Source organism: Musa acuminata, chromosome BXJ3-11 (assembly GCF_036884655.1).
Source record: "Musa acuminata AAA Group cultivar baxijiao chromosome BXJ3-11, Cavendish_Baxijiao_AAA, whole genome shotgun sequence".
Lineage (NCBI taxonomy): Eukaryota > Viridiplantae > Streptophyta > Magnoliopsida > Zingiberales > Musaceae > Musa > Musa acuminata.
Genome location: NC_088359.1, coordinates 23961763 through 24032295, shown reverse-complemented (window position 1 = coordinate 24032295; position 70533 = coordinate 23961763). Strand labels below are relative to the sequence as shown.

The following is a 70533-nucleotide window of genomic DNA, read 5'->3' as shown; positions in this document are numbered from 1 at the left end:
ATATATGTTTATGATTTAATCTGCGTTTTGAGTGACGCAGGATGCTTTGATCAGGATGAGACAATTAAAGCAGGAACATCATGTTGTGCCGGAGGAACATGTCAGAAGATTGGACGTCGGGCCGGTGGATCGGTCGACGTATCGACAGAAGGCTTCGGGTCGTGGACTCGGGCATCGGGCCAAGAAGAGCGGGTATTGTGCCAAGGATATCGGAGTTGCAGAGTCAACAGGCCGATTGGGCAATAGGCTGCAGGAAAGGACGATGCGCCGAAGAATCGGACGAAGCGTCGAGGGACCAATGACATGCCGGACAACTTGGTTAATTGCTTAGGATTAATTGTCTCGATCGAAGTTTTGTTTTAATTGTGCAGGATTAACTATGATAACGATGAAGACATAAAGCGAAACAAAGTATCGGAGTCAAGCGCGATGGATTTGTTGCGAGTTTGAGAGTTCGACGGAAGTCCGAAGGTTCGTTGGGAGTTCGCGGAGCTCGCCGAGAAAGATCGGAGCTTGCCGAAGAAGCTCGTTGGAACTCGCTAAGAACAAATCATGAAGTCTAGGAGCTTGCCAGGAGTCCGCAGAATGGTTTCCGAGAGTTCATCGGAAGACCGCCGGAAGTTTGCCGGAAGCTCGCCAGAAGAAGTCTTGACTTGCGGACTTTGTAATAGCTTAGAAAATGTCTTTAAAATCATAGTTAGCACATTAATTAGGGTTAGGATTAGGTGTTAATCCTATAACCCAAGTAGGGGTCAATTAGGCCCGAGTTCGGACTGGTTTGGGCCAAGTTTAGAGCCAAACCAAGTGAGCTGAAATAGTGAAAGAGGTGGCACCGCCCCAGCCAGGAGGTAGCACCGCCCAGGCTATGTCTCCCAGCGAGACTGGGAGGTGCAACCGCCCCAGCCAGGAGGTGGCACCGCCTGGGGCTCAGTCTTCGAGCAAGACTGGGCGGTGCAACCTCCCTGACAGAGAGGTGGCACCGCCTGAGCTCGGTCTTCGAGCTCTGCCAGGCGGTGCAACCTCTCCAGTTAGGAGGTGCAACCGCCTGATCCCGAAATTCCGGGATTTGATCGTTTTGAGCTCCAAATTTGAATTGGGTTGGGGCCTATAAATACCCCACCCATTCAGCACTGAGACAGCAAGAACTCAAGCCGAAATCTTGATCTTTTCAGTGGTTCTTAGAGCTCAAAACTGCTAGTTTTCCTCCTCCTTCTGTTCTTCAAGTTTGAGTTGTAAAGTGAGGAGAGAAAACATTTGTAAGGGTTGTCTCCTAAGCCCATCAAAAGGAGTGAATCTGTAAGAGGGTAGTTGGCCTTCGCCTATTGAAGGAAGGCTTCTAGTTGACGTCGGTGACCTCATCGGTGGAGGAAGCCAAAAGTGGAGTAGGTCAAGACTGACCGAACCACTCTAAATCTCTGGTTTGCGTTTATTTTGAGCACTTTATCATTACTGCAAACCTCCTACTTAGCCTCTGCTCTCTGCGCTTTTACGAACGAATTCTGTGCAGTTTACGTTTACGTCTTGATTTCATTTACAACTGCAAACTGTCTTCTGCGCTTTTACGAACAAGGTTCTGTGCAGTTTACGTTTACGTCTTGATTTCATTTACAACTGCAAACTGTCTTCTGCGCTTTTACGAAAAAGGTTCTGTGCAGTTTACGTTTACATCTTGATTCTGTTTATAACTGCAAACTGATTTCTGCGAACAAGTTTCTTTGCAGTTTACGTTTACGTCTTGATTCTGCTTAGACGTAAAACTGTGTTTTAGACGTAAACTACTTTTGAACGTAAAACTACGTTTAGACGTAAAACTGCGTTTAGACGTAAACTGCGTTTAGACGTAAAACTACGTTTAGACGTAAAACTGCGTTTAGACGCAAACTGCGTTTAGACGTAAAACTACGTTTAGACGTAAAACTGTGTTTAGACGTAAAACTGCGTTTAGACGCAAACTGCACTGCGCTCAGACGCAATCTGATCTTAGACGTAAACTGCGCTCAGACGCAAACTGCGCTTAAACGCAATCTGAGCTTAGACGTAAATCTGCGTTTAGACGCAAACTGCGCTTAGACGCAAAACTGCGCTTAGACGCAAACTGTGTTTAGACGCAAACTGCGCTTAGACGCAAAACTACGCTTAGACGCAAACTGTGTTTAGACGCAAACTGCGCTTAGACGCAATCTGCGCTTAGACGTAAACTACACTTAGATACAAACTGTGAATCAGCTTTTGCATCATAATAGTTTCTATCGAACGAACGCAGCTTTCGGTTTTAATCGCTGTAAAATTTCCGCTGCACTAATTCACCCCCCCCCCCCCCTCTTAGTGCTCTCGATCCTAACAGAAACTACTTGATATATGTTTATGATTTAATCTGTGTTTTGAGTGACGCTGGATGCTTCAATCAGGATAAGACAATTAAAGTAGGAAAATCATGTTGTGCCGGAGGAACATGTTAGAAGATTGGACGTCGGGCTGGTGGATTGGTCGACGTATCGACAGAAGGCTTCGGGCCATGGACTCGGGCATCGGGCCAAGAAGAGCAGGTATTGTGCCAAGGATATCGGAGTTGCGGAGTCAACTGGCCGATTGGGCAATAGGCTGCATGAAAGGACGATGTGCCGAAGAATCGGACAAAGCGTCGAGGGACCAATGACATGCCGGACACCTTGGTTAATTGCTTAGGATTAATTGTTTCAATCGAAGTTTTGTTTTAAGTGTGCAGGATTAACTATGATGAAAGTAAGATATGCAGCAGGAGTTGCGCCGGAGTCAAGACAATGATCACGTTGGGAGTTCGAGAGTTCGACGAAAGTTCGGACAGTTGTCGGAGGTTCTACGGGAACAAATCCGAGAAGTCCATGAGCTTGCCAAAGAAGCTCGTCGGAACTCGCCAAGTGGATCGTTGCAAGTCTAGGAGTTTGCCAAAAGTCCGCAGGAGCATCACCGAGGGTTCATCGGATGATCGACGGAAGTTCGCCGGAAGCTCGCCAGAAGAAGCGATTGACGCACCGGAGCAAGTTGCAGTAAATGTCTTAGGAAATATCGTAGTTAGCACAATGATTAAGTTGGAAATGGGAGGTGATCCCATTAATTTAATCTTGGGGCAATTGGGCCCTTGAAAAACCTAAATTGGGCCGAATAGATCAACCCATTCGGACCCTGATTTCTGGCAGGAGGTGCAACCGCCCAAGCCAGGAGGTGGCACCGCCTGGGCTCAGTCTCCGAACGAGACTGGGCGGTGCAACCTCCCCTGACAGGAGGTGGCACCGCCTGGGCTCGGTCTCCGAGCACTGGCTGAGCGGTGCAACCGCCTCAGTCAGGAGGTTGCACCGCCGGAGCTCGGTCTTCGAGCTCTGGCAGGAGGTGCAACCGCCCCTGACAGAAGGTGGCACCGCCTAGAGGCTCAGTCTTCGAGCTCTACCAGGTGGTGCAACCGCTCCAGTCAGGAGGTGCAACCGCCATATCCCGGAATTCCGGGAATTGATAGTTTTGAGCTCCAAATTTAAACTGGGTTGGGGCCTATAAATACCCCACCCATTCAGCACTGAAACAACAAGAAACTAACACCGAAATCCTGATCTTGTTTTGTGATTTTTAGAGCTCTAAATTGTTGTAAAGGCCAAAAGTTCTTCTCCCTTTTTTCTTCCAAGTTCTAAGATGTAAAGAGAGGAGAGAAAATTCTGTAAGGGTTGTCTCCTAAGCCCGTCAAAAGGAGTGAAACTGTAAAAGGGTGGTTGGCCTTCACCTATTGAAGGAAGGCCTCTAGTTGACGTCGGTGACCTCGTCGGTGGAGGAAGCCAAAAGTGGAGTAGGTCAAGATTGACCGAACCACTCTAAATCTCGGTTTGCATTTACTTTGAGCATATTATCTTTACTGCAAACCTCCTCTAAAGTTTACTGCTTTCTGCGCATATATGATCGGGTTTCAAGCTTGGCACTTTCCGAATCAGTGTTTAGACGTAAATCTGTTTTTTCGTACGATCATCATATTTCAGTTTGCGCTTACGTTTTGATTTCTATCATAACTGCAAACTGCCTTTATATCCTTGCTTAAATTGTATCTCGCCTAATCAAGTGATTTACGGATCAGCATTTAGACGTAAATCAGTTTCTTCATGCGAATATCATATTTCAGTTTGCGCCTACTATCAGATTTGAATCATAACTACAAACTGCATTTATATCTTTGCTGCATCTCACTTAAACAAAGGTTAAAGTGATTTACGAATCGGCTTTCTTACCGAAATCACTTTTAACGAACGAACGCAATTTTTATCGTAAAAGGTTTTCCGCTGCACTAATTCACACCCCCCCCCCCCCCCCCCCTTCTTAGTGCTCTTGATTTTAACACTCACATGATATGATTTTTCTTTGTATAATTTCTTGTATTCATAAAGTATATCTCATTACCGAAATTTTCTTAATATCTTCCATGTGATGACTTGAATATTTACACCATTATGTTCTTCCCTTCTTCTTTCTTGTTTACAATAGAGGGAAAAAAAATAGCTAACATCTCAAGACAACCAAATTTGCTAGCTTGAATGATAAATTTAGACATGTTAGAGCTCCTAAATGTATAAATTCTTCTTATATATTTTCTGGATCATGATCTTTATTTCTCGATTTTTAGACTTGATCTTTCTTTTTTTATGATTGAAATAATGATTGGAATATTGATGTAATTATAAATGATGATTTGGTATTATGCATGTAATACTTTAACTTATGATAATGATGCATGCAATAATGAAATATTCATGATGAAAAATTATTTTGACATTCATGACTTGATTTTTCATCTTTGTTATTTATCTTTGTCATAATTTGAAAATTATTATAAAAAAAATTTATAAAATTATATTCTTCCCTTTTTTTTGCCAATGACAAAGGGGGAGAAAGAATTGCTAGTGTGCATCTCAAAAGAGAAAAAATTGCTAGCTTGCACAATTCAAAGAAAATACGAAAATATGCTAGAGAAGCAAAAATTGCTAACTTAGATATTTCAAGAGGCAAAAGTTACTTTCTTGAACATCTCAAATATTGTTAGCTTACATATTCTAAAGTGATACATTGCTATCTTACTAGCTTGCTATTTTGCATTTTTTTTCAAAAACTTGCTAGCCTTCATACTTCAAAGAGAAGTAACACTTGTAAAATTTGCTAGCTTGCATGGTGTAAAATTTGTTAGCTTGCTTGATGTCAAACTTGTTAGAATTGCTAACTTGAACATTGCAAAGGAAGCAAAATTGCTAGCTTGCACTTCTTAAAAGAGAAGAAAGAACTTGCTATCTTGAAGATCACCAAGACTTGCTAGCTTACAATCTCAAGAGAAGTAATAGTGCTATCTTGCCTATCTCAAAAAGCAAAAAATGCTAAACTTGCACATATAGCAAAATTTACAAATTTATAAAACTCAAATTTTTGCTAGCTTGCATGATGATAAAACTGAAGATTATATTTATAATGCAATGATTTGAACTGTAATATGTCCTAAACACTAGATAGTTGAACTTCTCTTTTTTGTTGATGATAAAGGGGGAGAAGGATGATGTTATGCATAATTTTATGATAACATATTGCTTAGATTTTTTAATCCAAGAGTTCTATCAATATGACGTATTGATAGGAGGAGTTAAGGTTAACTTCGTCATCAATTGGTTGTCATCATCAAAAAGGGAGAGATTGTTGAATCTCGAATTTTGATGATGAAACCAATTGATAGTATTTATGATTTAATCTGCATTTTGAGTGACGCAGGAAGCTTCGATCATGATGAGACAATTAAAGCAGGAAGAATCATGTTGGGCCGGAGGAAAATATATTAAAAGATTGGATGTCGAGTTGGAAGATCAATCGATGTATCGACAGAAGGCTTCGGGCCATGGTTTCGGGCATCGGGCCAAGAAGAGCGGATGTTGCACTAAGGATATCAAAGTTGCGGAGGTCAACTGGCCGATTGGGCAATAGGCCGTAAGAGAGGACAATACGCTGAAGAATCAAACGAAGCGTCGATGGACCAATGACATGTCGGACAACATGATTCATGCTTAGTAATAATTATCTAGATCGAAGTATGTTTTATATGTGCGGGATTAACTATGATAGAAAGGCATAAAGTAAAATGAAGTCCCAAAGTCAAGAACGCGATTTTGTTGGGAGTTCGAGAGTTCATCGGAAGTCCGGACGTTCGTCGGAAGTTCTGCCAGAACTAATCGAGAAGTCCAGGAGCTTACCAAAGAAGCTCATTGTAACTCACCAAGAAGATTGACGTAAAGTCCAGGAGCTTGCTGGGAGTCCGCTAGAACATTACCGAGAGATCGTCGGAAGTTCGTCGGAAGTTCACCGAAAAAAACCTAGACTTACGGACTTTGTTTAGCTTAGTAAATATCTTAAAATTTATAGTTAGTACATAATTGAGATTAGAATTAGGCCAACCCAATTAGGAGATAGTTGGGCCAAGTTTGGGCTGTGTTGGGCTAAGAGAAAGGCCCAAATAGTGACCAAACAAGTGAAACCATCGTGGCATAATCTCCGAGATTATGTTAGGCGGTGATACCACTAGTCTAGGCGGTGGTACCACCCAGACATACTCTTTTAGGCAGTGGTACCACCAGACTTGGTGGTGGTACCGTCCAGTGTCAGGCTACAGGCGGTGGTACCATCCAATGCAGGCGGTGGTACCGCCCATACTCTGAAATTTTAGGGGATTTGAATTTTGGCTCTGTTTTTGAAGTCATTTGGAGTCTATAAATACCCGAGCTATTATTGTATGGAAAAACAAGAAAAGTAAATAAAAACTCTATATTTTTAGAGTTGAAAACCCTTGTAAAGTATAGAGTCCTTCCTCCAAAATCTAGACACCATTCTAAGGGAGAGTGTGAGGGGAGCTTTGTAAAAAGGGGATGTAAAGGTTCTCTCCTGATCCTGCAAAAGGAGAATAAAGTTGTAAGAAGGAGGTTGATCTTTGCCTATTAAAGGAAGATCGTTAGTGGATGCTAGTGGCCTCGATGGAAGAGGAATCAGTGGAGTGGATGTAGGTCATGACGACTGAACCACTATAACTCGGTTTGCATTTACTTCTTACAATTTACATTTACTACAAACAACCCTTCTTTACTTGCTTTACATCCACTATACTCTTTCATATACTTTCAAGTTAATATCTTCTGAAATGGGTTTAATCGCAATGAGATTTTCAAACTGATATAATTTTTACCGCTACACTAATTCACCACCCCCCCCTCTTAGTGCCGACTCGTTCCTAACATTATTATGATTCTTCCTTTTGCTATTCATTAAAAAGGATATTTCTTTTAATCATGATCCTTCTCTTGATTCTCGATGTTCTTAAAATTCTCTATAATGTTTTTATTTAAGAGGGTATTTATATAAATTAAATCTTAATTTCTAAACATGAGATTCATTATGACTCCTTTGTATTGATCATCAAATTGATCTCTTATGTTTTGAAGGTTTTCTTTATAATACAAAAGACCAATGATCTTTTTGTATTGATCTTTCATGATCCTTAATATCTTTCATGTGATGATCATTGATGTAAATTTTTGTATCTCCCCTCTTTTTCTTTCTTGTTTGCAATGATAAAGGAGAGAAAGAAAATTGTTAGCATCTCAAGAGAACCATAATTGCTAGCTTGAATGTTAAACTTAGGCATGTTAAATCTCTCAAATGCATAAATTCTTCTTATACATTTTTCGGATCATGATCTTGATTTCTTAATTTTTATGAATTGAGTTTTCTATAAATCAAGATTTTTGCTTTAACTAAAGAAAGAGATGTATTCAAATTAACCATGATATGTCACTTAACTTCTTGATATTTATGACTTAAATTTTATTATGTACAATTGCCTTGTATTTATGATTTGTATATCTCATGATATGATTGAATCATTGATGTAAAAAAGAGAGAAAAATTATACTATTGTATTCTTCCCTTCTCTTTGACAATTACAAAAGGGAAGAAAGTCTTGCTAGCTTGCACATAGCAAAGAAAAGAAAATTTGTTAGCTTGCACATTATAAAAGGAAGCAAGAATTATTATTTTACCCATCTCAAGAAGTAAAACTTGTAAACTTATCTCAAAAAAGAAGTAAGAATTGCTAGTTTGCAATATCAAGAGAAGCAAAAGTGTTATCTTGCCCATCTCAAGAAGCAAAGAATTGCTAAACTTGCACATCTCTAAAACTTGCTAGTTTACATATTCAAAACTTGCTATCTTACTAGCTTGTATATTTCAAAAACTTGCTAGTTGTATTTCTCTTTTTTGTTGATGACAACGGGGGAGGTATGATGATGATCATGCATGATATAATGAAATTTTATTATGTATGATGGTTTGGATGCAATGCTTGAACTTATGATATAAGTAATGATATGATGTATTGCATATAATTCATGATTGAAATTATGGCATATGGATAGGGGGAGTTTAGTTTAAACTTCATCATCAATTGATTGTCATCATAAAAAAGGGAGAGATTGTTGAATCTCGGATTATGATGATAAAAATAATTGATGAGTTTACGATCTAATCTGCGTTTTGAGTGACTTAGGACTAGCTTCAATCAGAAAAGGCAAATCGATTAAAGTAGAAAGAATCGAACGTTGGACCGGAGTGAACATGTCAAAAGATTAGACGTCGGTCGGAAGATCAATCGACGTGTTGGCAAAAGGACTTCGTGCCATGAGTTCGAGCATTGGGTTGAAGGATTGGACATTACACCAAGGAGATCAGATGTTGCGAAGGTCAATATGTCGATTGGACAATACGCCAAAGGAGAGGACGATGCATCAAAGGGTTAGATGAAGCACCGGATGAACCAATGACATGCCGAACAATATAGAATTCTAGTCTTGTAATCAGTTGTATCTTAATTGGTCGTAGTTAGGTCATAATTGAGTTAGTTTTTAGTGTAACCATGCTAACTCAATTATGGGCCCATGGGCCTGAGTTGGGACTATTTTGGGCTAAGTGAAAAGCCCGTTTAGTGATCCAAGGATAGATGAAATTGCCCATGACCTAAAAAAAGTCAAGAGCACACTTTTCTAGGCTGTCAAGCGGTGGCACCGCTAGGTCAGGCGGTGGTACCACCCAGACATAGTCTCTCAAACTGTGTCAAGCAGTGGCACTACCAGATTGGGCGGTGGTACTAGTCTAGAAGTTGTATGAGTCAACATGCCGATTGCGTAATATACCGAAGGAGAAGACGATACGCTGAAGGATCGGACGAAGTACCGAATAAACCAACGATATGCTAGATAACATAGGATTCATATTTATAATCATGTGTCTAGATCGAGTTAGTTTAGGACTAATTGAATCAGTTTTGTGATGAAACAATGCCAACTCAATTAGGGGTCAATTAGACCTATTGTTTGGCTCATTCAGTGACTTATAGTAGGGTCTAGCAATAGTATTACCCAGATTAGGCGGTGGTACCGCCTAGATATAGTCTCTCAAATCATGTCAGGTGGTGGTACAGCCCAGACACAGTCTTCCAGATTGTGTCATGTAGTGATAGCGTCAGACTGGGTAGCGGTACTGTTAGACTAGGTGGTGATACCATTAGTATTAGTGTATTAGGCGATGGTACCGCCTAATATCAAACTGACAAGCGGTGGTACCGCTAGTACCCGAAAACCCAAGGATTTAAAATTTGGCTCTACTTTTTTAAGTCATTCGGGGTCTATAAATATCCCACAAATTTCTGCTTAATAAACACATAAAAGTAGAACAAAAACTTTATGATTCTAAGGTTATAATCTCTTAAAGTGTAGAGTCCCTCCTAGAGCTTAGTGATAATTCTAAGGGGGGTGCGCGAGGGAATACTTGCAAAATAGGGGTGTAAAGGTTCTCTTCTGAGCTTATGAAAAGGAGAAAGAGTTATAAGGATAGTTGGTCTTTACTCATTGAAGGAAGACCGTTAGTGATCGTCGATGACCTCGATGGAAGAGGAATCGAAAGTGGACGTAGGTCACAATGACCGAACCACTATAAATCTGATTTGCACTTTCTTTCTATGTTTCATTAATATTACATTGAGTTAATTACTTAGTTTACTTACTCTAAGTCAAGCACTCTTTCATTATCGTTTTCGCTGAAAGAAGATTTTTTAAAATCGATGTTTTTATCAAAAACACTAATTCACCCCCCTCTTAGTATTGATTTCAATCCTAACAGTAAGAAGATCTATCACGGTGGAGGCACAAAGTAAAATGTGTCCAAGGCACGTTAGTTAGGAAAATCCGACCCGTGTAAAGAGATTTACCACAATAGAAGCCTAAGGTAAAATGTGTTTGATGCGTGTGAGTCAAGAAAATCTAACTAACGTAAGGAGATTCATCACGATGGAGACACAAAGCAAAATATGTTTGAGACACACGAGTCACAAAAACCCGATCCGCTAAGAAGATATCTTATTGATCATATAGTATATATATGAATAAACATTTTTTAGTGTATTTATTTATTTGATATAATTGTTCTATATATCTGAACGATTTTTTTAATGTTTTACGGGGGATTATTAAGAGAAAATATCAGATTGTCCTAATTGTTATCGAGTCACGAGCGGAGGATTTCTAGAAGGGCGACTTGCATGCACGTCACCTCCCATGCACAAATTAGTCTGTGCAACAACTTTTCTTTCTATCCCATCACACGGATGACATGGCACATCTTTTTCTTAGACAAAAAGAAGCTATAAATCCTTCTTCCTACTTCGCGAGAGGTGTGAAGAAAAACCAATCTTATATAGTATTTGAGTTATGATTTTTTAATATATTAGTATTAGATTATAAGGATTTTTTTTACGTTGATGCTTGAAAAAGGATTCGCTCCGGATTATATCTTTAGGATGATTTTTCCAATCAAATATGCATGAAGGCAGAGAATATATATATATATATACATATATATATATATATATACATATATATATATGTATATATATATGTATATATATATATACATATATATATGTATATATATATATGTATATATATATATATATATATGTATATACATATATATATGTATATACATATATATATGTATATATATATATATATATATATATATATATATATTAGGATAGCGATTTACGTGTCCAGACTTTTGTTTTTATTTTTCTAATTTCAATCACATATTATTTGATTATATTTCTTTTTCTTCTTTTTTTTCTATCTTGGGCCTACATCCACTATCATCTCCAACTTGTAGATACAAGCCAATTTATCATTTATTGGATTGATCTCCTTCCAAAGGTTGTAAATGTTATATTTATCGTTACAAACTGCGATACAATATATCCTTTTAAATCCTCCATAACTTTTTAATCATGATTAATATTGATTTATTTAATTTAAAAAATATTAAAATAAAATAAAAGCATTTAATATATCCCCATTTTGAGGGCAGAATGAATTAATCGAGCTTGATTGAGCGAGGGACAATCTCTCGTTAGGCAATACGCTCCAATGATTAGAGCTATTATTGTTCAAATATTATGGTTGATTTGAAAAAGCCATTCTGAAACCAGCCGATATGCTATTATTGTAGAGATTTATGGCAGGGTGATGAATCATAAACTCTTGATTGAATCTAAATGGGATACTACTAAAAATAAGCAGTGATGAATCTGTTCATGCATATTCCCAACAAGGTGGGATTGGGTTCCTGATAAGATCGGAAGAAGGTGTTTGCTTAATCGCATGATTCATATTTTAGATTGTGTTAGTTTTTGATATATTATTATTACATCTTGATGATGAGACATACAAAGGTTATATTAAAAATTATAGGGAAAATATAATATTTTCAAATTTTGAGAGGATAGATAGATATGTAAAAAGCACCGGAACTAGTCATTTTATTAGTTTTAATCCCGGAACTAGTCAATAATACATAAACACCGAAACAGAGATACTGGTCGAACCAATAGCACTCCAATCCGATGAGGCAGCCAATTCCATCTCCAAACTCGAGTCAAAGCGAAGAATCCATTCTGAGGTGAGGATTCAAAGCCGTAACGAACCAACCTTCTCGGTCTCGTTTGTAACCGTAGCGTCGAATCCTTTATTCGACCGTTGAAGTGATCGATTCATCGCTAATTCAATTGACACTATATTTGTCGACATGACAGGTCCTCTCGTTGGTGGATCGGGTGGACCATCGATTACCCCACACTAATCCATACTTATGGAGGAAATCACATGATCGATTTTGGAAGCATATTTCGCAATCATGTGTAAACAAGATGGGTCTGGAAGCCACATGGATGGACTACGTGCCGTGGCCCGGTGGGGCCAAAGCCACGTCCTCATTTCAGCGTTTCGAGAAAGTTGTTTTATTCCGCCCCACCCGTTAGCGGCCGCAGAGGCGCATGGAAGGGGCCACCAGCGCCCCCACCGGCCCCCGTCCCTCTGCCTTTTTCCCCTGATTCTTTTACTTCTTTCCCACCCGCTCCCTTATCCCCGAAACACCAACCCGCTTCGATGTTGCAGGATGTCGTGGTGGGTCCCGCTTCTTGAAGGTTGGTGGGATGGGTGGGACGCGGGGGTAAGAAAAGCGTTGTTTACTCCTTTTAATAAAAGAACTCTTTAATCTTTATGTGGAGCGAGGCGGTGGGCTGCGGACAGACTGCTGCGGTACACCTCTCTCTCTCTCTCTCTCTCTCTGGGAACGATACGGTCACCTGCGGACCTTCTGAGTTTTGATCTTGGGAGCTCACTCGATCGCTGTCGAGGGAGGGAGGAGGAAGGAGTTATGGGTTGCGCGCAGTCGAGGGTGGATAACGAGGAGGCGGTGACGCGGTGCAAGGAACGGCGGCAGTGGATGAAGGCGGCGGTGGCGGAGCGGAACGCCTTCGCGGCCGCGCACTCCGCCTACGCCGTCGCGCTCAAGAATACCGGCGCCGCCCTCAGCGAGTTCGGCCAGGGCGAGGCCCACGACCCAGGCCCCTCCTCCTCCACTGCCACTACTGCCGCGGCGGTCCCCGGCCCCTCCGGTGGCGTCCCCCCGGCCGTCCAGCCGCCCATCGACCCCCTCCCCCCGCCTCCGCCGCCGCTGCCGGAGTTCTCACCGTCCCCTATCCAGCGCTCCATAAGCATGCCTGATCTCCCCAAGAAGTTCCCCTCCAAGGCCCAGCCGAACGCCTCCATCCGCGAGGACGATGACGAGGGCGAGGAGGAGGCGGACGAGGAGGAAGAGGAAGACCGCGACGGCGGCCTCGAACACCGCCGCCGCCCTGCGGGAGCCGCTGCTGCCGCGAGCTCCCCTTCCCCGTCCCCCTCCCCGGCTCCGCCGCCGCCGCCTCCTCAGTCCAGCCCTCCGCCCCCGCCGATGCCCGAGTCGAAGGCCATGGAAACTTGGGATTACTTCTTCTCCTCCATGGACGACAACATGCAGGGGCCATCGCTGACCCCGGCAGACGAGATCCGACCTGCGAGGGAGGACGCTTCGGAGGATCGGTTCAAGACATCAGCTCCGCCGCCTCCAGTCACCGATCACCATGTGGTCGATGGCAATGATGAGCCGGTGACGCCCGAAAAGGTGGTCTTGGAGACTCCGCTGCCACCTAAGGTGCCGAGGAAGCCGAAGCAGGGAACGCATGCGCATCACCAGCACGCGGCGTCAGCACCAGCACTGGATGCCAAAAGGGGGAAGATGGTGCCGGTAGATCGCCCCAGCAATAATCTCCTGAAGGTGCTCACAGATCTTGATGACCTTTTCCTCAAGGCGTCAGAGAGTACACATGAAGTTTCCAAGATGCTCGAGGCCACTAGAATGCACTACCACTCCAATTTTGCGGATAGTAGAGGTACTTTGATCCTTTCCATTGTTTATTACTTTTAACACCAGTTAATTGATTTATCCGAATCTATGAGGCCAAAATGCTTGGAAATGGGGTTCTACCAATTTGGCACTGTGAAATGTCACATTGTCATGGTTTGGCAGAATCCGTATCCATAGACTTTTTTTTTTTTTTTTTTTGCTTACAGGTTGTAGTGGATTGCCTAGAATAAGTTCCTAATGTTTCTTCCTCTAATTCCTTGGACGACCATGGAATCCTAATCAGGGAAAGGGCATTATTTTTTTGAAATTTTTTTTGCAAAGAATAAATGATGAAAATGGGATTCGAGCAGAGTACCTCCTTGTGATGGACTGTCAAAATCTTTTCCAGCTAAAGTAGTTGACACTTTCAAAGGCATTATCTTTATTTGATACATGCTTATCTGCTGGACCATGTTGCTAACTCACAAACTATCTCAAATGTGGTCTACTAATGCTCGTTCAGTTTTGCATAATATGGCTAATCGTTGGATGGGAATGCCATTCATCACTTGTTTCAACTATAAGCATCGGTGGATTTAGTGAGGGCCTTGCCAAAATATGCAGTCCATCTATTTTCTCTTGATTAAACCTCACTTCTATATGTGCTTGGATGCATCATATTGTATTCCAGGGGTCTCGTTGAAACCTAGGATTATGTCATTGTCTACTCTCCACATGTCGCCTAGTACATACTGTTCAATGGAAGTGGCATAGGATGGGGAGGAATATTCAATACAAACTCGAGAGTGTCTTCATTTTGATTTCGTTGCCGCCTTTCTGATTTGATTGCATTAGGAAGAAAACATTGTTCTGGCTAAATTTTTGCAAATTTTTCACTAGTAAATGGCAGGATTGATGCCATTTTTTTGTTCTTCAGTGACTATTTGTGTTTTCCTGCAAACAAACAATAGAAAACTGGAAAACATATCCAGTGAAAACATAAGTTACATTCTTTCTTTGTTTCTTGAGTCATTCCCACTGCATGTGAATTGGCCTTTTGCGTCTGATCAAAATTAGCAAAAAATTGATGTCAAGAAAGCAAAGCCATCTTGGCTGCAAACATTTCCTGTGCATCCGGACATTCTGAGCTCCACAAATTCTTGTACGTTCAAAAAAGGGAGTTTATTCCTGATTTGGCTCATAGTTGTTTTTTCCTTGAAAAAGTCTTCCCGATCTGTTATGTTTTGCTCTTATATTTCACTTGACCTATTTGTAACTTTTTTTTTTTTACAGGTCACATAGATCATTCTGCCAGGGTCATGCGTGTTATTACATGGAATAGGTCATTTAAAGGTATGGCTGATGCAGATGGTGGTAAAGATGATTTTGACAATGATGAATGGGAAACTCATGCAACCGTGTTGGATAAGATCCTAGCATGGGAGAAAAAGTTATATGATGAAGTTAAGGTAAATGTCACATTTCCGTTGGAGCTCTATTATTTCTGTTGGCATCATAAAGTTTTGCAATTTTTTTATTATCTGTTATGGTTACTTCAGTCAGTGAATTTCTGGGTATTTTGTATAGCCACACAAGGTGAAATTCGGTGCTTCAATTGATCCTGTTTCTTCGTTTCATGCGTTGGTCCTTGTTTCGCACCAGTCTATTTGTTATTTTAATAAATACTAGTTACAGCACATGCTTCTATTATCACTATAAACTTGGTGGTTTTCAGTTGCAAAAATATCTGATATTATCTCTGTGGAAATTTTGGACTTGATATATGCTTGCAACTGAACTAAGTAGTTTTCCCTAGCATATAATGGATATCGACTGGGAAATTGAACTTTGGACTTCTAGCTATAAATTTAAGTTTCAATATGGAAACAGAATCCTAATTGTGAATAGACATTGAATCTTTGGCTTGTTGAAACATGCAAGTGTATCCTTTTTTAATAGTCTGCACTTTTACATGGAACATTTTTGCATCGCTAAAGTAAATTCTTCACCTTCTGCTGCCAACTTCTTGTTTAGTATTATTTCAAGGAATAAACCATGTCCCTCTGTCGGAAATCTGTTATTGTCCTCCATAACACACTTATCTGGTTATCGATGATAAAAAAAAAAAAAATCTTGCATCTGGCTATCAATTTAGCAAAAGCTTAGCCCACAACTGCTGCAGATTTCAAACAGAATCTGCTCGATTCTATTCAACAGAAGACAAGTTTGAAGTTGATCTTCTGTCAGTCTTGTCCACAAGAGGCTTCTTTTTCATGTCACCGATTGTTCATTGTCATCTTGGGCTTTTTCAAGTCCGTAGTCTAACTGTAAACTTGGATGGCAGGCCGGTGAGCTTATGAAAATTGAGTACCAGAGGAAGGTTGCTTTACTGAATAGGCAAAAGAAACGTGGTGTCAGTAGTGAAGCATTGGAACGTACTAAAGCAGCTGTAAGCCATTTACACACTAGATACATAGTTGATATGCAGTCAATGGATTCAACCGTGTCAGAAATCGAACGCCTGCGTGATAAACAGCTTTATCCAAAACTAGTGGAGCTTGTTGAAGGGTAAGTCCTCGCTTGAAGTTTTATGTCCAGGATGTATATCCCATTTGTGATTCATTGTAGGTAATGGCCTATCTTATTAATGCTTTATTTATTAATTATTTTTGGTAATTGTTCTGGTAATGCATTACTCCTGACTTCTTGCAATATGATTTACCTCTTTTGTGACTATCACTGCAATTAGGTGAGGTGTATGATTTTGTACTACAGGTCTTAAAGGAATCATTCATGTTACAGAGTCAATTAAGTTATTCCCTTTCTTTTTTCTTAATTAAAATGGTGCAGTTCATAGTAACTTAAAATTTTTCATAACTCAAACATTATATATTTTCTTCTTAAGATTGTTCAGAACTTAAAAATTATCGTTAAAACCCAAAATAGTTCCTATTTTGTTTAGCTAAATCACTTCTACCATGAAAGAAATCCTGCAAATAACCTAAATTTTCTTTCCATCTTAAAATTAGTAATAACCTTTGACCAATTAATAGGATCCTTCCAACCCAGTCTCCCCCTTTTTGGCAATATTCCTGAAGTGCAAATCACTCATAATTCAAAAAGACTTATTGCTTTATTTTGTTCTATGGGTTCGCATATTTCGCATCGCTTAGCTGTATGACACAATTCGTCTTCTTGTAATGCTGCAAAGGTGTATCCAGAATAATTTTTCATCTGAACTAGTATGTATCATGTCTTGGTGCTTGACATGCAAAAATTACTCAGCTTACTACAAGCAGACTACCTGTCATATATGGTTATATCATTGACCAAGAGGTTTCTTCTCCTTGACTAACCTAAGTCCTAGTTCGGTTAGGCTAGGCTGACAAAATTGTACTATTCAGTACTGAAAAGCTTTTCTTTGCAAAATGGTCAATTGGAACAACTTTTGCGACTAGAATCTAGATCATAGTCTAACCTGCCTAATCCTTGATTTGGGATTGGTTGACTCTATACTTGGTAGACTTACAATGCAATGGTCTAGCAACACCAAATATAAATTGGACAATATTGTTCCATGCAACACCGTAACTTTTGTGTTAACCTCAGATCAGTACTGCTAAACAGATTAAACCACAATAGGAAGGGAAAACCTTGACCCACCCAAAAACAAAATGCTGTTACCACATATGACAGTAATGCACCCAAAAATTACTGCATGGTGAAGTTTATTGGCTTTTGATTTGAGAAATATGTCCCTAGATCATGACCGTATGATATCATTCAAATCATTATCTGGATATAGATGGTTGTTTTGTTTACTGTATCATGGTTTAGTTTACTGTATGACTGTATGATATCATTCAAATATGTCCCTAGATCATGACTGCAATGCACCCAAAAATTACTGCATGACTTGTTTTGTTTCCCAAAGTAGTTTCTAGGTCGTCACTTTGTTTTATAGCTTTGGTGAGTTTGGAGTGCAAATATTTAGATTTTCATGGTTTTATTTGGATAGGATAGAAGCTAGCCTGGTACATTTCCCTGGGTTCATACTTCATACTTGTGTTGAATGTCTTGGCTAATGGATCTTCGTCTCGAGACTCTCAACGATGCATTTAAAATTCCCCTTTACATAATAGCCATTACATTGTTACAGTTAGCGTCTTTCATATTTATCTGAGAAGCTAGATAAGCTGAACCTAGTTATTTGGCAATGATCTATGTCTACATCAGATGCCATCGTCATAACCACTCTTGCAATCCATCAATCTTTGTCATGGTTGGCCCAGTTTCTGCTTCTTGGAAAGGGGTTAGAGGCAAGGTATGTAATTTCGAATATATATATATATATATATATATATATATATATATGTATATTATAAAAGGTGATGCCGCGTCGCCTTTTCGGTGACGTCGTTTTTTTCGGCGACGTCGCCAAGGCAACACAACGTCACCTTATATATAAAGAATATATATATGTATATATATATATATATATATATATATATATATATGTATATGTATATGTATATATATATATGTATATGTATATGTATATATATATATATGTATATGTATATGTATATTATAAAAGGTGACGTCGCGTCGCCTTTTTCAGCGACGTCGTCGAGGCGACACAACGTCACCTTATATATAAAGAATATTTATATATAAATATATATAATCATATAATATATATATATATATATGTATATATATGTATATATATATATATGTAATTTCAAATATTATATATATATATATATATGTATGTATATTATAAAAGGTGACGTCGCATCGCCTTTTTCAGCGACGTCGTCGAGGCGATGCGACGTCGCCTTTTCGGTGACGTCGTTTTTTTCGGCGACGTCGCCGAGGTGACACAACGTCACCTTATATATAAAGAATATTTATATATGTATATGTATGTATATATATATATATATATATATATGTATGTATATATATATATATATGTATATGTATATTATAAATGGTGACGTCGCGTCGCCTTTTTCAACAACATAGTCGAGGCGACGCGACGTCGCCTTTTCGGTGATGTCTTTTTTTCGGCGACGTCGCCGAGGCGACACAACGTCACCTTATATATAAAGAATATTTATATATAAATATATATAATCATATAATATATATATATATATATATATAAACGAGGCGATGCGACGTCGCCTTTTATAAAAACATTATATATATATATATATATATATATATATATATATATATATATATATATATAAACTCGACGACGTCGCGTCGCCTTGGCGACGTTGCCCCGCGTGGGAGAAGGAAAAGGCGATGTCGCCTTTATATATATATACCGAGTGGTATACCGAATGGTATATCGCTCGGTATACAGTTTCGTATCGTACCATGCGAACGTCGAAACTCCGGTACAGTATGAAATTGCATACCTTGGTTAGAGGTGTCCAAGAACCTGTCTAGCTCAGAGAAGTATATACAAGTTCAAACCCCCAAACTGGCAGCATGTGGCTGCCTTGGTTTTTTGGTAATTGTTCTTGAAGCTTCTTGTATCACCTGGAGGTGCATTGATACTTATGATTATACCCCTTGTGCCTACAATTGGTTTCTCATGCTCAATCTGTGATTGGTAGACAATATATATGGTCTCGGCAGTCTACACTATACTGCATGCCTGTGCAGTCACTAACAGTGTTCAATTCTACTAACTACTATCTGCCCTCTCAGGATGGCCCAGATGTGGTACGCAATGTACATGCACCACCAAGCCCAGCTGAAGATAGTCGAGGGTCTTAAATCCCTTGATGTTACAAATTCTCCAAGGGAGACAAGTGAACATCATCATAAGCACACCTTTCAGCTGCTTGAAATTGCCAAGGAGTGGCATACACAATTCAACAAACTTGTCAGCCATCAGAAAGACTATGTGGAGTCTCTGAATAGTTGGTTGAAGTTGACTCTCATCCCTATCGAAAGCAGCTTGAAGGAGAAAGTGTCATCTCCACAAAGGCCGGCTCATGCCCCAATTCAGTCTCTCCTGCATGCATGGCATGAATATCTCGGAAAGCTTCCAGACGAGCTTGCAAAGAGTGCCATCCTCAGCTTTTCAGCAGTCATAAACACGATAGTGACACTCCAACAGGAAGAGCGAAAGCAGAAAGAGAAGTGCGAGGAGGCCCACAAGGAGTATTCGAAGAAGAATCGGGCGTTCGATGACTGGTTCCAGAAGTATTCACAGAGGAGGATGGGTTCATCGGTTGGCGAGCCCGATGGTGGGGAGGGATCAAATCAAAAGGACCCAGTGGAGGAAAGGAGGTTTATGGTGGAGTCACTCAAAAGCAAGTTTGATGAAGAAGTTGAAGCCCACAGAAGGTTGTGCAAGCAGGTGAGAGAGAAATCACTGAGTAGTCTCAAGACCCACTTGCCAGAGCTTTTCCGAGCTATGTCGGACTTCGCTAATGCTTGTTCCAAGATGTATGCCAGCTTAAAGATGATCACGGAGCAGGATCCTCCAACTAACTAGCTCCTTAGCAAATCTGCAGAGGTGTCTTTTTTGTGCATTTTCGTGTCCTAGTCATGTTGTGGTTTTCATTTGCATGTGGCATTCAGCCTGGTGAACAGCTTTGTGTTGGATTAGCTTAAGTTTATCAGTGCATGTATTTATGTTCCAACTGGGTTGGGTAAAGAAAGCTTGGCATCCCTCCATCTTTTGCCTTGTACCCATTTTTGTGAGGGTCCCGAAGAAACGAGATCTAATGCTGCTTGATGGGTGATGTGTTGCTGCAGTTCTACAATGAACTACTTCCTATGTAATGGCTCCAAAGGATAAAGACACCAAATAGATAGAGATGAATGTAGTTTTGATTATTATCATCGTAAATAGTTGAGACTTATCAAATTAATAGATCAAGTCGGATGCTGATAAATACTATCATGATTGATATAATATTGGATATGATCTGGCACAGTCAATAGCTAATATTCAAAATGGTGAAGGATGCAAGGATTATTAGTGGACGGATTGGGTGGGAGACATGTAAGGATAGGCTTGGATGCAGATAAGTATTCAACATTATTATGGTGGGTTCAATTAGAAAATTATTACTCAAATTCACATTATGATAAATAAAAAAAAGAAAAGATTTTAGGATTCTAATCAACAAAGAATTATTGGTGGATGAAATTAAAGATATTACAATATGAAATAAATCTTTGATGAGAATATTCTCTCTTAAATATCAAAGAATGTAAATGACCGAATAAGAAATGATTACATGTAGATTGGACCCAAAAAGCATTAGTGTATTTTATTTTCTTGCGGAAAACCCATTACATCATAATCAAATTCTATTTTTTTGTGTTTGTCTTGCAATCTTTTGTTTTCAGGATATTTCTCCGGGAATGAAATGGAGAAACAAAGAATAAATCCTTCAAATTAATGCGTAACATTTTTCTTCCGAAAAATACTTTTTTTTTCACACTTCTTTCGATTTTATTTCCCTTGAAGCATTGGAAAATAAACTTAATTTATTTATCTTTATCCCTTGTGTTTAGACCACAAACAAAAGATTATAGTCAATAAGCCATCATAAAAAGGTATATACACCATAAAAAAGTGTGAAAATTCGTTATCAAATGGTTTATTTTATTTTATTTATGCTTTCCATTAAATTCGTTTATTTTATTATGGTCTCGTGAACATGCTTGTTCATAGACTTGCAAGTAAAAGAGTCAACTATATATGTCATGAAAAAACTTATAAGTTAATGATGAAGTATATATCTAAACACCTTAAACTACAAAATATAAGTCTTTAATTCACTTTTTATATTTTTATTTAATCAACAGAACTATTGTCACACTTTGAACTTAATAAAAAAGAGGTCTTGGTTTCAATTCTCGCCGAAGATTAGACCGTTTGATGTTTGACGGTCAACACTCAAAAAAGACATGTCGTCGAAGATTTAAAAAAGTTTACATTGAAATTCCTATAATTACGAAAGTAAAACTTACATATTCATTTACTCTACGATCTATCTTACTAACGGAAATACGAAAGTAATAAGTAAAAAGATAATTTCAATATTTTAGTTAATAGTGATGGACAACGACACCATTGGGGAGCCGTATGTGACTATTATGGATGAGAAAAGTGACGACAAGATATGAGGATCACTCTACATGTACATCGATGTTGATGTAGTTACCAAGCGACGAAAGTGCCGGTCACTATGTAGATATTAATACAAATGCTGAGCAACGAAAGGATCGTCAATGCATATATTGAGCAATCCTTTCGGTGCTCGACAACTATATTGACGTCGACGTAAATATAAAACAACGAAAGGATTATTCATTGTGTCGACGTCGACGTAGTTGTCGAGCGACAAAAGGATTGTCATTGTTGCTCCACAACTAATCAACTTTGATGTGGATAGAAAATAGCTCTCATCCTTTGTCATCGTTCTCCTCGTCTATAATAACCATCTGTGACCCATAGTGGTGTTATTATCCGTCACAATCAACACATTCATTATCACTAACTGGAGTATTGAAATTATCTTTTGCCTATTTGTTTTTATATTTTCATCAATAAAATCAATGATGTTAAAATAAATAAATCTAGATATTTTACTTTTATAACTAAAAAAATATTAATATAATTTTTTAAATTTAAAATTTAAAATACTAAGGAGATTTAATTACATGGTGATATGCAATTATCCCCTTAAATGCTTTCTCCTCCTCCTCATCTCCGTCTCAGGTAGTTGAGGCTTTAGTATTTTAATATATAAATAATAAACGATAACGAATAAAAATCCTCTCGCTCCATCGTCTCCCTCTCTGTCGCTCGCTCATCACGCGCACGCTATGGTGGCCTTATCGTCGAGCTTTCTGTCTTCCTCCCCCCTCACTGCTCCTGTTCTCCACCTCGGTTCGCGATTCGACGTCACGAGGACGGCGGCTACCAAAACGGCCGTAGATGACGCCGGGGGTTTCGCTAGGGTATTGAGGTGCGCAGTCGGCCCTCGGCCCAGGAAGGCGTCCGGCGCTCCTCGCCCTCCTACGACTACTCGTTCAACTGCGACTTCGCCCCGCTTTCGCTCGACTCCCAAGCGCGCCCCGGTAGCGGCTGCCCCCGCGGCCGGTGCTCCACCGAAGAAGCGGCACTGGAAGGAGGGGGAGTTCCCAGGGATCTCCGAGAGCTCCGTCTCTCGGCGGCCGCGGACGCCCATCAAGAACCTCAAGAAGAAGGCGGACGACCGCGCCACCGCCAAGGCCTGGGCCTGCACCGTCACCGAGGCCCTCGCGGATCGGATCCAGAAGAAGCAGTGGCAGGAGGCGCTCGAGGTTCTCGAATTCCTTCTCCTCCTCCTCAAATCATTGTTCTTGTGTTATTTTGCCCCTTTGCCTACTTTAATTTAAAGTTCCCCCCAAGTTTACTCGATAAGAAACTAGAAAAACTGGTTGTCACCTGTTTAGTCAATTTCAGTGAAGTAAAATGCCATCCGAACCTACAATTAGAAACGCTTTCTTGGAAGAGCTTGTGCATTACTTGGGAAATGTTGATGGGTTTGTGGGACAATAGCACAATGCTAATCCATTTAATCTCTGAGATTTAAGATTGCATTTTTTTGTTCTTTCAGGTGATAACACAGGAGTAACATTTTGTGATTGGAAAAGGATTACATAAATATATGGAATCCACGGTTAACTAATTATTTGTTAGAGCTGCAAGAAATGATGTGGACAAAAAAGGATATTAATTTTTTTGTTCTTTTGTTTTCTGTGATCTGCATCAACTCAAACTAGTGTGTTATATGGGACAATGTCCAGTTACAACTAAACTCAAAACACTGGACCACAATACTTATATGATTACATGCTTGAGTGAATTTAGTCTCCATCAGTGTGGCTGGGTTAGCTTTGATCTGGATACTTTTGGTGCTTGATGTTTCTTTAAGAACATTGGCAACCGACACAACACCACAACAAAGGAGAGGGGAAAAAAAAAAGGGGCAAAATAAGGTATAACTTAAGGACTCTGAATGTATATGTGTGATACAATTAACCAAATTTCATTTTTGAAGATACTCTTGCAATCTAGAAAATGAATTACTTGCCACAAAAACCACTGTGACTTTTGCTTTCTACTTGACTGTGACTTTTGCCGTGAGATATCAACACTGTCCAAATCTATCCTCTTTCATTTTATTGTTTGTGTAGATCATCTTGTTTGGACATGCTAAACTTTCTACTCTGCATCTAATTCAATGTTTGTGTCGTCATCACTTTCTCACAGTCCCAAGTTTTCTGCTGTGGTTTATTTCCTTTTGTAGTTATCTATGTCTTTTGAACTTGTAATTTATATTTTACTAGTTTTTAGGTCTTTGATATGCTCAAGGAGCAATCCTTTTACTCTCCAAAGGAAGGCACATATATGAAACTCCTCCTCCTCCTTGGAAAATCAGGTCAGCCCATTCAGGCGCAGAAACTCTTTAACACTATGGAGGAAGAAGGTTGTCAACCCACTTCTGAGCTATACACAGCATTGCTTGCGGCTTACTGTAGGAGCAACCTACTGGATGAAGCATTTTCTGTCCTAGTCAAGATGAAGACGTTGCCCCATTGCCAACCAGATGTCTATACATACAGTACACTCATAAAGGCTTGTGTTGAGGCATCTAGATTCGATCTGGTTGATTCTCTGTATCAAGACATGTCAGAGCACTTGATAACCCCAAATACTGTTACCCAAAACATAGTTCTCAGTGGCTATGGAAAGGCTGGCAAATTTGATGAGATGGAGAAAGTTCTCTCTGGGATGCTGGAAAGTACAACTTGCAAACCTGACGTCTGGACTATGAATATCATCCTAAGCCTATTTGGAAATGTGGGTCAGGTTGACATGATGGAAAAATGGTATGAGAAGTTCCGTAGCTTTGGAATCGAACCAGAGACACGTACTTTTAACATTTTGATCGGTGCTTATGGAAAGAGACGGATGTATGATAAGATGACATCAGTTATGGAATACATGCGGAAGTTAGCATTTCCGTGGACCACCTCCACTTATAACAATGTGATTGAGGCCTTTGCAGATGTCGGGGATGCAAAAAATATGGAGTACGCTTTCAATCAGATGCGAGCCGAGGGGATGAAAGCTGATACTAAGACTTTCTGCTGCCTGCTTAATGGCTTCAGCATTGCAGGTCTCTTTCACAAGGTAGTGAGTACTGTTCAGCTAGCTGAGAGGCTGGAGGTACCAACTAACACATCTTTCTACAATGCTGTCATCTCCGCGTGCGCTAAAGCGGGTGATCTTCTGGAGATGGAGAGAGTTTTCAAGCATATGAATGAGAGGCATTGTGCTCCAGATACTGTCACATATCACATCTTGGTTGAAGCATACAGGAAGGAAGGAATGACTGATAAGATTTATGATCTGAAGCAGGAAAATCCAGGTATGGTTGAACTTGAGCTTGTAACTCCATGAAAATGCTTCAGTATGCAGGAAAGCTGTCGAAGATTCAGTAATGCCTTCTTTTCGGCAACGATGAACAAAGTTATCTGACGATGCATCATTGCAAAGATGGGTGGCTAACTTCTTATTTAAGAAGACTTGACTGGAGAGCAAGATATCGTTTTGTTTGCTCGATAATTTGACCCTCACAGCCCCATTTTGCCATGCCAAAGCAACCAAGGAGCAAGATCGTAACACACCGAGGGGACTCGATGACTGTGCATGCAGCCTCCCACTGTTATTTTATCGCAGAATGCATCTATTTAATTATCAATGACATTTCAGCAGAGTTCTGCATTTGCTTTGGTACTTTCTTGTTTATTATCTGACAGTTTTAAGGTTCTCCATGTTCATTCTATCTGGACAATTTTGGTAAGTTTTACTGATTATGGTTGATTCTTTTATATTCCTATGAAGTTTTCTGATGGCTTGATTTGTGTATTATTTTATATCCGAATAAGATGTAGTTAATATACTGTTTGTATTGGGACTTCCTGAAGAGGAAAAAGGAAAAGGGTAAAAGTTGAATGTTTTGTTGGGCTATATGATAAATCATCTTTTATTTTTATCGACGCAAGCACAATATCATCAATTGTTGGCAACGAAGGCATGATATCATGAATTGTTCACAACAAAGGCTTTCGTTGTAATGTTTATGGTTTTTTAGTTTATGTATGCCTTAAGCGACGTATAAGGGATTTGTAGTAGGTTTGGTAGTCTCATTGTGATAAAGCAACGAGTTGCTTGGATCTTTTACACACGAAGTCCAGTTTTGTATTTTGTAGTATCTATAAAACATTTGCTTAATTGTCTATTTGTGGAATTGATAGTTGCCCACTGACTCATTTGTTTATTAACTGGTTTCTTTTTCTTATGGGTCCCTATGGAACTATATAAGGTTATGGAGCAACTAATCTTTTATAGACAAATACTGGAAGCGTGTCATATGATTTAGCTAAAACCAATTAAGTTTATGATATATGATATTAGAGTAGAGTGGGACAAGCATACAAACAATAACTTGACATACAACTTAGTAGTATAGTGGGGTTGCATGGATGACAGTTTATACATGTAATTGTTTGGGGAAAATAAGCATAGAGACATGGGGAATGGAACTCTTAAAGGAGTAGACATCTAAGAATTGGTGTTCGGATGAATGATTAACCCCTCACACGTGAGATCTCATAAAGTCAAGTGAGTTAGGATAAATATGTATTCATACAACGGTTGAGATGATTGATTTCAAGTTATATCTCAAGATCATCAACCTAACTTGATGGTGCCCGATGCAAACCTGAGTGCTTAACAAAGGAGGAGATCATGCAAATTGTGAATGGGTTGATCAGTGACCAAAAGAGTTTGTGCAAAGGCTCACGAAGATGAGATAAATTATCAACTCAAAGAATTTATTATAGGATGGCTTGTGTATAGTGACCAAAAGAGTTTGTGCAAAGGCTCATGAAGATGAGATAAATTATCAACTCAAAGAATTTATTATAGGATGGCTTGTGTATAGACTACGGGTGCTTGTAGCCATTCTAAGGAGGAGATCGTGCAAATCATGAATGAGTTGATCTATGATCGAAAGAGTTTGTGCAAGGGCTCGTGGAGATGAGAGAAATTGTCAACTTGAAGAATTTATTATAAGATGGTTTGTGTGTGGACTATGGGTACTTAAAGTCATTCCAAGGTGACTGAAACTTGATGCTTAGAGTGAGTATTTTCTCGTCTACATGATGGACAAGGATGCATATATAAGACTCTAAACTACAAGGTTCAACACATTGCTAGGCGTTATTGGCATAGCAAAGGATTGTATCAACAAAATGTTATGATCTAGCAAGTACATTTGTAATGGTAATACTTTATGTTATTTATAAGATGGAGTATTTTAGAGATGCTGGTTTTTGAAACTTCAAAGAGATGTAAGGAGAAAAGTTTCTCTAATATGAGAAGTCTTTAGAGATAAGCCTCATATTTTCGACGGATGATTCATGTGCAATAGACCACACACATTAAGGAGATACCTAACGGTGGACTTCATAAATCTCAAAGAATGTCGAAATTAAGCATACTACAAGGAGTCATCATAAGATCATAAGACAAACAGGCAATTTAGCTAATGAAGAGTACATTAGACTCAACAGAAGATTAACCTATGCAATAATGGATGCATAGACCATTATTATCTCAATATAGATTGAGTGAATCAACTTGGGTAGGACATATCACTTACAAATGCTAGAGAAGAACTATGACATTCCTAAAGTTTCATTATTTCAACGGAGCAAGTCCAAAGAAAGCTTTGAGACACATATACCTAATTTAGATAATATGATTGACAAAGGCACCAAAGGTAGGAGACTTGACTCAACTAATAGTGATAAAGTTGGAGTTTGATATCCTTAGCGTAGGGCAAAAGGAAGATATTTTTAAAGAATATGTCAAAGTACTACTATTTGAGTTATCGAAGTGTTACTAATAGTTAAACTTTATTAGGAGCAAAGGCCCAAGATTCAAACGGACACACCAATTTTAGTGAAGTAAAACTTTGAGAGATGCCAGGCAATGGACCATCCTAGAGCTACACTTCATTTGTGAATGACCTAATACTGTAGAGACTGATCGGGTGGACAAACGTCGATTGCCAGAAAAGTGAACATAATCAGAAGTATAGATGGCCTAAAACTTGTTGGAAAAAGTCATACATGAAATATTTCAGTCCGAGATTCTAAACTAAGATCAAAGAGCAATGGAGGGAGGCAACACAGAGTGGTGGATCATGGTGGAATAGTTAAAGGCAATGTGATGCATCGACATGTCTCACAAGAGACTTAATCATCCCAAGGGATGGTTGGAGTTGTTGGGAGCTCTATTTTGGTGAGCAATACAATAGAAAGAAGAGCTATGAATTCAAAGAGTGAATTCCATGGTACCACAATGGAGACTTTCTATGCATTCATCGAATGTCAATAAATAGAAGTGCAATATCATAAAGGGTGATCTTCTAAGTGCGTACTAGGACTTGATCATATGAAGGTATGATCTTCCAAGTGTGTACTAGCAAGTCTTGTGAGAGACTTCTCTAGAATTCATATTTGCTTGAAGAAACCCCACACAATCAGTGGACAAGAGCAGGTGGGTGAACGATTACTACTAAAGATGCAACAAACATAAGCCCTATAATATGAGTGGAGACCATGCATACGAGGTGCAATCTATATTTCCATCAATCGGAAATGAACTACTTGATAGAGGTGTTAAAGCAAGTGGTCGAAATAGGTATGGAAGCAACAGTGAATGTAGAGGGACTTAGCTATCTAGAATCAACCATCGGGTAGAATGAATGTAGACTAAGAGGAAGTGTCATGATGTTGTAGTGGTGAATCTGTTGATGCTGAAGAGAAAAGAAGGGGCATGGATGCAAGGTGGTGAATGATAGTGTGTGAGCATGAGAGAGCTTTATGGTATCACAAAGGTGGGACTTCTGAATAATCATCAATCACTTGCTCTCCAACATGAAGAACACAATGGTCATGAAAGGGGGTTAAGATAGTGGAGAATGCAATAACAAACTCCTAAGTACTAAGATAAGATAGAAGAGCAATGGTTATAGCACAGCACTTCATGAGGCTTGTTTTGAAATGCTTCTTATCAAAATAGTCCAAAGTAGGTTGGTTTAATATGATGATGATCGATCAAGGGACAGAGTAGGTAGCATGTGATAATGTAGTTTTTTTGCTTAGAGGATTAGACGGTAAAAATGATAAAGTAATTGGTACAATCCCAAAGAGATAACTAAATCTATGTTGAGATAATATTTCTCTTTCAGGATAACATTTCTTACATTTCAAAAGTTCGACGACAAAAAGGAGATAAATTTTAGTAGCCAACTCAATGCTAGAAGTACAATATTTTTATGTTCTAAGTGTAACTAAGTAAATATAGAGTACACACAAGGAGGCAAGCGAAACTATGTAAACATGACCTTCTCAACTTTTGAAAGAATTAGGTGAAATCGAGTATCATATTTTTCTTAATTATCTAATAGAGGAACTTTATATACTTAAGGATCATTTAGAGAGTACTTAGAAGAAAGACAATAAATGTCAAAATCCTCATCCATTGTAATTGTTTTATCGAAGATAGCTTATCCATTTTATGTCCCAATAGAGTAACATAAAAAAGTGTTGGTGGTGTGAGCCAACTTGACGGCAGTGGTTATGCAAAAGTAAAATTGTTGGACAAATTTTGTGAAAAGCAAGGCCTCAAATTTTATGGGATGATACTTGTTAAAGCTCTAATACACATTCAACTATTCAATTGCCACAAGATTTTCTAAGGATTAGTATGCAACAAATAATATATTTTTCTTCATTAAAGAGATCCATAAGTACTAATGAAAATCAATACAATTCGATCAACCCCACATCAAAGTTTGAGTTACTGTAGAGCTATAATGTCCGCAAAAACTTAAACAAATAAATCAAAGAAAATAAGAGAGTATTGCAAACTGTTGCAATGAAGGCATTAGATACAGTATCCATACTTTTCAGTTTGTTCATGGCTTAGGTAATTGAACCCCATTTTAATTGGATTTTGTGAATGTTTTTGACTTAAAGTTATAGCTTGCATATAGTCAATGCCCAAGAATAAAACCTCCAACTCGTGACTATAAGATTTTCTATAATAAAGATACGATCCAAAATGTTAATCGTCTTAGTAATCCGAAAGATTGGATGACAATATTAATCATCTTAGCAATGTGACACCTCCCGGATGACAAAAGACTGAATGATAACTCTGAATAATATCTAAGGATAGGCGATTCCAAAGCGATAGAAGTGGCCGAACACAGTTCCATTGGCCCAGCGATTGATGTCTTCTATTAAACGTCTTCTTGTTGCGAGATCAGAATAAATTCCTCGAATGAGATATCCATAACATAACAGAACCTTTATCCTGGTGCATTTATCTACATTAATCATGTGATGCTGAGATTGATGTGGGCAGAGACCAAGCATGATTCTAAATACCATCCATTACCGATCGATACATGTGTGTCCCCAATGACAAACCGAGACAAATACCAACTATCTAAATTAGACACATTACGGTTCTGACAAACTGAGACAAATCCCCTCCCCCCCCTTTTCGTATGTTGGTATATCGATACAAATTAGACACAAAACGGTTCTGTCAATGATCGATACATGTCCATTGCCTGAATTATTAAACCCTAAGACCAAAAGAAAAAGAAAAAAAAAACACTTACGACCAGGCCGTTGCCGATGTGATCTGGAGATTTTAATTCTTGAGACCAAGCCGCTGGTGATGTGAGCTTTGGACGCCAGAACCCAGCTATCAGCCTCATGTTCCATCTTACAGTGCAACGAACCTCGTAGGTTTCAGTAACCACCGATTTTGCAGGGAAAAATAATTCAAATTTGTTCACTCTATCTATCTAAATAATAGATTAAATGTACATAAAAAGAGGACGTTAGATCTACAAGGTATCGTTATTTTGCTATCATGAAAAATATGCAACACAACCGATGCACAAACTGTACAATAGGTTGGCAGAGAATGCTTACAAGCCACCGAGAAGCTCACAGGTTTGGTAGATCACTGCCCTGCTACTTGATTAACTCTTTATCTAGCAGCAGACCTTCAGAAAACCATCTTCTGTTCCAACAAGAAACAACCTCGAGAAAGGAAGAATGCTTATCGTGGAGAGAACCGATTGGCTTCTTGTTCCTCTATCGGCAGAATACAATGTCTGAGGCGAAAGTTGGTACCGTCCACCCTGCTGCAAAAGGTACAACCCAACCAGGATGACAAAAAGCGAGGAACAGTATGGAAACAATACCAAGGAGGTATGGCAAAGTTGACAAATAGAGTCTTTCAGAACATCAGAGTTCAAAAATTTAGTGGAATTAGGATCTTCACAGTGAGCTCAAATGAAACAGAAACTAGTTGGCAATAAATCACGTGTGCACGACATCAAACATCATTAGTAACTTCTAAATGGTAAAGAGCAAAATTAATGGTTCACGTACAGCATACAAAGACCAACTACTACCATTAACTCAGTATAACTAGATTCATGAAAAATCTCTTGAGACGAGGATAATAAATATTTTTTTACAAAAATCTCCTGAGAAAAGGATAATAAACATGTAAAGCATACTTGATCTGCCGATGTAGAAAGAGATGTCAGAGCAATTTTATTTCTGGAAATTGAGATCACATCTTGAGACCACATCGCAAAGCTAGTGATGGCATCTGAATGGACTCGAAATACATTTAACTGAGAGGCTAGGCTCCTGCCATGGATACCCATGAAGAACAGTATCAGCTAAAGAATCATATTGCTTCAATTTAACACCAAATGTCAAAATTCAAAATATGACACCAACTTTTTAGTGCTTTTGCCACTTGCAATGCAATTTGCATAATAGAATTTTCTCTTAAGAATTAGGAAACCATTGGATTTATCAGAGAATAAAACTAGCAGCTAACAGTTGAAACTACTCAAGGTCTTATTTTCTTCTTAAACCTCAAATAAACTCAGTACTAAATTAATTAAATTCAATTTGGAGGAGTAATTCATACACCATATAGGGTTTGTGCTTCATGAGGAATCAAGTTTGGGAGTATTTCCCAAGGAAAGATTAGCACATCTTTTAAAAGGAAGATAGTCAAGTATCATGCATTTGTTGTTTTCTAAAGTTGCACCCATATTGTGGATTAATCTCATATACCATCCAATGAATGTAACATAGTGTTATCAAACAATACAAGTATATAACATCTGAACAATGATTATATCTTTAATAACATCTAAAAATTGTACACAGGAAATGCAATATATTAAGCGAATCTTTGTTAAGGAAAAAAAACTTGAACTCTGATTTATCTTTATCATCATCTGTGTACTTCTCCAATTCTTTGGCAAGTTTTAATCAGTGATTTAAAAAGGCGCTCGGGCGCTCGCCTAGGCGCTCGAGCGAGGCGAGGCGAGGCCCGAGCGCCTCGCTTCACTTCCAGGCGGCGCGCTTCAAAGAGGCGTCGTCTGGGCGCTCGCCCGAGCCCAGGGCGCTTCGGGCGAGCGCCTGGGTTAAACCAGGCGATCGAACCAGGATTTTAGGTCTGGTTCGGTCTCCGGTGGTTAGTTGGTTCAATCGAACCAACTAAAATTGATATTAGCTGTCGCTGCCCAACCCTAACCCTGCTCGTTGTCGCTGCCACTCCCGCTCCCGTTGCTTGCAACCGCTGTCGCTGCTCGCAACCGCTGCCGCTATCGCCGCTCTTGCTCCCGCTACCCACTGCTCGCCGTTACCGCTATCGCTACTAGCCGCTGCCGCTACTGTTGCCGCTGTCGCCGCTCCTGCTGCCGCTGCCTCCTTACATTCCTACTGCCGCTGCCTCCTTACACTCTCGCTCCCGCTGCCGCTGCCTCCTTACACTCCCGCTGCCGCTGCCTCCTTACACTCCCGTTGCTGCTGCCTCCTTACACTCCCGCTCCCGCTGCCTCCTTACATTCCCGCTGCCGCTGCCTCCTTACACTCCCGCTGTCGCTGCCGCTTCCTCTTTTCTCAGTCAGCACCCCCTTACACTCTTCCTTCTTCTCCTTCTGTATACTGTTAACAGTATACTGTATACTGTTAATATTGTTAGGTTTATTTAAAATTATTAATTTTCAATACTGTTAATAGATTAATAATATATTATTCTTAATTTAATATTATATTTTTATTTAAAATTTTAAATAATTATATTATATATTTTTATATTTTAGCGCCTCGCTTCGCTCGGGCGAGCGCCTGGGCAAGCGCCTGGCGCCTCGGGCGTTTTAGGACCTTAGCGCCTTTTGGCGCCTAACGCTTTTTAAATCACTGGTTTTAATTATATATCATGGAAACTACTTATATGACTAAAAAGAGTAATAAAAGCATAAATTTAGCACCTTCTTAGGTCCCAAACCCGCAAACTTCTGTCAAATGAGCTGGATACAAGCAGATAATCTTCTGGTGCAGCCAACTGAATATCAAAAAACAAAATATCTCTTTAAGTCCAAATTGCCAACTGAATAGATCAAAGGGTATCAATATCAGAAATAAAATATGAAAAACCTCTGGTTTAAGTATTTTATGCAGAGTACCTTCGTAATATAACCATCATGTGCCCTCCAACGGGCAATTATGTTGCCACACCTCACATCAAGCAACCTACAATGACCTGAACTCAGACCAGTTGCAATCCAGGAGGGGAGACTTGAGCCTCCATCTGCTTGAATGTTTTCAGAACCACAAGAGCAAATGGCTGACACAAGAGATGAAAAAGAATATTCAGCAGCATCAGTCTTCCATAGTTGCAGTTTGCGGTCTTGCAAAACATCAATAAACCTGCACAGAATGTCCTGCTGCTTGATATCAATATAAGCCACACCGTGATACATTATCCCATTTAATGAACAATTAAGGCTAAAACTGCCACATTCGAGTAAGGAGTTCTTTCATACATACTAAACCAAGATCAGCAAACCTTAGATGTCATTTGATACTTTGGAATCAAGGAGGAGATATGAAGTAGAGAAGCATTTTAGGTAAAAACTTCAGATACACTAGTTCCAGTTGGAAAATACAAGAAAATTGGTCGTCAAAGAAACATATTTTTTAATTACCTCAGATTTCTGGAGAGCTACCATAAACAAAAATAAACAGACAAAAGCTATGCATCCCACCTTAGTCATAACTTAATAAAAAAGGCTGCATCTAAAAGTTGCGAACTTTTGTCTGAACATTCATGTTACATTAAATAAGATAAGAACGAGTCCATATGTTGTATGCTAGTAGCTTCTTACAGTTAATTTGGTTCCCATCACAACTCTTTCTGAACCAACTGAAAAAAATGTGCAACAAAAATCAACTAAAGAAAAAGATATGAGGTAAGACTCTTCTCAAAGAATTAAGAAAGTAAGAAAAATTAAATTCATGTAATATTATACCATTCAAACATGGCAGATGGCATCTAGATTACCTGACTGAACCGTTTCCCATGCCAGCAACAAGTTTGTTTACTGAGTCTAAGTAATGCATGCAGGTGTACAAACTACCACTGAATGCATTAGACAGTATGCCACCAGTGAGTTCATTGGCTATAAGCATGTTGCTTTGCTCTATAGCCACCTTATTGGCAGTTGGCAACGGGAAGCTTATTGATGATTCGGCATATGCTGATATTAATTTTCCAGTATCACCGTTCCATACATGAATGGTACCATCACAAGAAGCTATCCTTCCACTTACAGACAATGTACATATGTCATTTACAACCTACAAGGTATAAAGCCTTTTTAATTAGAAAAGCATAGCAGAAAAAAAGTTCACTTAGAAAAGTATATGGTCTTGAAAATGCGGTTCCATTCACATGCCAAGAAAAAAATAGGACAGTGACTACAGTCCAAAACCACAAGTCAGACAAATGTTAACAAGGATACCAAGATATTCAAAAAATTTTACCAGCAACTATCAACTATTGATAAGTAGGAATAATTTAAAAGTGTTTTCAAACATCATTTATCATCAAGGAAACAATGATGAGAGTTAAGCAAGAACACGGAGCGGGAGCAAACTGCTAGAAGATGTACTATGTGAGAAATGAATTGTTGAAGCCAAGGATTACAGATTTTCACGCAGCACCTCAGATTAGCAATCAGCAACAAAAATTAAAACAAGTAAAGCACCCTAATCTTTAGTATAATGAGAATATCATCCTCCAAATTGTACATAGGAGCATCTATGTAACACGGAAATCAATAGGAAGTAGAAAACATTAGCAAACTAGACAAAAATACATGTAAATAAAGCCAGGTTATTCACATGACTAGCATTAAAAAAGAGAATCCATTCAGTTCTAGTCCTTGTTATGAAGGAACAGTGGATATATTGTGACATGCGACTTTTGTAGGCATATTATAAAAACACATCACATTCTTCTGATGTGTACTTATGCTACTAATTCAGAATAATTTTTCTGAGTTGCCCACAGTTATTACTAAAGTTTGGAATGTATGAATGAATGACTGGATGAGAAAAACAAAGAATTGGAACATATATAGTCGTAAAAGAATGAAGTGGGGTTTGGCCAGCATGGTTTTTTGCCATCATATGTTGGAAACTATGGAAAGATAGAATCAAGAGAATTTTCCAAAGGAGTCAAAAACTTAATTCAGACACAGGCAGTTACATGACTTCAAACGATTTCTATTTCCTAGAACCTATTCTTCTTCTGTAGCTTCTTCCTTGATATTCATCATTCTGTCTCTTTCTGTTACTTCTCTGTAGCCTGCTTTTTCTCTTGCCATCCTTGTACTCTTTATGAAACGAGAACAACAGGCTTCCTGTCTCTCCTCAAGAAAAAGAAAGGGATAAAGACTGTAGAGTTTGTGATAAGCAACTTCTGCATATCCAACAACTTTCTATAAAGTCCATCACAAATTAAAACTATTTCAGATCATTTAATGAGCAGCAACCACTGAGTACAGAGGATCTAAAAAAAGTATCAAAAAATTCATTGATCCATAAAACTGAACAAGAGGTTTTTTTCTTGCACATAAATCTTAAACACAGAAGATATCCCCATGATGTAACTAAGAGGAATCACCTATAATTAACCAAAAGAATGAAAATACTATTAAAAAAGTTGTTGCTTCAAAATATTGAAATATCAGGATCAGAAAGAATCCTTGGCAGAAACTAACCTCATCATGGCCATAATAGCCCGATATGCAATTCATTCTTGCTAATTCCCACTTCTGAACACTACCCTTGAATCCAGGACCAACACCTCCAGTATAAAATGTACATTCATCATGACAAACAGCTATTGATCTCACTGCTCCAGGGTGTGCACGGGCTGAGTAAAGAACCGATGCTTTGATCTTCCAAGGTGGTTCATCTTTCAAGCTTCCACTGCGACCAAGAAAATCAGGCGCATCTGAGCTAGCATCAGGACTAGGGAACCAAAACCATGGCATATAATTCTTGAGATCTGTGGTACCATAATGCTGCTCAGAGAGCTTAAACTTTTCAGTATATGGAAACTCATTCATATCTTTGTTGGAACTTAACAGACTTGTGCCACTTTTAGCTCCTTGAGATTGTGGTACAGACCAGCCAACATCATTTAGCAGTAATTTTGCTGGATTGTAGACGGAGGAAGAAATTCTGCCAATACTAAGCCTTTGAGCACTAAAACTTTCACCACTACTTCTATGAGTTTCGCCCACAATATCCCACTGAAAAGTACAGGAAATATTAGGACACCTATTTACATGTGAACTACAAACTGCAAAGGACCCCTGTGCTTCCCTACATTATAGAAGCACTGTTCTTTGTCCCCATCAAAATAAGAGTTCTTGCAGCAGTTCAAGGGATACCTTCCAGTTGTAGTATCTTTGAAGAATTTGCTCCAAAAGAAACCATGTAGAACAGCATTGACGAAGTTTCTCTATGCTAATAAGAGATGCCAAGAAAGGATACAGCAGCAAACTGCAAAAGAGTCGTGCATAATTCAGCTACCAGGACATTGGCAAGGTTATGGGACACTTAGAAACAAAAAGATTCCAAAAGAAACCATGTAGAACAGCATTGACAAAGCTTCTCTATGCCAATAAGAGATGCCAAGAAAGGATACAGCAGCAAACTGCAAAAGAATCATGCATAATTTACCTACCAGGATATTACCAGGACATCAGCAAGGTTATGGGACACTTAGAAACTAAAAGAAAATAGCGATTTCTTGCAGCAGAAGTTGAAAAGAATATGAACTAAACATACACAAGGTCCATTCTACTCTCAATCCGGATGTCCTCTTCCACTTTTTGCTTAGAGATCCTGACATTCCTTCCAGATGCATCAGGTCTGGGGGTTGCTGATTGGGAAAAGGCCAGCTCATCAAACAAATTTTTCAGTTGTGGCAATACATACAAGCTGGTGAAATCTGGCCCAAGCCTTTTACAGAGTGAAATTAGTGCGGCTGCAGCAACCTGGCAAGCAATTATAAGATAGCATTGATAAAAAAGAATATAGATATGCCTTTATGCTTGATTCCATATACTGAGCAATAAATTAGTATGTGGTAAAACACATCTGGTGACAAAAATTTAGTTTAATTGCATAAAACTGAAAAAAGAGATCAGAAGAGAGAACTACCTGAACGACAGATAGATCCAACTGAGTCTGCATAAGAACCCTAACATGGAGGCAAACTTTGTCCTGCAAATTAGAACAATCAACAAATTTTTATAGGTTTCACAAAGTTAAATAAAAACAAGTAATAAATAAAATCAAGAAAACCACCTCACCTGAATCAGCTCTTTTAGAATGGCCTCTTTTGGCATGACCGTAATGAGACCATCTAAAGTAGAAAAACTATCAATCAGAGTTAACACATTCCAGCTACGCATGGGTTCAGGCTTATTGATCTGTGAAACATTGATACATGAGAGAATAATATTTCTAAGTAAAGGCAAGAGCTGTCCGCTGATAAAAGCTTCTCCCAGAAGGCTACCTGGCAACCAAATTGATCATGCTAGATTAGAAGTCCAACTCATCATCAATGAAAATGAAATCGAAGACAATGGAGAGCCCAATTAACTGAAGTACCAATTCTAACCAAAGCATCAATTCCATCAGAACAGAGTCCTTTTCCAAAGGAATGGATTAGTGGTAAGATAGTCTGGAAGATGAAGCATAAGTTAAATGTAATTTAAATGTCTGTTATTACACACACGAAGTCTACTTATAGGGTACCCATGCAGAAAAAGACCTGATGAATTGTGATAGGATAACCAAGCTCATCGCTTGAACCAATCAGTGCCACAGATGCAGCACATGCAGTTACTTTGTTAGGTGGATTGACTAAATTTGCAATAACAAAAGAATGCATCTTCTCCAGATATGCTTGTTTACCCAATTGCTTCCATAAAACCCTCACAAAGGAGTCCTGAAGGAGAGAAACCTTCAGATGAGAATATTGTGATGCCTGTAATGATCATACAAATGTTTAGACAGGAACAATTTTGTCTTTATGAATAATGTTCCATGCAGGTAATGCAATTAGCTTAAAAATATATATATTCACATTGGTAGTGACCTGCCTGTAAAATCTTCTGAATGATGGGCAAAATCAATGCTTTTATAGCAGGAGAACTCAAGCAATTTATAAATTCCTTTAGTAGACACAAAGCTGATTCAGTTTCAATATCCGAAAGAGATGATGTCATAAGGGGTAAGCAGAAAGAGGCACACATTTCTGCAGCAGACGCCCCCATTGATTTGAGGGCTCCTCCACTTGCAAGCTTAGCAGCATACTGAAAGCAGTAACCACTGTTAACCAAAAGCTGAAGTGGTGCAAGAAACAAGAATGCAGACCTGACTGATGGAGAAAAGTATGGTGACTCGAGAAAGCATTTTGCTGATGGCCTCCTGATGAAAAAGAAAAGGTTCAGTGCATGTGCATTAAGTTCTCCTAATGCATATAACTAAAGATCAAAAACAGGATAAAAAAGTAAAGCCATAAAGACAAAATAGAGCAACACTGACACAAAGACAATGTTTTAAAGTAACTCAAGCTGCCTATTCTGTCACATAAACTAAATAATTTCACTGCTTTCCAAAAATACAATCACATGTCCATGGAAGAATATCTTGCACAAAGATGTAAGAATCATGTTATTTGAGAAAGCCTAATATAGAGTTAGTGTTTCAGGGCAGGATCCTCATGAATGGCATCAAAAATACCTTCTCCAATCCCTGTGGATAGATGCTTTAACAAGAAGTGCAACATGAGGAGGCAGTTCCTGAATTGCTCCTGGCATGACACCACTTTCTTTGTATGCAGCAAATGAGACAGTATCAAAAAGTGGTCTCTTCAAATAAAGTTCAGCCAATATGCAACCATAAGAGAATATGTCCTTGGCATACTTATCAGAACATACCCCCAAATATGATGGCTTCTGTCTCCAGTTGAGAGACTCTTGAAAGCCCATGGAGAGATTATCATCAGCCTCAAAGCACTCGAGAAGGCAACCCAAATCAAAATCGGATGGAACTGAAGTTGTATCGCTAGTTTTTTCTAGAGTGCCTATGATAGAAAGATCACTTAGCTGAGACTTTAAAGAGCAAGTATAGTCAAGAAACCCCTCCTGGTAATTATAAACAGAATCAAGGTAGCGTGTTTGTTCACAAAATAGAGTAGCTGTCTCTAGATTGTCCAAATACCTAGTTCCTGAAAGAAGTTCCTCAGGATCCAAATGTGAGGATCCATTAGTGATGCTAGATATTTCTTTCCCTTCATGTTGCAGTTGGCACTTGAAACATGATTCTTTTAGGCCATGATACTGAGAATGTGGCGTGACACCATGCCGCATAGGGTGTGGTTTAGTAAAAAGTTGCAAGCGCCCCGTCGACTTTGGTGTTGATGGATTAGAAGTAGGCAACATCACATTCTTGGCTTCAACAGATGCTTCGCCTGAGAGTTTGTAACCAAAGGTGATGTCAATCCAATGATGAATTTGTCGTGATACACGATCACTTTCTAACGCATCACGATGTATCAAAATAAAATCCTCTGGCGATGTTGTCCAAGATGGCAATGCCAGGTCACTCATCTCAGAGTGAAGAGATGTAAAAATTCGAGGATCACAATAGAACTCAGGAATGCACTCATCTGGAGTCCACTGGTAAAGTCTCTGCATGCTTGATGGATACTCATTAGGCTCGTAAACAGATCTCACAGCAGACCGAAGTACTGACAAAGGTAACCTTCTTGCTTTATAACTGCAGACCGCTAGCTCAGAGAGGCATTCATCTGAAACATGATGAGGAATTTCCGACGAAGAATATGTGAAATCCAATTGTTCATCACCCTTGGCCAACCGCCATTTGCTTTTTGTAAGGTCCCTCCACCCAACATCAGAATTTTCATCAGGTTTCACACTGAAGTCTATGACCCAGGGCATTACCATATGGAATGAGTGGTCACCCCACCTTCTACCAGCTAGCTTGTTTAACAAAAGAAGGTACTCATAGTTGCTCAGATCACCTGCCCACCAGCGCCTGAAACTGGTACTCCAAGTCATAGATGTTGACAATCCAAAGTCAGCATAAATTTCTTGACAAGGGCACTCCTCTGCGAAACAACATGCTTTTCTGGAAGCAGAATGAGAAGCTTCTTTCAAGCACGCCATCTCACTAATGTTCAGACATGCCCAAAGTGATTCATTCAAATGTATGCTCGAAGGGCTTATGTTACCATGGGCAAATCCTAACCCATGGATGTATGCTAAAGCAGAAAGAATCTGGTAGGTCAAAAATCTTATGTGCCAATCGGACTTCAAAACTGTGGGGCTATATTTCAAAACATTTTCCAGAGTATATGGAGCTTTAGGATGCAATAAGTATGAATATACAGGTGCTTCTAGAATACCTAAAACGGGGAAAATATTAGGGTGTCTAATACTACCTATAAGATTGCTTGCAGAAGCAGGGTAAGCAACTAACTTTAGAAAGTTTGCAACATCATAGTCAGTAGTTCTTCCTTCTCTAAAAAAATTTACTAATGAACTGGAGTTGTTCCCAAGTGCTCCGGACAAATACTTTAAACTGAGGTTTCTGATTGTGGCATAAGAAGCTCTACCAACATAGGCATCTGGAGTTATTGCAGCAATGACCCTTAAAAGATATTGCTGATCATGAGTGCTAACAGAAATTTCATGACCCACAGCTACCAGACCTTCACCAACACAGATAAAAGAAAGTAAGGAGACATCTTGCTATGAAGATTGTAAGTCATTTCTGCCAATATTATTGCCAACATCTCTTTGGCACTGACCTTCCTCTGATGGAGACTGTTTATCTTTACCACCTGCACTATCCCCAAGACTTCCTGAAGAGTCGCTAGAACTGCAAGGACCCCTTCAAGTCAAGAGTTAACGGATATATACAAGCTCTTTTCAGTATATGAAATATAATGTGATGACTTACATATTCTGCCCCAAGGACGTAATCTTTTCATTAAATAATCCCATCAGAACAAGTTGAACAGAGACCTCCTCACTGCAATTTTGCTCCATCAATCACAGTTTACTAAAGTAAGGTGTAATGAAAAAGCAGGCAGATAATTTTTTCTTTGAAAAAACATTTCATATTATGTTTACTTGAACAATAAATTCTAAAACTTAGTTTTACCTTAATAAATTGTCTACTTCCCCCGTCAAGTAGACCTACAGTAAGAAGAAGAGGGATCATATACCAGCAAAAGTAGTGACATAAAACCAACTGATTGGTCAAGTGGTACTCATAACAGATTCAAAAAAGTTCTACACTGAAATGGTGTTTTTATGAACGTAATTTTACAAAATATAGGGCAATCCACTCAAATATAGAACTGGCTTAGCATTAGTTATTCTTTTAATTAATAGCCCAAAAGACAAAAAAAAAGTGGCTTCAATGAATAAAGAGATTATTTGTATCTTAAGTCTATCATCAGTGTTTGGAGTCCTAAACATCAAACTAACTAAATTATCCATGGTATAATCTCTAAACTGAAATATATAGTATAAAATTAAACAAGTTACTACTCGAACAATAATTTCAATTCATTATGGAGGTAATTTTCAACGAAACATGGTCCAGATTGAATAGACTGAATCGCATGCTTGGCATTCTTTTAAGACTTTACTCAGATCAAATACCTTAATGATGATGATGTAGTTGTTTTGAAAAATAAAAATAAAACTCTGATGTTGTTGTAGATGGGAAGAAGATCTTCAAAGCCTCTTCCATCAGTATGGAATAGCTGACGCCTCATAGGACATCTAAAGGTTAAGTAGGCTCTGCGTAAGATTTACTGACCCAGCTTCAACCATCCAAATCTAATAGTGCATGTACAACAAATGAAAATTTAGCAAATATAAAATTTAAAAGAACAGTAGATTTGTATTTACGTTTTAAAGCTCCTGCAACCAAAGAAAAGCATTTCACCAACTAAGAGTCGGTGCTTGTTCTAGAAACCATAGTAGACTAAGAAATCTCTGAACTAGCTGAATGATAATATAAGAGTAAGGATTCATATCCAGGAGCTTTTCTTCAAGCAACAGCTTTTAAGGATGATATTTACAGAAACGATCCATGGTAATAGCCTCGTCACTTGTAAGGATCAGCCTGTGAACGTCGAGTGGCATAAGTGTGGTATAAAGGTGTACATGTCTCTTGTTGATTTCATGAACATGGAAACATGATCTAAAATGCTGGTCGAAACCAGTAAGTACCGACCTAGTTTCGATCTAGCCAAGAACAATGTTACTCTCAGAACAAACCACAATCAAATTACCCAACCATCTCGTGATATGATGCCAGATCTACATAACGTGGTAATGGCTAGTTAAGTTGACTTCATCATTCTTTCACTGGGGAACTACTATCATCATTTCATTCAACTCAACTACTCTCCTTCCAATTTCACACCCGAGTACTACCGTTTTCTTCTCCGGCTCAATCCCAAGCTATTACCCTTAAAGCAACGTTAGAATCAAAAACCAATTGGACTTTCAAGTGCCACTTTCTAAAGAATTAACTAGAAAAGGAAGAATGAATTTAGGGAGAAAGAAGGAATCAGACCTGAAGGACGGCGGAAGAACCGAAGGGGAGTGCGGTGTCGGAGACCCCATAGCGGAAGAAGAGATCGGTCGAGAGATCAGAATGGACCTGCCGCTCCAAGCACTCGAAGCAAGGATACAACTGCTCCATCGTCGCCGGAGGAGAAATTCAAGCGGCGATCGCCGGCCCACGCTCCGATCTGATCCCGATCGTGCGGTCGCAACCCTCGATCGACTCCGTTGATATACACCGCGGCCCACGGCGTCGAGGGGCTCACTCCGCCATCGGACGGATGATTTCGTTGAGATGAGATCGAGTCGAACGGCTTCGAGTCCATCAGACAGAGTGATTATTGGTGTACAAAAGTTTCTGATCGCAACCCATTTCTAGTTCGGATTCGGATGCGGATGCGGATGCGATTTATGGGATTCATATCCGGATCCATAAGCATATGAATCCGAAACGAGGAACCATCAGATGATAGAATTTGAGGTAAAATTAGATAGAGCAATTTTTGAGAAAAGTCTCAAATTTATTTTGGATCCCCTCATTTCCAAATTACCTACAAAGAATCCTTTTATCCTCATTTATAATAGTCGAGACCCGATTAGACCGAGTTATTCAAACCGGTTCGATGTTATTAGTTTTGACGGGTTCCGATAATTTTGGTTCAGTTAAATTAATTATTATAATGTTTCTCGAATAGAATTAGAAACGCGATTATTCTCATTTCAAAAATATTATAATTTAATCCTAATCAATTTAATTTCTTACAAACATTAATTATTAACTTAAACATATATATTAACATTTCAAAAAAAATATTTTATGTTGATAGTTATTATGTAATTTTTGAATGAAAATTAAGAATGTTTTGACGTATTTCAAAATGAAAGATGATAAGTTCTTAATTTCTTTTAGGTAACCTTAAAGCTTATAATTTTTTTAAAATTCATGTAATAGTCATTTTTATTACTATAAAGAATGATATAAAAATATTCTTAATTAGAATATTTTTAATACGCTTACAATATTTTTGTCAGTTAATCAAAACACATTATAACTAATAAAAAATTATAACTCGAATTCTATTAATTAAACTTCATTTGGAGGTATTATAAAATTATTAATATATGAATTTGAATTATTTTAGATGAAAATTTATGAAGCATATTTCAAAATAAATCATGAGAAAAATTCTATTTTTTTTTCCACTTTCTCTTAAATTCAGGTCTAAATATTTTTTAAAAAAATATTACAATATTAGATAAATTCCCGAATAAAAAGCCTATGTTATTATATTTTCTCGTAAAATACCAATATTTTGGTATTTTCTCTGACACAATTATTTAATGATAAAAGTACCCTTAATTGCTGCTTCTTTTTTTGTTTTGGTTCTCCACACACTCTCTCCCTTTTCAAATTCATTATATTGAACCAATATATTTTATCTAACCAACTCAGTCAATTAAATCAATTTAACAAATCCAAAACTTAAACTTTGTCCAAAATAAATAACAATAAATGAAATAAAAATAAAAATTACTATATATGTAACAATGAATTATATATAAAATATTGTAAAAAAAAAAAATTATGAAAAGAGCAATGATACAATTTCGAGAAACCTTGGAATTGACCAACAAATGTATAAATGATAACTTTTTCTTTTTAAGCCTTTAAAATGAGTATTTTTATTTATTATTTCAAACCTCCAAAGAGGAAGCCACATATACGTTTATGGATTCACTTCATAATATGTATATAATGAAAGCTACTCCGATATATGTGGTGTTGAGTATATAACTCTTTGTTGGGAAATATATGTCTTGAATATGTAGAAACGATCATGTGCACAAGTCAATCAGATACTTGACAAAATTATATATATATATATATATATATATATATATATATATATATATATTTTTTTTTTTTTCTTTCACTATAAAATAATATGTTTGCAAAATTCTTTCTAAACTAACTTAATGATGTCAAATACCATGAAAAAACAAATATGATCTCACATGAGTTTCAAAAAAATTAGGGACAAAACTAAGAAGAAGAAGAAGAAGAAAAAAGAAAATTCTTAAAAATCAATACCCAAAAAATATGATAATTATATTTGAATTTGACTATGCAATTATCGAATCTTTCTCTTCTCTCCACGTGACAGGATTTCTTTTATTTTCCACTTACTATGATCTTTTTTTTTTCTTTTTCTTATCATCTAAGATATGGTTTTAATTAATGATATGGTGATGCTGCATGTGGGTCATAAATAAAATGCTATGCTTCAGATCAGTGAAGAGTTGACTTTTAAGGAAACACCAAAATATCCTCATTAATTCCCATCACATTCGTCCATGTAATTTTTGCCTTAGTTCTGTAAGACACTCCCAAAACACGCCATGTGCATCTGCTTCATCTCCATTCCCCACATCTACACAGCAGAAAGGAAGCCCGAAGCTCACATTCCTTACATCTCCTCCTCTTGGTTTCCTTCTTCTTCCTTCAGCAAATGTCTACTTTACGGTGAGCTTCTTGATTGCATGTTCTTGTGGTGTACAGATCGCATGTTTGACTCCAAGGTTTGTGTGGTTGACTTAGGTTGGAAGGCAAGGTGGCGATCATCACCGGGGCCGCGAGTGGCATCGGCGAGGCCGCCGCGAGGCTCTTCGCGTCCAACGGCGCCACTGTCGTCGTTGCGGACATCCAAGATGAGCTGGGCACTCGAGTGGCCGCCTCCATCGGGCTCGGCCGATGCAGCTACCGGCGCTGCGACGTGACCAGGGAGGAGGAGGTGGAGGCGACGGTGGACTACGTGGTGCGCACCCACGGCCGGTTGGACGTTATGCTCAGCAACGCCGGCGTCCTCGGCCCGTTGGCGTCCGTCCTGAACGTGGACCTGGGTGAGATGGACCACGTCATGGCGGTGAACCTGCGCGGCGCAGCCGCGGCCGTGAAGCACTCGGCCCGGGCGATGGTGGCCAAGGGCACCCGCGGGTCCATCATATGCACCGGCAGCGTCACCGCCTGCCAGGGCGGGCTCGGTCCGGTGGCCTACACCGCCTCCAAGCACGCGCTGGTGGGGTTGGTGAGCGCCGCCGCCGGGGAGCTGGGCCTGCACGGGATCCGGGTGAACTGCGTCTCGCCCTTCGGGGTGGCGACGCCGCTGGCCTGCGGGTACCACGGCAGGAGCCCGGAGCAGGTGGAGGAATCTTCCTGCGCCGCCGCCAACCTCAAGGGCGTGGTGCTCAAGGCCCATCATGTGGCGGAGGCGGCGCTCTTCCTGGCCTCCGAGGAGTCCGCGTTCATCAGTGGCCATAACTTGGTCATCGACGGAGGGACCACCGTCGTCAATGCCTGCTTTCGGATGATGAGATAATGCGTGGTAAATTGGCCTGAGAGGATCCAAGGAGGTGACGAAGACGATGGATTGGATCCTTACACCTCTCGTCCTCGTTCCTTCATCTTGTGGGAAGGAATCATCTCTTATATCACCAAATGAATACGTGCAAAACCTTTGGATTTGTAATCTTATTCCAATTCGACATCTTCGCAGCTTCTTGTTTATCGTCGCTCGAAGTCCAGAACGCGAATATAAATCAACATGTAACGTCATATGCAGTGATTCAATGATTTAACATATTACATAAATTGATAGGCCATCAAAATTCAAGATGCTATTAGAGTCAGAGCCATCGGACTTAATAAGTTTGCCTTAAATATGAGAATTACGAGGTTACGATTAGTCTTTAAAAAAGAACTAATAGAAATTAATAGTTAACCGAGATTAACTACGATGACATGTAGATAAGTCTTTTAGATTTCGTATGGTACAGCAAAAAAAAGACTTTTCTACAATATGTTTCGTATTTTACTCTCTCTCTCTCTCTCTCTCTCTCTCTCTCTCTCTCTCTCTCTATATATATATATATATATATATATATATATGGTCATCCGGTCCGGTGGGCTTTGTTATGGGCCATTATTTTCATGACCATCACCATCGATTAAAGCATCGTTTTGCTGGTAGATATTATGGTAATAATCAAAAGAAAACTGGTTCTGCATGTTTCTTTACTATGAGTCACGGAAATCAACTTAAGCATGGCAGTATACCGCGTACATTGATCCTCTTAGAGTCAAATTTTTTGCATCGTAATATACGTTAGGGTCACAGGAATCATCAGTTTGAGAGCCTAATTTTTTCCTGCTCGGAGGAGATTTAGATTCATCAGAACAGCTCATCCAATTACTTGTGTGACACAAAAGATGATGAAACCGGTCAGCAGAACAAAGTACTCAGCAGCTCTACCATACATCCGTCCTGCTCTAACTTGGTTTCCACCCTCCATTAGGTGGTCATGCGGTCCTAGAGAACTCCCGTCTTCCAATTGCCTCCATTTCCCATGCATCTTCTCGTTTGTTGTTCGTGCTGTTGTGCTTTCTGTTGTCGGTTTACGGAACCCCGGCATGCATGAGCATCAACAAGTACAGCAGAAGCATTACTTTAATGGCGATGACGAGGAGGAGGAGGCATGTGATGACAAGTGGCTTCGCATAAAGTTAGGTTAAGGGCGCTAATGACGAGCACAGAAACAGCTAGAATCCTGGGTTTCGGTGCTTTTTCCCTCGAGGTGGTCCATGGTTTGGTTATCATATGATAGATACATCATGAGGAACATCTTCCTACGTTTCAGAATCATCAAGAAAGTACAACGTTATTGGTTGTTCAGTGGAGGAGGAGGAGGAGGAGGAAGAAGAAGCTTGAAGACTTGTCAAAGTGCATGACTTTCCACATGCTACTCTTGGGCAGCACGGCTCAAAAACGATATGCCCGATCGATGAATGTTGTCCGCAGCGGAGTGGTTGATCGCTGTCTGCGTGAATTGTTTAGACCTGATTCTGAACTCCCAAGCTTGACTGGCTGCTCACAGAATCATCAGAAGGTGACAAGAGTCGCCCTTGGGTTGATGCTCCGTCGTCCTCATCAGAATCTGTAGATGGAGACATGGAAAGGAACAAGAGATGCTGATGAGCAGCAACGTGAAGAGTATATGTCGCTACATGCATGGTCCCAAACTAGTGGATGAAATTGATGGCTTCCTTGTTTGACTGTGCTTTGCAAAGAGCATGAAAGTTCCTTCTTTTCAGGAAAGGTTTCAGCTCAAAGAGATTGATGTGTTATAAGCAGAACGTTGAGGACAAAAAAGACGGAACGAAAGAATTTATTTCACCAGAAAAGAATGAAACAAAGAAGAGGCAGATCGAGAAGAGATAAGATAAGAATAAATAATAATGATAAATATAACGCAAGAAAAGCCGATAAAAACAGTGCTTTTTTTCGTTCCTTTTGTGTGATGAGCAAGCAATCATCACCAAAGCAGACGAATTGCCTCAAAGAAGAATAATATTTTGACCTCGATGCACGAGACAACACTCGATACGAACAAATGATTTCTTTACGTAGATTCTGTGGATGACAAAAGCATCAGATGAACCGAGCGACATTAGTCACTTTCCGACTCACTCTATCATACGTATATATATATACATATACATATACAAAGGTAATCGGCAACCATGTCGAAAGTGTCATGTAGGAACTCATAGATTAATCTACTTGAGTTGGCTCCTTGTCGGCCTCATGGAGAAGGGAAGCGTGACGTATTTGGTCATCCATGTGAGAAGCCATTGAGGACCGGGCCATAATTTATTCGACCGTCTTATTTTCTCCGAATTTTACTGGTTAGGATTTGCCGTCCATATGAGATGCATTACGTTTAGGGATGATCAATCAAGGTTTCCAATATCTGTGCATGTAGATCTACTCCACCACCTGAAATATGATCTGAAATGCTCACTCAATATCATTTCATGATTAATGTAGTAATCACGATCGATGATTATAAATCATTAAGGCGTTCGGAATCCCACTTTGACTTTTCACTTTATAATCAAAATAATGTATTATATATATATGTTTATTTAAATCGGACCGACGATGGGATGAAAAGTAGGAATAAAAAGGAATGGGCGGTTCGGAAAGACAAACCCGAATCCTTTTATTTTGGTGAGCCGGTTCGGCTTTGGGTTAATCAGATGCGGCTGACTTGGCAACTCATCATCGACCCAACTGTCGGGGCGGATGGCCCCCGCGGTGGGCCCCATGGATCAGCCAACCACCACCGCCCTGCGGTGTTGTCGCAGCCACGATTCCGAGTAAACTCGAAGCTGCTTTTGACTTACGCACAGATGCGCATAATACTACTACACCGATAAAGAGAAGTATCCACTTGCACCAACAGAAGTCGTACTCCGTCGCGCGGGCGAGAGAGAGAGAGGGGTTTTGTGGAGCAGCTGTATGTATCTATGTGACCCGTCCAAATCAGATTATGATATCAACTAATCGGATGTGGAGATGGGTTGGATAGTCGAATGAGTCGTTGTTAAGGTTGGGAAATCGATAGAGGGAAATTTATCGTACTCCATCTGCTATCATTTCACAAAACTTAGAGAAAAAGAAAAAGAAGAAAAGATTGCACCAGGGTCAGCGTCTGGTTGGGAATCTCCTAGTTGTTGTTCTACCTTTTGGCATCCACATATACACCTTCCTCAATCTTCCTCCTCCTCTTCGCACCACACCGCACACGATATAAAGCCCGCATAGCCTCCTCCCCACCGCACAACCTCCATGGTGTATGTCCTCTCGCACCCTTCTCAAGCTTAGCCCACTTCCCTACTCCGACTCCCATTCGCTGCCATCCTCCTCTCTTCCTGGTTCCTTAGCGCTCGCCTCCAGATTGTGTTCGCATGGTGGAGCAGCAGAAGCCATGGTGATTGCGTCGGTCACGGCAGAGAGCAACGACAGGATCAGGACCCTCGAGTACCCCGTGGTCGACCTCTCGTGGAAGAGAGGCCGGGCGGCGGAGCTGCTCGTGCGGGCCTGCGAGGAGTTCGGCTTCGTCAAGGTGGTCAACCATGGCGTGCTCAGGAGCGTCATCGCCAAGATGGAGGCCGAGGGGGCGAGGTTCTTCGCATTACCTCCCTGCGAGAAGCAGAAGGCCGGCCCGCCCACCCCGCTCGGTTACGGCATTCGGAGCATCGGCTTCAACGGCGACATGGGGGAGTTGGAGTACCTTCTTCTCCATTCCAACCCTTCTTACATCTCCCAGAAAGCAAAGACGATATGTAGAAAGGATCCAATACATTTCAGGTATGCCGGGAATGGATCACCAACCTCTCTCTCTCTCTCTCTCTCTCTCTCTCTCTCTCTCTCTCTCTCTCTCTCTCTCTCTCTCTCGTATGCATAGAATATATGGTTGAAGAACTCGGCAGGCAAGCATGCAGAGCTATTAAATACTATGTTTCTGGTGCTTTAAGATTCCTCCTTGGCATTGTATGACATCATGCTGCCAATCTCGGAATGCACCAACATGGATTCAACATCGCTGAGAATGGCGATCGAAATCTTCTTTCTCAACGGGGATGCGAGAGAGAGAGAGAGAGAGAGAGAGAGAGAGAGAGAGAGAGAGAGAGAGAGAGAGAGAGAGTCCATGATTGTGATCTTAGAAAAAGCATTGCTAATGGTGGCGGATGCATCTCCTTCAATCATTGGTTGGTTGAAATCGAACCCTACTAGGTAATTACTAGAAGAAATCACCGAACTTTCAGTGAGGAAAAGGATTGACAAGCATATCTAAATGCTTAATGACATTGACATGTGGATGAGATCAAGAAGGTGTCTCATCAACCAACAGGGACCCGACATTTCAACAGGAAGGATGAACATGTCCTCTCCTTTCCTCCTTGTAGAATTCCACAGGAGTTTGCAGTCATATTACCTATTACCGTCGTATCGTAGAATTTGAATTGCTGGGTGTTCTAAGCGTATACATGATCGCATCGCCCACTTCTCCTCATAGCTAGACTAGGTTTGGTTCAGCAATCACGGAATTAGGTCGAAAGATAATCCCCTTGCTTGCGTTGATGCTTCCTCGCCACTATTTCATCTCATGCCTTGGCTTGAGAAGGTAATCAAATCAACGCCCACCTACCCAGGCCTAAGGAAATTGCAGTGCATAGCTCATAACTCATAGTGTAGAGCCTGTAGAAGCTTATTAAGGTCTAATGTCAGGGCTGATAGGGGTTGTCATGCAAGCTAAGACCATGATGCTGTTGAGGTTTCTCAGAGCAGGCACAGGCACATAATGAAGAGGAACGATGGGAGAGAAAGAGTAGGGTTAGAATAATGGAGGAGTACCCATCTGAGAAAAGGCACTCCCGGTCGTACTTGTCAATTCCTGTCAGTGGCAGGACAGACAACTAAGGGCTCAGAGACTCAAATCCACAGCTCAGTTCTTAGTGCACATGCCTACGGCTAACTGTGCAGAAGCTGAGCTGAAGCTGTTAGTCTAAAGCAGTCATGAATAATTTGGGGAAGTGGATCCGGAGTGGTGGAAAGAAGGGCATGGGGGTGGGCTCTAGTCGATTCAAAAGCAGGAATTATCAGGTTCCAGCGGTGGAGTTCGTGTGTCCGGCTGTGGCTGTGGCTGTGGCGGGGTATGTGTATTTGTGTGAACCCCATGCTCTCTCTCTCTCTCTCTCTCTCTCTCTCTCTCCCAGCTTACCCCCATGAACTCTCACCAGCATTCTTGGTCAATTGAAGCTCTTGTAGAAGAGTCACTGGAACGAGAATCAAAACTACGGAATGCACAGCAGAGTAGCACAAGGGATCATGGGTTGGGAACAGGTACAGAAAACCACTATGCAGAGGGAGGGGGGAAACAGTCAGGTCCCACAAGAAGTACATCACACCTGAATGAAAGATGCTTGCCTCCAGCCATGCTATCCATTACAAGCCAAACAAACTATAGATGCACATACCCTGGCCCCCCTCCTTTTATGGTAAAAAAAGAGGGGTTAGTGGCACCAAAAAGGGGATACAAAGGGAAGCAGCAGTAGCTTGGGAGGGAGATGACTTGTAAAAATGGTGTCCTGTCCTCTCACCTTTTGCTTGTGCCTGCATGTTTCCATGGTGCAGCTTCCTTCATCCATCTGCTTCAGCTGTTTCATCACTCACTCACTTTCTTTTTGGTTGTTCCTTTACAGTGGGGTGGTGAATGAGTATGTGAAGCAAGTGAGGCAGCTGGCATGTCAGCTACTGGACATGGTGGGAGAAGGGCTGGGGCTGCAGGACACCCGAGTCTTCAGCAGGCTGCTGCAGGACAGCGAGAATGACTCCTTGGTCAGGCTGAATCATTACCCTCCTTGGCCCGGCAGCGACAGGGCCGGGGGTGATGCCGACCGCGAGCCCGCCGCCGGCAAGTCCAGGGACAAGAGAAGCGGCGGCAGGATCGGGTTCGGGGAGCACTCCGACCCGCAGATCCTTAGCATCCTCCGCTCCAACGACGTCGACGGCCTGCAGATACTCTCGGCGGAGGCGGACGACGGCGGCGTGTGGATCCCGGTGCCGGCAGACCCGGCGGCTTTTTATGTCATCGTCGGCGACGCGCTCCAGGTTAGTATACGACGCCTGTGGGGCGTGCAATCATCGTTTTTGCTGTCGCCTCCCACCACGTCAAGATTCGGAGCGTATCTACGCGTCCTCTCATACATCTAAATCATATCCACCGTGTCCTCGTGATTCCCACAGCTCCACCTCATCCTGTAAAATCGATCCTTTCCTTTTTTCTTTTCCCTTCATTTATACGAGTAATAATAGGTGGTTAATCTTTGGCAGTTAATGTAATATAACGAGATTCAAACCCAACTACACGATAACTAGTCGATTCGGATAAGAGATTCCCACCACCCTTCCACTGCACCCAAATAAAATGATTCTTGTCATCATTCATATTCGATAGATTCACTGATCTGATCATTTTATAAGATGTTTTATATCATCTATCAGTCTCTCTATCTATCTATCTTTCCTAATCTCTAGTTGGATCGATCGTTTCTTTTGACATATCGTATCTATCGGGTTCGATCAGATTTGTTTATTTAAATCAGAAAACAAATAGATTAATAGGTGTTTTTTCCTGGAAAGAGAACGAGTGATTAATAGAACCAATAGCACTGCATCCTTTTCCCTCCCTTTTTCTTTCTTTTTGGAGAAGGAAGAGAGGAGGAGACTGCTTTTGATGGGTCAAACGTGCGGTGGCACTGATACGACTTCCGTGTGTCCCTGTGCCAACAAACAATGGGACCCACATGAACCCCCTACTCTCTCTCTCTCTCTCTCTCTGTGCGTCCGTGTGTTTCTGGAGATGGATCGAGGAAAGACCAAGAAGAGAGATGTCGCAGAAGAAGTGACTGACCTCGGTTTAATTTGCGTGTGTATGTGTTGACGAAGGCGATGACGAACGGAAGGCTGGTGAGCGTGAGGCACAGAGCCATGGCGAACTCCTGCAGGCCGAGAACGTCGACGGTCTTCTTCGGTGCGCCGTCGCCGGGCACGCGCATCACGCCGCTCCCTCAGATGATCAGGCCGCACGCCCCCCGGCGCTACAAGTCCTTTACCTGGGCCGAGTACAAGAAGGCCATGTACTCCCTCAGGCTCGGCCACAATCGCCTCGACCTCTTCCTCGCCGATCCTGATGATCACGACCAAGACTCAGGAGGCATCTCCAACTAACTCGAGAAGAAGACGACGAAGAAGTGAGGGGTCTCGTAATCCATGTTAACCCAAATTTTGATATGATAATTACCTGCACATAGGATAGTTGATGGGCTACAGTGTTTTTCCACTGAGTGTAGTCTCTGCTTTTTTCTCTCTCTCCTTCTTTCCGTGTGATACTCAATGGTGTGTATATTTCTTTTTCTTTTTTTTCTTATTCTTCTTCTTCTTCTTCTTCTTCTTCTTCTTCTTCTTCGTAAAATGAGGCTTTGAGTTTGCACTTTCTGTATTTTCTTTGCAATAAAAAAGAGTTATGAGTTTGTGAATCTCGTGGAGTAAAAACCAATGGAACTGTTCATGTGGGATGAACTGAAGCAGTAGGAGGGAGAACTGCACAACCCCGACTTGTTTCCCATTGTAATTCCACAGAATTCAAATAGTTCATGAGCAGGTTCAAACTTTCTTCTAATTTTTGATAGCTGAGTGGGTGTGTGCTACGACTTTATGCTCCTCTAAAGTGGAGAAATGATGGGGAGATGTGTCCCCATCACAAAAAGTTGCCGTGGTGGATCAAAAGTTGCATCAAAAGGCTATTTGCATATTACATTGTTTTGCTTAGAATCATTCTTTTCACCAAAATTGACTTTCTCCTTTTTCTTTTTCTTTTTTTAAAGCTTAGCAAAATCAATACACAATCAGCATTTTTTTTCTCCTGGCTTTTTTTTTGGAATTGTTCCGAATAAATATTAGGTCTTATAAAGAATCAAACAGTATTATTTTATTATTTTATAATAATATCAGACTATACGAGTCGATATATTACCCAAAATAATAAATACACTTGAGATATTGTAAGTTAAAAGAAAAGCAAAACAATGACTCTATTGAGAGAAGTGTGATATCAAGTGGAGCAGCACCAGAGATTGGGTCAAGATTGATGCATTGAAAGAATGATGCAAGTCAACATCGTGAATAACCATAACGAGTGTTCCATCTAAATTTCTCTGCAAATTCATCACATCGGTAACCTTAAACTCGATCTTTGGTGAGCTAAAGCTGAGTTCATGAAGATGTCATCAAGAAAGAAGGATGGATTTCTACTCACCTTATATTGGCTGCTTTCTTTTTTATCTTTAATTTCTTTTGCTCGAAAACAAATTCAAAGTAACGTTCCAACAACGACCACATTAATTTGTGGATGAAAACATCCTACATTTTTTGCACACCAAAATATTGTACAAGTGTTCCAGAAATAGGTAGCACAGACGTCAACAAATAACGACAATAAGAACCACGAAGGTGACAATGACTAACAATAATTAAGATATATGGATTCAAGAGGTACATGCACAACATTCATAGAATTAAGAGGAAAGTATATTTCTTATACCTCGCAAGGACACATGCGCTATTTCTTAGCGATATTGAGTAAACAGATCATAGTCCTAAGAAGGCACATTGCTGTCTTGCATGCTCAGGGATCAACTTTAGCACAATCTCCATCGGAACTCCCTTTAACTCTGTTGATCATGCATAGCCAATAGAGATGCATTATTTTCAAAAGGAGAAAGGATGACTTGGATAACATCAGAAGAATGTAATCCACAGTTACACAGCAGTGTCATTCCAATCCAGACTTACCATGAGGCTTGAAGTTAAAGAGAGGAGGTAGATAACGACCATTTGGTAAACGAGCATTTGGATCTCGAAGTTCATCAAAAAATGGGTGAATCAATGCCTCCAACTGCACATGTAGAAACCTAGTTAGGCATCCCAAATTTTTATCTGGACATATGATATATGCCCTTGGGTACAGTACTTAAAAGGATGCCCTTGGTATACTCACAGCAGTGCTCCTCAAGTTTGGAGAATACTGAAGAAGCCTAGAGACGAGATCTACTGCTTCAGGTGGCATTCTTTTATGAAAAACCTGACAGAACGTTCTAAGATTTGGTTATAACTCTTACTGGGACATCTAAAAGGAAATAGAAAGTTGGAAATTTGGAAAAGAATAGCATGATGAGAAGTTATATGAATATACCTTGTGCCATGGGTGAGCTTTGATCTGTGGAAACTTGAACTCTGTATAATTGGGGTTCATGCATTTAATTTCTTCTCTTGTTGGGGTACCCAAAATCTGCACCATGTCAAATGAACCGATAAAAACAAAAGTTGTGATATTAAGAACACAGATATAAGATAGAAATAGGAAAAATGCAGGGGGGACCTTGATAATTTCTACAAGTTGATCAACTCCGCTCTCACCAGGAAAGAGAGGCTGTCGATGAAACCAAATCAATCATTTGCAGGAAAAAATTAATTCTCTTGAAATTCTTCTAAGGTGGTATGTAGTGGTATACCTGTCCAAGGAGGAGTTCAGCAAGAACACAGCCAGCTGACCATATGTCAATTGCTGTTGTGTACTCGGTGGCACCAAATATAAGTTCAGGTGCTCGATAATATCTTGAACAAATGTACGATATATTTGGTTCCCCTTTCACCTGTTAAAACCAATAAGCGGTCTAAATTCAGCGAAAGCCACTCAAGGAATCCATTCATAGCACAACAGAAAGGATCAAAGATGTACCAAAACTTTGGCACTCCCAAAGTCACAGAGTTTCAGCTGGTGTGTATGTGGGTTGACCTGTTACAGAAAGTCTGGTTGGTATTTCTATTGTTGGAAGTTCAAAGATATAACATAAGCAAACACAGGTAAAGCATCATATATCCATGACCATCCACATATATAACTAGAGGGGTGGACATCATCATCGGGGCCAACATCAATATATATATATGTATATATCTAAAAGTTGTATGCTAATACTTGCAATATCCTCCCATGTTTATATATTAAATAGAATGTTCCATAAGATCTGTTCCCTTGAAAGCTAGATATGAAACCAAATTTTAGAATGCAGCATATCATCAGTCTCCTGAAATGCTTACTTGAATGATTTGCTATTATTATACTGCCCTGAAAAATGATGTGATAGAAACTATTCTCTATGATAAACAGTGCTGCCCCAAACCCCCCATCAAAAATCAAAAACCCAAAATAAAAAAAAGAATAGCATGTTCTATAATTTCCATCTCCATCACATAAGGACACGAGTTTAAGAGGTGATTAAAATTGAATTAGATAAATAAACAACTCCACCAAATTAAGTGCAAGAAATGTTTTATTAGCTCTATTTACCACAAGAGGTATAGGTAGAGGCTTGAGGAGGGGCATAATAAAAGATGTACCACCTTCTCCCAACAATTAACACTAAATGTACATTAGCCAATGCATATGTGGCTCCACCATTGTCTAGCTTTGTGCACCATTGTATAAACCATGGTTCGTCGTACTGAGGCATACCGCTCGGTACGGGCGGTACATACCAATTTAATAGGGGACCAATACGAGCAATACAAAGATACATCCCACCAAACCATGTGTTGGTACACTCGGTATGGCTCAGTACGTACCATACCGACAGCTGGTCGGTACACTGGTATGAACCAGCAAGGCATGTGTGGTTGCATGCAAATCGACAATCGATCAATTATGCATGTGTGGACCGGTACAGCTTGGTGTGGATGTACCATACTAATAGCTAGTTGATACATCGGTATGGACCGATAATGTGGTAAAATCACATACAAATATACCATGTACAATACATGTGGATTTTTAACAAATAAAATAAATGCATATGTCTGCCTACTTACCCATGTCAAACTAATAGGCATGTATGATGCATGCAAATGTAATGCACGCACCTACATTTTCATTTTTTTCAATAAATAAAGCAAATACATATGCATGTATGCATAAACATGTTAAACAAAATTTGCATGTATGTTTAAACACACGTTAATAAACACTTCAAAGTAACCCCATGTTACTTAAATGGCAATGTAAACATCAGTTTACAATCACATGCATCTCCTCTTCTCTGAACAAAGTTTTATCCTTGAAAAAAGGGATAAGACCTCTATATCTTTTGTCCTCGTATCCGTATGAAGCTGGGTATTCCATAAAAAAAAGAGAACATGTTTCCATGAAAATAGTGAAATAACATACCAGAAGATTTTGTGGTTTTATGTCCCTGTGGCACACCCCAATGCAACCATGAATATAAGCCAATGCTCTACAAATCTGTCAACATAAAAGAAATATCAGGATATGTACCTTTTGAAGTTTCTAGAATTCGTTCATTCAACTAATGGACCGGATGATATGATAAAACCATGGCATCATTTAGAAAAAGCAGAGGAGAACTATAAATAGGACCCGATAAAAACTAGATGCCTGGGGAAATTATCCAAGCATACAACATATTCATGAATCTAATAAACACAAGGCCAATGTGGAAAGCATTATAAAGTAAAATCAGAAAACTTTGTTTCAGATAGAACTTCCCCAAAACAAAATTGCCAAATGAAGATTGATAAGAAATTTGGACTTACCTGATACATGTAAAGCTTCACATATAGCAATGGCATACGCTGATTCATCTTGTTATAGTGCTTGATTACTCGATGAACAGTCTCAGGCACATACTCTAGCACCAAATTAAGATAAAGCTCTTCCTTTTCAGTTGTTGAAAAGAAGCAGTGCTTCAAACAAACAACATTTGGATGATCAAGAATACGCATGGTTTGCAACTCTCGGTTCTTATATCTCTTGTCTTGAAGAACTTTTTTTATAGCAACTGTCTCACCCGTCTCAAGACACTTTGCCTAAAGATAACAAAGATTATTAGGAAAAGATAGCTAGAACAATAGTAGATATACATATAGCACAGAGCTACATGTAGTCCTGTAAAACCCTCTATACTAATGCACAAAAAAAAGTAACAGTAAGGAATACACAAGTATAACCCACTCTTGTCAATGACAACAAGACAAGTTGTGAAATGTTAAACTCACCTGGAATACAACTCCAAATGATCCATGCCCAACAACACGTTCAGCCATGTAACTTATAGTCTGCCAGACATCCAGCATAAGTAACTAACAAAAGGGCCAGAAACCTACAACTGGATAACAATGATGATGAATCAACCAAGAAACAGTTACTTGGCAAACTAGCCAGTTTACCTGTTTGGGTTGGCCATTTCTGCCACCTATAGTTGTCACAATTATATGGCCTGTCTCTGTCCCGTTACCATCAATTACAGTAGCTTCCACTTCCTACAAATAGCATCCAATGAAGACTAATACATAACTTTGGCTTTGAAATAATTACAGTTTTCTTCACTTGAAGAAATGGGAAATAAAGAAGTACACCATTGATCCTATCCATCATTCGGTGTATCCACTTACCTTATCATCTCTTATTTTCATATCATTCAATTCATCTGGCAAACTATCCACGCAAATACTAGTACCATCATTATTTTTCAACTCCGACGAGGGTGCCATGCTCACCGAAGCCATGTGCAAGGTACTTTACTAATATCTATATCAGTACCTCATATAAGCAACAGATCCTAAAGCAAATACCTGTTAAAAAAACAAAATGCATATCAACAAGACAGGCACGCAGGACTTTTCTCTAACATTAGGAAACCTAACGCAATGTTCAAAAGTGTGCAAATATGTAGCACATAAATGTGTGTCTGCTGAATAAAAGCTTGTGCAACGAAGCACACAATCAACCTAGGTTTCAGCTTCCATGCACATCGAAAATGAATATGAACTATGTGTTTCCAGTGCAAAGACAAAATCATACTGTCCACGCATGATTAGTACCTAGGAGTTAAAGCTTGTCTCGAATCCCGCAGATTAATGTTTGGAATTCAATGCAAAATTTTCAAAACAACTTAATTGATTTCAGATTTCCATAACAAGTATCCATAATTCTTGCTTCGAGTCTTTTTCTTTGAAAAAAATATATGCCAGTCTCCACTAACTACATGGGCCAAAGCTACGGCATCCAAGATAAGAAGAGGCTCCGTCATCGCTTGGGAAGCTCAAGCCTACCTAATTTGTAAATGCAGAGTCCTTAAAAACGGAAACTAATAAGTGAATTATCATAGTAGAATGTATAACGATCTTGAAGCTACAAGATCCGAAACAATACCAAATGATTCAAGTCAAAACACGAAAAATAGCACAAAGGGCCTTCATTTCTGTGTCCCGGAAAAGGAACTAGAAAAATACGAAACCGGCATTCTAATCTAAAGTAAGAAGAAGCTCAAAATCCATTCTTCGGAAACCCCAGACCCGAACTAAAAGCAATATTACGAGGCTTAAGGCCTGAAATTTTGGCGGATGAGGAAGCACGAAAAAATGCAAAGCGGAAAACCCTAAAAAGATCCCCTTTCAGGCGAAGTAATTCCAGATCCCGACTCAAGGAACGACAGAAAGTATCACGAAGAGAACGGCTAAATGAGATCAACAACCACCGGAAGATCAAAGCCAGCTCAGCCCAAAAAGATTTGAAGAACATGGTAGAAAGAAATGATTCAGGCAGAATTCCTCGGCGAGCACAGATCAAGACAGCGATCCGACAACAACAATAAACGGGAACAGATGCCGTGAATGGAAAGATAGAGATCGATCCTTTCCTCTCTTCTTCGTCTCCTTCTGGCCTTCGCCGTTTCTCTCCTCCTCCGAGGTTTGAGGCGGGGGGGAGAAACGAGCCAAGTGTGAACACGGGTCGGGATTTTCTTTTAATTTTTTCCAACACATATTTTTTGCTATTTTTGAAAAACCTTTTTCATATTAGCCCCTGAAATATTGGCATTTACAACCGATCTAATCTATTGCATGTGAAGAGAGAAAAAAATATATGAAAAGAATTAGATCATTTTATACAAATTGTTAATAGTGAACAAAATAAATAAAATAAAAGAATTAGATCATTTTATAATATATATATATATATATAAAGTAATTTTTTTTTTCAGAAAATAAATGAAATTCGAGCTCAAAACTTATGATGAATTGTTAAAATTACAAAAAAAATAATATAATAATTAAAAAAATATTGGGTTAGTGGTGATTTGAAAATCTTTATCAGAATAAATTGATGAGACTCCATTATTGGTTTCTGACCACATAGTGCCGCGAGGGATTAGTTGACAGACCCCTCTTTCATATTTGAATGAATGATTGAAAGCAACAAAACCTTATCTTCTTTCAAGGTAAGGTTTAAAGATGCCTAATTAATAGCTTAAAGTACTTGATGTTTTGTGAACCTCCCACTTATAATCTGCCTGTGTGATGCATGCACTAAACCTTACAGTCTTAAACTAAGATCTAAAGAATCAGCTCCAGTATGAGAACAAATCAACACCCCTTCAAAAATATTCAAAATTATGAGAATTACAATAACCATGGTTAGATTATTGAATTACAAAAAATCTGTTGGTAAATAACATCGAGAAACCGGAAAAATTCTCGGATGATAACTCATGTGGTTAATAACTTGTCCATCATTTTCTTACTGCATCAAGTTTACTGCAACACTCATAGATATCACATGGTTGGCGTCGTGATGAATGATACACGCCGACTGCTACGCAGGGGAATCTTGGTCGTCCCGATCGAGTTAAGTTCGATAAGCACACCCCTTGTTTTATTAGTTGCACTCGTTGGTGCAAACGCCACTCGTCCATGTCACCCGTGTTGTGAGAAAAAGGGTGGGTATTCTTATCAGACTACTTCGATGCGTGGTCTCTATATTTGTGCCGTTCGTCGACCGCGTCATCATCATCATTCTTCCTCGGCTCTCCTTGGATCGCTTTGCGGAGCGAAGACGAAGGCGCAGCGAGCAGTCGATGGCGGCGGATCGTAGGGTCGGGGTGGCGATGGACTTCTCGCCGTGCTGCAAGGCGGCGCTCCGGTGGGCGGTGGAGAACGTGGTGAGGGACGGCGACCACCTCGTCGTGGTCAACGTCCAGAAGGAGGGCTGCTATGAAGAGGGCGAGATGCAGCTCTGGGAGACCACCGGATCTCGTATGGATCGTCTGCTCCCTCCTTCTCTCTCCTCCGATCCCCTTCGCACTTTCCCCCTTTCCCTTTGGTTCCTCTGATTCCTTTCATTTCGTTCAAAGGGAACTTTCAACTTTTTCTCCCTTTGTTAACCCCTGTACTTGATGTCGACCCCAAAAAGACTTTTGGTGTTACGATCGTCCTTTTGTTGAAAAGATCGAATTTTTTCGGCCTTCCTGCACGTAGAAGCAGATGGAGTGACGAAAGTCAGGGTTGCAATAATTGCAACATATCTGGTGGGTGTTCATTGAATGAGACTCTAGGACTCGATTATTGTTTAGGTCCAGGTAAATCTGGTGACAAGTATTATTTAGGAGTGGACAAGCTATGATCTCGATTTCGCTATATGATGAATTGCAACTCGTCTAGGTTTGTGATTTGTGTCCAACTAAGTACTGATGGCATTCGCTCAACGCTACACGCTTGCCAGTTCTTTTGCATTTCTTTATGGAAGCTTTGTTTGCTAGCTTAGGAATTCTTGATCATTAATTCCAGGAATATTTATTTTTCTGTTGCTTCCAAATTTCATGACTTTCATCTAGTAAATTTATCTCTAGTTCATGTAGGATATCAATGCAATAAGAAATCATAGAAAGTCCTCCAACTTTTGTGGCTTCACTGCAAGTATAAATGTGATAATATGGCAGTTGATTTGTATTTATAAATTCTACAGCATACAGAATACTTTAGAACAACGTCCACTTATGTCTCTTTTTTGTGTTATGTGTTCGGTTAAGAGTTGGCATATCCACTAGGTAATCTCACAAATTGAAACGTAAATGATGCTAGAAGAACTTTGCATGATTCCACATTATTATTATGCAGTGGATGGACAAGCAGTTGGCGAGAGAATTGATGGTAAAGAAAGTCATAGTTTTTATCATATGGCATAATATTTAAACTTTAAACTTAGCATACTAAAAAAATGCTGAGACAATGTGATTGTGCTCATTCTTTTAATTGTTTTCTCAGTATTACTGGCTTATAAGTCCCTGTTTTTAAATTAAGAATGGACTTGTTTGGGCCAGAATGGTAAAAACGTCTTGGATCGGATTCATTAGAAAACAGTGGTTGAATTGGAAATCCATACGTTGTTATGTAGAATTAGCCTATAGCCAGCCTACCGATACAGAACAGAAAACACTAGAGTGCTGTGTAAGCATTTAAAAGCATTTGAATAAGTTAAGTATACATGCAATATGACATGATAATATTTAACCTTTTCTAGTTTCTGTCTCTTGGTGTTTCCTTCTACACAGTTTAATTTTGGTAAATTGTTCGAGGCTCTCCTTCTGTGGTACCAATCATAGCCTTCAACCTTTTCTTCTCCTTGTGACGATAACATATTAGTGTAAGCAATAAATCTTTTGTAGTTTTAACATATATTCATATCTGTACATTTAGTGGGTAGTTGATCGAGAGTTACTAATTTTGAATAGTAATATGTTAATGCTACAAAACTCTAAACATTGAATTCACTCTCTTCGTTAGGTTAAAATTCAACATGATTAATGTCATCTTAAAATGTTTTTTTTTTTTTTTTGAGTTAGCAATCCTCTTGGATCAACAAAATCCAAGCAAGCCAAGTTTAATTTTGAAGCACTTCTCAGTGTCAGTTTGCTGAATTCTAGATGAGAAAATAAATTCACATCAGATCTTGCTTGCCCTGCTTGCAAATGCACTTTCGTGCTGGGTTTTAAAGCTTGGTTCATCTTTTAAGATTCCTTCCTTGGTTCACCTTGTCTTTTACTTTGTTGGTTGTCTACATGACCATTGAGGTTGTCAATACTAATATTAGTCTTATAACAAATGTGACTCTCTCTAGCTAACAGCTCTCACTTTCCAATTTGCTATTGTATTTTTTATTATTTAAAAAATTGAAGCTACTTATGGATAAGAAAAAGTTCCCTAAGAAAGTACAGCTTCTCTATCTCTGTCAACTGAGTCAAGTTTATGATTGCAGCAGAGTTATGACTGTGATATGCCAAACTTGTTCCTGCCTATTCTGCTTGTAGTTATATACTTTAATCTGTGATTCATGTCAGTATGACGTGCTAAACACATTGCCATTTGATTATGATATTTCTGTTGTTTATCAGTCTTAAATAATGTGTTTAGCCTCTTGCAGTAATGGTTTTTGGTTTGTCCAATGTATGGCAGCATTTATCCCACTGATAGAATTCTCTGACCCTGGAATTGCAAAGAAATACGGGGTGAAGCCTGATGCTGAAACTCTGGACATTCTCAATACTGTAGCCAGGCAAAAGGAGGTAGTCTCTATTTGTCAATTTTTCTCAAGCCTAACAGTGAACAGATACCAGTTTTCTATGTTTAAGGGACTTGTTATTGTGCTACAATATTCCAGATTGTTGTTCTGATGAAGATCTACTGGGGAGATGCACGCGAAAAGATATGTGAAGCAATTGATACCATTCCTCTGAGCTGTTTGATCATTGGGAATAGAGGGCATGGGGGGATTAAGAGGTTGACAAGTTCTCCTTTTGCTACTGACCTTTTGTCCAAAGGAGAACCTTTTTATGTTGAGACTTAATAGTCGCAAGATGTGCTTACGGCAAGTACCCATTTTACTGTGTCATTTATGAATGATTAGTGATGCATTGATTTTTCTTCTGTAGGCTGCTGTTGGGTAGTGTGAGTAACCATGTGGTGAACAATGGTACCTGCCCAGTCACAGTTGTCAAGGGTGTTGATCATTAAAACTAGTTCATCTGCTTCTTCCACGAGGACCCCACGCCCTGCTGTGTTGTCGTGCTTATAGAACTTGGCATCACCTTCCTCTAATAAAAATGGTGGTGTCTGATGAGCATGTACTTGTAACTTACAATGTGTATTACTTTTTCTGTCGACCGGATACTGTGACAAGTCTGCTGTCCAGTTTTTCGGAAATAATCATCTGAGGTTTCATGATGCTGGATTCTGTAAACTGGGAGCATGTTCGATTTTGTTATGCATCTTTCCACACATGATGATCGTGGTCTGGAATTGTCCAATTCTCTCGTCTGTTAATCGTGGTAAGTCAATTTTGTCACTTGTTTGAATCCTTTAGCTAATTGCAATATGAATCCATAATTGCTTCAAAACCAGCATGGAAGCTTCATTTTTCTATTATGTTGCAAATTCTAAGCATATAATTTTGCAACATTGGAATGTGCTGTTAATACATTTCATGTTCTCTCTCGCATGTATCATTTCCATGTTCTACTGCATTTCATGAAGGCCATGCGGCAGGCAAAATGCTTCTCATTGTCATATCTGAATCTTTTCCATCATGTTTTACTCTTCATCACAAACTGTTAATAAAGGCCGATTATATCTTCTTGAATTGGGTTATTTATTGGGAGGGAGAGAATAAGAGAAATTTTTAGATCAATAATTATAAAATATACAGGATAATTGATGGAGAATATCAATTTTTTTTTTATTTTATGAGTAAACCAAATATATGGAATATCTTCGTTTAGTTAATTAAACTCGATCAATATCATATGTACATTTCACATGTACTGTTAGAAAAATATGACAAAGAAGTGGATGAAAACACTTTGGAAATAAATAACAAACACAAGATGAAGAATAATATAGGAAATATATTTAGGCTTGAAATATGTATAAATATTTTTCTAAAAATAATATTTACGTCCTCTTCTCAATAAAATTATTATGGGTTTGATGTAAATAGTTTTAGTAGATATGCTAAACCTAGAAGATCTATATTGAGCAAATAATAAAGAATCATAAAAGAGAAATTAGAGAATATCTAATTCAATCATTTGAAAACTAAAGAAAAAGAGTATGAAAGAGATGTCATCCTAATTTAGTCTTAAATACCTATTTATAGATATTTTTCACAAATGACGTAATCTTTAAAAAATAACCACAAAAAAAACCACATTTTCAAATAAATATTTTGAAAAGATTTTTTTTAATTTGAACAATTTATAACAATCCCCCACTTATTTAAATTTAAAATTTTCTTCAAATAATTAAATAATATTTATGAATAAAATAATATATTTTTCGATTTGAATATTACCTTAGTGTAAGCATCACAACACTAGTGATACCACACACATAAATACAACAACCTTATATTCTTCATAAAATCTTGCTCAGCCCTAATATGGTCTTAGGCTTATCCAAGTTTATGAACTTTTATGAGAGAAACTCTAACTTTAAATTGAAGCGACACCACTTCTAAGTTCATATATGTGAAGTTCTTATAGTACCTTTGTCACTCTTTGAGATACTTGTCCTAACTTGACTGAACTTCATTAAGAGTATAATTAACTCAATATTTATTTTGTGACAACTAACACTTTAACATCTTTAGATGGGACTCGTAAAATGTTTCAAAGTGCTGAACCACTCCACATGTCAATGACTTGTTTTTACCCTTTGAACTCTTCGTTACTCATTTCATAATGTTGAGTAGGGTTGCTATCATTGATGGATCTTTTATTCAAGGAGTTTTAGCCTCATCTAATTTGATGTTGATCTTACAACTTCTCTTGTAAGAGGTTTGATAAATGGACCAGCCAAATTCTTACTTGTTTTCACAAATGTGAGTGAAATGATCCTACTCTTGATTAATTTCCTCATATAATCATGTCTAAGACTTATATGTCTTGACTTTCCATTATATATTTCACTATACGGACGAGCTAAAGTGGTTTGATTATCACAAAGTATAGAAATTGAATTCACACTCTTAGAAGTCAATGGAATTTCTAATAGAAAGTCCCTCAACCATTCAGCCTCATTTCCTGCATACCAGAGCAACAAATTCTAATTTTATAGTTGAGTGAGTTATACGCATTTGTTTCTTTTTCTTCCAAGAAACAGTGCCACCTCCCAAGGTGAACACCCAATCAGTAGTGGATTTGTTATCTCCAAAACTCGATATCCAACTTGCGTCAGTATATCCTTTTAAAATAATATGAAATTTTGAGTATTGTAGGTCATAATCTTTTGTTCGTTTAAGATACCCAAGAACTCTTTCAATAACCTTCCAATGCTCTACATTTGGATTACTAGTAAATCTACTCAATTTATTAATTACAAATGCTATATCAGATCTTGTGCACTACGTTGCATACATAAGACTTCATATAACACTTGAATATTCTAATTGAGCCATTGTTCTTCCAACATTCTTGATTAATTTGATACTTGGGTCAAACGGGGTATTTGCTTCTTTGATTTTTAAGTGACTGAATTTCTCCAGTACTTTCTCTATGTAATGAGTTTGACTCAAAACATATCCTCCACTATTTCTTTTTACCTTGATACCTAGTATAGTATCAATTTGCCCAAGATCTTTCAATTTAAATGTTGAAAATAGAAAACCTCTTTATTTCTATAATACCTTTCATGTCGTTGCTCACTATTAGCATATCATCAACATAAAGGCAAACTATCACCATATGGTCATCACAAGTTTTGAGATAAATACATTTATCTGTAATATTATGAACAAATCCATTAGAAAGAATTATCGCATCAAATTTCTTATGCCACTATTTTGGAGCTTGCTTTAAACCATACAATGACTTAATAAGTTTACATACTTTATGTTCATTTTTCGGTAGAATAAAACCTTTGAGGTTATTCCATATATACCTCCTCATCAAGGTCTTCATTTAGAAATATCATTTTGACATCCATTTAATGAACATAAAGATAAAAACTTGATGTTAAAGCAAAAATAATTCTAATAGATGTGATCCTAGCCACAAGAGCATATGTGTCAAAATAATCTATTCCTTCCTTTTATCGAAATCCTTTAGCAACTAACCTTGCTTTGAACGTTTAGAGAGTACCATTTGTATGATAATTCCTACAAAATACCTATCTACAACTAATAGGTTTAGAGGCAAAAGGTAAATCGACAAGTTCCCATGGTTTGATATAATAGAATTCATCTCATCATTAATAGCATTTTTCCAAAAAGTAGTATCACGAGAGGCCATAGCTTCTTTAAACGTTTTAGGATCATCTTCAACTTGTAAAACAAAAGGAATTATTTTTAAGACTCTCTCATTAGTTCATTCTACAAAGTAAAAAGAAATACTTTGAGAATCAATCACATCTTATCTTAATATTTTTGCTTTTCGTACACGAGTGCTTCTCCTTAATTCATGAGATTGCTCTCCAACCTCTTGTGAACTTGATTGATGTCCAATCAAAGGAATATTATGTTGCTCACCAACCTTTTGAGATGTCTCCACTAGTGACTCTTTACTAGTTGGAGGATGAACATTATTACTTGAAGTCATTAAATGTTCAAAGAACTCAACATCTCGAGATTCTATTATGATATTAGACTTCAAATTAAGAAATATATATGCTTTGCTATTTGAGGCATAGTCTATAAATGCACATTTGATTCTTTTAGGTCCTAACTTTATCCTTTGAGGATCATTATTCTTACAATATGCAAGACACCCCCACACTTTAAAATAACCAATGTTAGGTTGTCTTCCTTTCCATAACTCATATAGAGATATCTTATTCTTTTTAAAGGAAATTCTATTTAAAATATGACATATAGCCAATAAAGCTTCTCCCCACAAATTATAAGATAATTTAGCATACAATAACATAACATTAATCATCTCTAGATAAGTTCTATTTTTTCTTTCTGCTAATCCATTTTGCTCAGGTGTTCTAGGTGCTGAACATTCATGAATTATGTCTTGTTGTTCACAAAACAAGTTAAATTCATTAGGAAAGTATTCTCCTCCTCTATCACTTCTTAAAACTTTAATTTTCTTCCCTAACTGATTTTCAACTTCTGCTTTATATGCCTTAAAAGCATTAAAAGCATCATTTTTATGTTTCAATAAGTACACATATATAAATCTAGATATATCATCTATAAAAGTAATGAATTATCTATTACCTTCGGGTGTTAATATATCATTTAATTCACATATATCATAATGTATTAAGTCTAATAAATTAGTATATCTTTCAACATATTTGAAGGGTTTTTTTCATCATCTTTGATTTAACATAAGATTCATATTTATTAAAATCATCAAAATGATAATTTATTAAGCCACACTTAACCATTCTTCTAATGATACTAGCTCCAATGTGTGCTAATCTATCATGTCATAATGAATAAGAATCAACAATATAAATAGAAGCAACGCCTTTATTAAATTTAGAATCATTGTTAATAATATATAATTTGATCATTCCCTTAGCCGAATAGCCTTTTCCAACAAAAGTTCTATTACGGGATAGAATTAACTTCTCGTATTCAAATACAGATTTAATTCCAGGTTTGCCAAGGAGATTCTCATTCACTAAATTTCTACTCATATCTGGTACATAAAAAATATTAGTAAGAGTGACTTTCTTTCCCCAAGTGAGTTCTACATTTCCCTTGCCAATCATCTTAAAACGAAATTCATTTCCTATTTGAATCTCTTGCCCTTCTGTGACTTTTTTGTAAGTCTTGATGAGTGCTTTATCATAGCAAACATGGATGATAGCATAAGTATCATACCACCAACTAGAAACCTTGACAAATATGACATTCACTTCGCTCACCGTAACGATTATATTATCATCTCCCTAAACGGAGTTGATTTCTGTTTCTAGACTTTTTTAAATCTGCAATCCCTAGCAAAATGATCAGGTTTACCATAAACAAAACAGCCCCTGCTCTTTGGCTTCTTAAATTTTCTTTAATCCCTTTTGAGGCCAAAATGATTCTCCTTGTTTTGTTTGTCTTTGTTGGAATTCTTAGGCTAATTCATAACATTTGCTTTTATATTGCGAAAAGAGTTCTCACTTTTATCTTTCATTCCTCCTCGATTAAAAGATATTTTTAAATTTACTCTAAAGTGATATCCTTGGAGTTATGCAAAATCTTCTTTTTATACCCTTTCCAAGATAAAAGCAACTTGACTATTATAGCCCCTACTTCAAGAAGTTTGATTTTTTTAGCTTTCAATTGATTAACAATGACATGCAACTCATATACTTATGCCAAGATTGACTTGTCATCCACAAACTTGTAATCAAAATATTTAGAAATTAAAATTTTTTTTGTACCTTCTTCCTCAACATGATTCTTAAATTCCAAAGCATTCCAAATTGCTTTTGTAGATGGTTCCACCGTATAAAGATTATAAAGCCGATCCAAAAGAATTTTAAGAATGTGTTCTCTACACATGACTTCATCTTCATTTCTCTTCTTTTGTTCAGCCTTGACTTCATCGGTGTCATCGTCGGTTGGATGGTTGAAGATTTGGATCAAGTACATAGAAGATCTTCAAAGCAGTCAACATGAACTTTATCTTATCTTGCCAACGGGTAAAATTCGTTCCATTAAAATGATCCAAACGAACAAAATCTTGATTCAATAATTTGATGGTATTTGTGGCTTCCATGGTGAATTTGTATAAAATCACAAAATCTCGTTTTTAGATTGTTGAAAAAATACGATAAAGAAGAGGATAAAAACACTTTGGAAACAAATAACAAACACAAGATCAAGAATACTACAGGAAATATATTTAGGCTTGAAACGTGTATAAATATTTTTCTAAACATGATATTTGTACCCTCTTCTTAATAAGATTGCTATGCGTTTGATGCAAATAGTTTTAGTGGATATGACAAGTCTTTAGAAGATCTGTATTGAGTAAATAATAAAAAATCTTTTAAAAAAATTAAAGATAATTCAATTACGAAAGAGATGTGATTATAATTTACTTTCAAATACAAATTTATAAATATTTTACATTATCTTTGAAAAATAACTACCAAAATAATTACAAACGAAATCATCTTTTTAAATAAATCTTTTGAAAATAATTTTTTTTTAATTTGAACAATTTATGGAGGGATAAAACCCAATACTATTCGAATCCGGATCG

At 38.7% G+C, this 70533-nt stretch overlaps 7 protein-coding genes across 16 annotated transcripts; 5 read left to right on the top strand and 2 right to left on the bottom strand.

The window, feature by feature from the left end:
- The first annotated feature begins 12642 nt into the window (after positions 1 to 12642).
- LOC135653194 (protein ALTERED PHOSPHATE STARVATION RESPONSE 1-like) lies at positions 12643 to 20511 on the top strand. Its single transcript, XM_065174852.1, has 4 exons — positions 12643 to 13849; positions 15097 to 15272; positions 16148 to 16371; positions 19534 to 20511. The coding sequence occupies exons 1-4, from the start codon at positions 12796 to 12798 to the stop codon at positions 20327 to 20329; spliced, it is 2250 nt and encodes a 749-aa protein (XP_065030924.1). The 5' UTR covers positions 12643 to 12795; the 3' UTR covers positions 20330 to 20511.
- A 2079-nt stretch (positions 20512 to 22590) lies between these two features.
- Positions 22591 to 25734, top strand: LOC135653403 (pentatricopeptide repeat-containing protein At3g06430, chloroplastic-like). Its single transcript, XM_065175345.1, has 2 exons — positions 22591 to 23157; positions 24194 to 25734. Exons 1-2 carry the CDS (start codon positions 22678 to 22680, stop codon positions 25301 to 25303), a joined length of 1590 nt encoding a protein of 529 aa, XP_065031417.1. The 5' UTR covers positions 22591 to 22677; the 3' UTR covers positions 25304 to 25734.
- A 4622-nt stretch (positions 25735 to 30356) lies between these two features.
- Positions 30357 to 43341, bottom strand: LOC135583500 (protein GFS12-like). 9 transcript variants are annotated; one of them, XR_010502220.1, is made up of 20 exons: positions 43021 to 43341; positions 41590 to 41624; positions 41386 to 41457; positions 41234 to 41316; positions 39142 to 41134; positions 38499 to 38826; positions 38168 to 38383; positions 38005 to 38077; positions 37704 to 37909; positions 37552 to 37614; positions 37177 to 37385; positions 36974 to 37042; positions 36777 to 36888; positions 36099 to 36635; positions 34376 to 34671; positions 33498 to 33741; positions 33303 to 33376; positions 31524 to 31659; positions 30928 to 31142; positions 30357 to 30731 (listed from the first exon to the last, which is right to left on the bottom strand). XR_010502220.1 is itself a non-coding variant. In XM_065174130.1 (19 exons), exons 1-19 carry the CDS (start codon positions 43147 to 43149, stop codon positions 30990 to 30992), a joined length of 5028 nt encoding a protein of 1675 aa, XP_065030202.1. In that variant the 5' UTR covers positions 43150 to 43341; the 3' UTR covers positions 30357 to 30989. The 9 variants fall into 9 exon arrangements, 6 of the variants coding, with proteins under 6 accessions (XP_065030202.1, XP_065030204.1, XP_065030205.1 ...); XR_010502219.1 differs by having other exon boundaries at positions 30357 to 30714; XM_065174130.1 differs by having other exon boundaries at positions 30357 to 31142.
- Positions 43342 to 45406: 2065 nt separating this feature from the next.
- Positions 45407 to 46612, top strand: LOC135652843 (short-chain dehydrogenase reductase 3b-like). Its single transcript, XM_065174138.1, has 2 exons — positions 45407 to 45534; positions 45610 to 46612. Exons 1-2 carry the CDS (start codon positions 45521 to 45523, stop codon positions 46385 to 46387), a joined length of 792 nt encoding a protein of 263 aa, XP_065030210.1. The 5' UTR covers positions 45407 to 45520; the 3' UTR covers positions 46388 to 46612.
- A 3073-nt stretch (positions 46613 to 49685) lies between these two features.
- On the top strand, positions 49686 to 54383 carry LOC135652842 (gibberellin 2-beta-dioxygenase 6-like). Its single transcript, XM_065174137.1, has 3 exons — positions 49686 to 50221; positions 52117 to 52525; positions 53363 to 54383. Exons 1-3 carry the CDS (start codon positions 49707 to 49709, stop codon positions 53642 to 53644), a joined length of 1206 nt encoding a protein of 401 aa, XP_065030209.1. The 5' UTR covers positions 49686 to 49706; the 3' UTR covers positions 53645 to 54383.
- Positions 54384 to 54926: 543 nt separating this feature from the next.
- Positions 54927 to 60287, bottom strand: LOC135653292 (shaggy-related protein kinase alpha-like). Its single transcript, XM_065175115.1, has 13 exons — positions 60192 to 60287; positions 58943 to 59124; positions 58718 to 58810; positions 58547 to 58606; positions 58085 to 58357; positions 57699 to 57773; positions 56214 to 56270; positions 55987 to 56127; positions 55854 to 55904; positions 55668 to 55763; positions 55473 to 55556; positions 55268 to 55370; positions 54927 to 55146 (listed from the first exon to the last, which is right to left on the bottom strand). The coding sequence occupies exons 2-13, from the start codon at positions 59054 to 59056 to the stop codon at positions 55064 to 55066; spliced, it is 1230 nt and encodes a 409-aa protein (XP_065031187.1). The 5' UTR covers positions 59057 to 59124; positions 60192 to 60287; the 3' UTR covers positions 54927 to 55063.
- A 1040-nt stretch (positions 60288 to 61327) lies between these two features.
- On the top strand, positions 61328 to 64629 carry LOC135583491 (universal stress protein PHOS32-like). Of its 2 annotated transcripts, none has more exons than XM_065174794.1 (4): positions 61328 to 61582; positions 63779 to 63888; positions 63984 to 64102; positions 64255 to 64629. In XM_065174794.1, exons 1-4 carry the CDS (start codon positions 61405 to 61407, stop codon positions 64334 to 64336), a joined length of 489 nt encoding a protein of 162 aa, XP_065030866.1. In that variant the 5' UTR covers positions 61328 to 61404; the 3' UTR covers positions 64337 to 64629. The 2 variants fall into 2 exon arrangements, with proteins under 2 accessions (XP_065030866.1, XP_065030867.1); XM_065174795.1 differs by having other exon boundaries at positions 61336 to 61582; positions 63984 to 64190.
- Positions 64630 to 70533: the final 5904 nt, after the last annotated feature.

What these genes read in the sequence shown, in the direction of transcription:
- LOC135653194 (XM_065174852.1), top strand. Translation starts at nt 12,796, where the DNA reads ATGGGTTGCGCGCAGTCGAGGGTGGATAACGAGGAGGCGGTGACGCGG. An exon ending in CAATTTTGCGGATAGTAGAG is followed by an intron (nt 13,850 to 15,096) that starts GTACTTTGATCC and finishes TTTTTTTTACAG; the next exon opens with GTCACATAGATCATTCTGCC. An exon ending in AGTTATATGATGAAGTTAAG is followed by an intron (nt 15,273 to 16,147) that starts GTAAATGTCACA and finishes CTTGGATGGCAG; the next exon opens with GCCGGTGAGCTTATGAAAAT.
- LOC135653403 (XM_065175345.1), top strand. Translation starts at nt 22,678, where the DNA reads ATGGTGGCCTTATCGTCGAGCTTTCTGTCTTCCTCCCCCCTCACTGCT. An exon ending in AGTGGCAGGAGGCGCTCGAG is followed by an intron (nt 23,158 to 24,193) that starts GTTCTCGAATTC and finishes ACTAGTTTTTAG; the next exon opens with GTCTTTGATATGCTCAAGGA.
- LOC135583500 (XM_065174130.1), bottom strand. Translation starts at nt 43,149, where the DNA reads ATGGAGCAGTTGTATCCTTGCTTCGAGTGCTTGGAGCGGCAGGTCCAT. An exon ending in TTCTAAAAGAGCTGATTCAG is followed by an intron (nt 37,615 to 37,703) that starts GTGAGGTGGTTT and finishes TCTAATTTGCAG; the next exon opens with GACAAAGTTTGCCTCCATGT. An exon ending in ATGATGGTTATATTACGAAG is followed by an intron (nt 33,377 to 33,497) that starts GTACTCTGCATA and finishes TTTGATATTCAG; the next exon opens with TTGGCTGCACCAGAAGATTA.
- LOC135652842 (XM_065174137.1), top strand. Translation starts at nt 49,707, where the DNA reads ATGTCCTCTCGCACCCTTCTCAAGCTTAGCCCACTTCCCTACTCCGAC. An exon ending in AAGGATCCAATACATTTCAG is followed by an intron (nt 50,222 to 52,116) that starts GTATGCCGGGAA and finishes GTTCCTTTACAG; the next exon opens with TGGGGTGGTGAATGAGTATG. An exon ending in TCGTCGGCGACGCGCTCCAG is followed by an intron (nt 52,526 to 53,362) that starts GTTAGTATACGA and finishes GTGTTGACGAAG; the next exon opens with GCGATGACGAACGGAAGGCT.
- LOC135653292 (XM_065175115.1), bottom strand. Translation starts at nt 59,056, where the DNA reads ATGGCTTCGGTGAGCATGGCACCCTCGTCGGAGTTGAAAAATAATGAT. An exon ending in TGAAGCTTTACATGTATCAG is followed by an intron (nt 57,774 to 58,084) that starts GTAAGTCCAAAT and finishes TTATGTTGACAG; the next exon opens with ATTTGTAGAGCATTGGCTTA. An exon ending in TTGGGAGTGCCAAAGTTTTG is followed by an intron (nt 56,128 to 56,213) that starts GTACATCTTTGA and finishes TGGTTTTAACAG; the next exon opens with GTGAAAGGGGAACCAAATAT.
- LOC135583491 (XM_065174794.1), top strand. Translation starts at nt 61,405, where the DNA reads ATGGCGGCGGATCGTAGGGTCGGGGTGGCGATGGACTTCTCGCCGTGC. An exon ending in CTGGGAGACCACCGGATCTC is followed by an intron (nt 61,583 to 63,778) that starts GTATGGATCGTC and finishes AATGTATGGCAG; the next exon opens with CATTTATCCCACTGATAGAA. An exon ending in CTGTAGCCAGGCAAAAGGAG is followed by an intron (nt 63,889 to 63,983) that starts GTAGTCTCTATT and finishes ACAATATTCCAG; the next exon opens with ATTGTTGTTCTGATGAAGAT.